Genomic DNA, 72,089 nt, shown 5'->3' with positions numbered 1-72,089 from the left:
ATGTTTATCCACAATATGAACCAGTCATAAAAGAGTTTCCAAGCATGTTCAGTTTCATCAATGAGATGAATGAATTCCCAGTTGTGGTTAAATAAATCATGTAGAAAACCTTGTTCAGAAAAATGGCTCCTATCCCATTTCATAACAAAACAAGGCTTAGACTAGGGATTTTTGGCATTTTTAACTGCACCAATTACACAGTGATCACTAACATCGTTTGGGAAACCACCAGTCTCAGAGTACTTGTGGGGGGCGTTTTTTTTAAGAACTAATCAAGTAAAGATGATTTCTCAGGGTATTTGGTGCCATAAGTCCTACTTATATTTCTACTGTTGCTGTTGTGACTACTATCACTAGTACTCCTGTACCTACAACCATCATCAGGAGGCTACTACTGTGGTAAATACTACTATTACTATTAATACCATTGTTGCAACTGCTACTGTAAGTACTATGACTCGTATTAGTCCAAATGAAAAAATGGTCTTGAAGAGCTTTTCACCACATCTCATGGACTTCATCAACAATCAGATGTTCTGAAAGCTCTAAAAAGCTGGTAAGTGGACCTTACGTTATTTAGTCACACATCCTGATTCCAAGATGAAGAACAAACTTCCAGGTTCAAGCACTACTACTCGTTTCAGTACTGCCAATGTGACTATTAATTCTACAGCACTAACTGTTACTACTATCAATACAACAAATGCAATTACTGCTGCTACCAGTGCTGCTGCTGTATTTGTTGCCAGCAGTGTTACTGCTTTAACTACAGCAGCTTCAAAGGATATGGTTGGAGTTTCTCAAGAACCACATTAATATAATACCCACATTCCTGTTCAGACATTGAAAGAGTTATTGGTCCATATAATTATTTCTCCAGTTCATACTGATCACGAAGTGACCACTATAATAGAGAAATAACAGTAAAAATGTAATTGTCCTTGATCTGTACAAAAATACAATTCAGCTCAAATAAATATGAGACTCCAACAGTGTGAGATCAAGTGGGGATCTTCCAGAGTTCCATCCTTTTTACTACGATGTCCAAATTTGTGATTGGGAGTGTGTTTCTTTATGGTGCTGTGGTGGAGGGACACTTACTGGAGGCCATATGCAGGTTTTGCTGGGACTAAACACAATCCTAAATACCAACACCAGTGACTGGTTGGACGTTGCTCAGAAAAGACTCACATGGACAAGTCCTTACAGGAGCTACATTTCATGAAGAGGATCTCGGACTGGCTGCAGTAGACAAACATACAAGATAAAGGAGAGACTTTCCACCTCCCACCACACATATTATGCACACACACTGCAGTGCACTTTGTGTTTCCAGGACTGGAAAGCATGTCAAGGCCCACAAAAACTGTGGATGTTCATGATCTTGTCATTGTTACATTGAACATATTCAGAACAATCAGCTCATTACTGATCAACAGGCAGACCAGCAGAAAAGCAGTCAGTAATCCAGTCATCACTGCTGCCGAAGGACAGTGTAATATGAGTGTTATGAAAATTACTGTTTGAGATATTCTACTGATTTAATTAAGATCTTAGTGTACTTTTGCCGCTTTAGATGGCAAGATGTACAGATACAAACTGTACACGTGTAAAGATTTTCTATGGGACGACCCAGTTTGCGGATTTAGTTGCAGAGGGGTTACGTCATAATACTGATGTATCAGCAGTTTGGAAAGCAAACTGATGAGCTGCTGATAAAGATGGACTGATAAGATATGTGAAGTTAAACGTATTTTTAATACAGCTACCAGTCACATCAGAATGATGACTTACCACTGTACAGCAACACACTATACATCACACTGCTGCGTCTGCCTGGACAACTAGTGGCAGTGAGTATTTCACCTTTGCTGTCCAGTTTGAAGCAGAGAGAGACAGAAGAGATGAGGAAAAATGACATCGAACAAGAGTCTTAACTCGACTGAAACCTCAATTTCCCACCCACGCATTTGCAAACAGTTTCTGCCTGCAATATAAATTACTTGTGACAAAGGCCAGAGAATACCTTTTTTTTTCTTATTAGTGGACAATGCAGCTGTAATCCTTTGACAACTGCACAGACATTGTGCACTGCCATGAATGTTGTTGGTCAAAATATAACTTAGTGTTAAAACCCTGTATACCCATGCATGTGCATTCAGTGGCATTCCTGCACGACAGGAGGAGGGGGCTTTGATGCTAGCAATGTTACTGTTGACAAGAATCGCAGTTAATTTTGTGCAACTAAGGCTAGCTTGCTTCTAAGATAGCTCTGTTTAGAGTTGATTATATCTTAATATCTTCTAACTTGACTGACCAAGTAATGCTCAGATACACAAGATCCACAGTAAAGTGAAGCCAGAGACTTTTATATAAGAAGAATTATTCTATTACCAAGGAGGCTCAGGAGGTGGCTTAAAAGCATGCCAAAAATGGTATTTGGCACTAAATGTATGGCCAAATTAACACACTGTCTCTAAATTACCTACTCAAAGCAACTCAGGTCACTCAATGAAGTCTGAATTCAAAATGACTCCACATCTCAGATCCCCCTTAATGAATACACGTATAAATTATGGCCTACAGAATTCAATACATAAGTAATGTATGCGCTATTAACAAATGAAGAAAAGAAACCAGTTGGCTTTTGTAGCACTTTATCCTTGGCTGTTAGCAAATTCAATGAAACAGAAGCACAATAAAATACAAAAAGAGACATTACATCATGTATTGAACAAATTCTGTGAAATATAAAATAAATAAATGAACATCTACCTTGCTGGACTGCAATACAGTTCTCACCTGTACTGTAAAAGACCATAGATCAAAGATCTACCAAGGAGGCTAAAAGAATATGTAAAAGGGACCAAGGCACTACAAACTCATCATTGGAACCAAGTATTAATTCCCTGTGGTGGGCACGTACTGGAATGAGCTTATACCATTTCTTCTGTTCCCTGCTTTACAACACTTTCAGTATCTTCCTCTTAGAAATTTTGCTAGAATTTAAGGTGTGTTTCCTGCAGCCATAACAGCCAATTAGTTGTATCAGTGCAGTGCCCACAGCCCACAACTTCAATTAGTGACATGTCAGTAATGTATCTGTAGATAAATGCGTGGAGGTGTGTGTCATTTGTAGATGGGCAAACACTGATGTTACTCAAAGATGATGAAAACAGTGGAGAGAGGTGCCTGCAGTCACTTCACCTCCTGTGCATAGGGACCATAATTCCTGTTTACTGCTACAACTGCAGCAAAAATGATAATTATACCAAACGTGGTACAGCCTGCCAAATATACTGTTTGTGCAGTAAGTAAGTCAACACAATACCCATACACATGCCCATCCATGATCTATTCTTTGTGTGCTTCCCTCAAAGAGTCACCTAAGAGAGGGATGTAGAGAGAGAAAGTGGTATAGAACTGTAACACACATGAGCTGTGCTTGTTTTCCCAGCAGGAAGGAAGGGATAACACAACAGTTACCCTACATGATTGTTTGAAAGATGGCCAGATCCCAGTGGGACAAGCGCCAATGCACCATGGGAGAAAAATATAATATCCCACACCTCTAGAGTTCAGTTGATAGTGGATATTAGGTCACAACTGGCTTTTTTTGTCAAGGAAAACTCCACACTTTTATCCGTTTACAACATAGATTATCACAAACTGTATAGAGGATCAGGGCATTCACCCGTTTCTGTCAAAATAGCAAAAATCCAGCCAGACTAGACGACTACTTTACATTAGAAGATTTGAGTCTGGAAAACAACAACTTTAACATCATTCTGTCAAACACGCTGACCAACCTGTGAATGTTTAGATGATAACATGACTTGACAAGATTGCCAGAGCTGAAGCCTATTTTCCACTTGTAAGGAGACACCACTATCTAATTCTAGAATCAGTGATGAGTCTGTCAACAGAAAAAACAAAAATCTAATTTCAGCACAATGTTTAAATATCCTATGAGTCATTGGATTTGTACCAGTATTATGATAAGAGGACGATAATAGTGAGATGCTGGGGCCTCATCACTTCATGATTTGCGCAGGGTGGCTGTGTATGAACTGATGTCTTCAGAATGAAAGATAAGATACAATATACTTGCAAATGAGATAAATATTTCACATACTATTAGTTGAAATTACATCCTGCAGTTGATTTGTGCTATTGTATTTATGTGTATTGTATAAATACAGAGTTTTGATTATGTTGACCTATATTGTGTTTTATTTTCCAGACCCTGGTTTTATGTTCATAGAAGAAGTTCTGATGGTTGACACATACATCCTTACATCTGCTTACAATATAGTTATACACTATAAACATTCATTAAATGTTTATATACTGCCTGTAAATGCTAAATATGGGGACTTAAGGAAAGTGTTGCTGGTACATAGAACGTATCTGACAGTATTCATGTTTTTGGTGTTGGGGTGTGATTGTCTGTACATCAATGACACTAATAACTTGGTTATAAGAATAACAGAAAATGTAAACCACGAAATGAAAATTAAGCCAATACTGACATAATATAATTAACTAATGTGAGACACTGACATATAATCATGCATATTCATGTCTGTGTTTGTCAGTTGGTATATGTATAGGTATGTGTGTGGTATGGATGTGCATGTACTGAGATATGTTTGTTTTTAATCTTTTTGTATCTATTTTTGTATCTATTTTATTTGTCTTAATTCTAATATATTAGGATACTATGTACAATATTCTGTGGTTTTTTGTTTTTTTTTTGCATTGAATGAAGATATATCCGCAGCCTTAAAAGAACATGCAGAGGAAGAAATGAACACAAAGGCTAGGTTCAGTAAACTGCAGGTCACAAATGTTTCCTCTGCTTCTAATTGTGAAAAAACTTCTTATCTACTTCCATTGCACCTGAATTCTGTCTAAATTTGTTGAATGCTTCAGGCTAATATCACTGCGTGCACTTATGAATATTGAGATGCACACGAGACCCTCATCCAGTCCCTGTGACATTATCCCTACAAGACTGTCCAGAGAGATAATAGAGGCCATAGGCTCTAATGTGCTCTCTATTATTAATAGCTCTCTCTTCTGGATGTGTACCAGACCATTTTAAGACATTCTGTGTTCAACTGCTTCTCAGGGAGCCCTGGCCTGGAATCTACAGACATAAAGTATGTAAGAAATATAAGACCAATTTCCTAAATATGCTTCACTGCCTGAAAGCTGCTCCAGACGTAGATCTGAATGCAGTTAGGTACAATAGCTAATCCAGGGGGGTATTTTTTGTGTTTACATTTGGTCGAATGTATTTCGATAGCTTCAGGAGGTACAGGACAACAGAGGTAGCAGGTGCAAAGTTAACATGACCCATCGTCAGAATGGACACATTATGCCTGTGCCATTAGAGCAGCCTTGCAGCATGTTGGGTACTTCACTCGGTTGATGTGTGATATCGCTTTAGTGGAACAATAGGGGATATTTACTAAGCCTGTTGAAAATTACCGTCAGGCGTACAATAGCTATTTTGCATAAGTGCAATTTTGCAATTTAGCTTTACTAAGACTACAGATGTAAATGAGGCCAGCCACGGTTCATCTGATTTGCATATATTTCTGCTAAAGCAGATCTGATGCTGTCTTTGACTGTTTTGCATGAGCATGCAAAGTAATGGAGGGCAAAAGAAAGTATTTTCTGCTATTGAACTGTTGCTGTTGAAGATGATTTTGGAACTGCAGGTGTGAGTTCATCCCTCAAGACAGAGGCTATATGTGAGGGAATGTTAAATAGCCTGTTGGTATCAGCTCATCTAAAAGATTAGCAATTGAAAAGTTTTAAACCCTGTTGACAAGATCATTTCTATAAACAAACCAAAAATATAACAGTCTACTATATTACTGGCTTCTTAAATCATATTGCATAAGACTGGAGCTGCCATGAAATGTCAAAAGTCAGGAAAAACCAGCGGGAGGCCACTGTTGGAAACAGACAGATAAAAGTGGTGTGAACAATCACAGGCTATTTCATAGTTGCCCTTGTTGAATGTAGTGCTGTTTAGAGCTTCGGTAAAGTAACTTTTAGTTAAAGTAAGTTTTAATGCATCTTTGCATTTGTGTGTCTCTGTCTCACCATGTCTGTCTCTCTCACCCTCCGTTTCTCCCTGTTCTGTATAGCCTCTGTCCTGCTGTGTGTCCACTGACACAGGGCTGCAGATTTTACTTCTGCTTTTCCCAGATGTTAAGTTACAGTCAGTTTCCTGCTGCGGCGGAAAACATCTCTGTTCTCTCCTCCTATATTTTGCACTAATCATTCCTTACAATACTCAAACATACAGTTTCAAGTAGTGCGGCTTTTCTTCCATTTCACCAGTGCAAAACCTCTGTGCAGTCCTTATAAATGAGGACAAACACAATTGATAAGCTCAAATATCACTGCACTTGCATCCTGAGGACATGCTGTGCGTCCCTGAAACACAATATTAAATGAAATAGTGAAACAGTAAATACTGCACACGGTAACGTGACATAGAATCACTGTATATATTTTCACTCAAGAAATACCATCCTGCTTTGTACTAGCTGGAAATCATTTATGACTGTGACTAAGAGCCATATGCTGCTCCCTCAGTCTAATGATTTTGTATTCTAACACTTATACTGTATGTGAATCATGTGGGCTAGGACTCTGTCCTGATGTACCTACATGTGATGTCTGTTGGGCAGAAATGGAAGGACATTTGGTCCTTTGCCATTTGGCTCTTGTCTTGGCGGCGCTCCCCATGGGCTACTATCCTTATCAAGCATCCACATACCACAGGACTCCTACAGCTGCATGCCACAGGTTTCTAACTGACTTTGAGTTTAGGTCTAACTCCGAGCTGCATTACTACCCTGACAGCCTGGAGGTGTCCCCTGGCCTCCCTGGCCTGGCCTCCCTGTCCTGGCTTCACTCCCTAACCTTGTCTTTGTGCCTTGCACCAGGTTTGAATATATTTAACAGCAGTGTGCAAAAAGGTCTGAAGAACAACCCTGCGTGTGCTTTTTCTAACTCCACCAAGTCAGTTTCACAGGAGGGTCCTTAACTGTGCCGTGCTAAATTGTGGAACATTTTTCCTCTGACAGAAAAAATGACTGAGGTTTATTGTCTTTGCTGAACCCCACTGCAGAAACTGTTGTCCCACAATCAATAAAAGCTCCACAAATTGTCTCATCCCTTGCAAGAGGAAATAGAAAACGCATGTTGGTGAACAAGTTTTCAGAATCTACAGGTATCATTACACCGCGTGCACAACAACCCCTGGGCTTGATGTTGTTCCGTGCAGAATGCCACAACTTTATCTTTTACAAGTAGCCAGTATTTTTCTGCCATCTAGTCTGATGTCTTTTTCTTTAAATCCTAGTCCAAGAATTGTGTTACAGCAATGAAATCCCTGTATCTTGCTTTATGGTTTGAAACAGAACATTCACTGACAAGGACACTTGGTCAGAACAACTGTTCAGATGTGTGTATCACACTTGGGTATTTTGCTGCTGAACATGGGATTATTAGGTGTCTGGTGAAGCTTGGTGTGAAGTAGTTTTTCCAGTACTGTGCACGACCAAATCTTCAGACCCAAGTCATGTTACACTGACATGGTTTGGTCTACTTGAACCAGATCCAGGTCGTCTTTGATGTTTAATTAATGGTATTATTAGGAATTATTGTTATACACACTACTGACACAAATTGTGATATACATGTCAAATGGACCATTGCTGCTAGGTTTCAATGACCTCTTTCATACTTTGGCTGGTATGATCATGAAATAGGCATTGAATTACATAAAAAGAAGTCTTAAAAAGGCTTAAATTGAATCCTGCAGAAGCCTTCGTAAAAGCATGGTACTTTATAACGTTTTGTAATATATTTTTACCTGCAGTTGTAAAGTTTCACTCGTGAAAAGGAATGTACTCTCTGATTTAACATTAATTTGACATTTTCGTGTCCAGGTGTACCTTTTAGTATGAAGTATCAGATTGGTTAATGAAGGGGAACACTGATTTTAGACATCAAAACAGATTTACAGGCATTGAGGAGAATGACTGCATATGTGTCTCCTGAAGCAGCTGTAAGATGTCTGATAAATGTCCTGAAATGATGTCACTTGAGTCAGCATTAGTTGGATCTGGGATCTGTTAGTATGCAATTAGAAATAAGTGACCTTACCAGACCTTTGTTGCCTGCTCCTCATCTCTACCACTGCCGAGTGGCTCCAGACTACATTAGAAGAAGAAGAAGAAGAAGAAGAAGAAGAAGAAGAATTTATGAAATAATAATAATTATATAATAAAAACTTAGAATAAAAATCAGATGCAAGTGCTTCACATTAAAAAAGACAGAATGAACATAAAAACAAAGATAGAAAATGAATGTAAAATAAGAAGAAGAATAAAACCCACTTGATAATAATAAAACTGAGGATGAGAATGCATTGCTTTAAGATGGAAAATAAAACCCACTGAATAATAATCACGATAAAATAAAGTTAAAAATACTGCACATCGGATGCATAAAATACAGTTTTTAAGTACTGCAGTGCATATTAGTGCAAGTCTAAGTTTCAGGCGTGTGTCAGTGAAGGTTAGATAAAGCTATGAATCCATTTTTCAGCATCTTTTTGATTTTAAAAGGATTGTACTTTAGCTATGTTTGTTGTTTGGAAAAATTTAGTTTTCATCACCTTGTTGATGTGGGACTTGAATCTTTGATCGAAATCTAGTATAACACATATAACCTCAGACTTCATCTGGAGACTTAATTTCCCCAGATTATTGAACAATATTTCTGTTTTTGTTTTTGGGCCCAACCAGGAGAATTTCAGTTTTGTCCTCATTTATCTTCAAGAAGTTATTGCTCATCCGTGTATTTATTGCCAATGGTCAGTTAGTTATGCAGTCTATAGCTGCAGCATAATTTGTTTCAGCAGAGATGTACAGCTGTGTGTCATCTGCATAACTATGGAAACATGCATTGTGCACTAATGAAGTGGCAGCATGAATAATGAGAACAGTAATAGACCAAGACAGCTGCCTTGCGCAACCCCAAAAGAGATGTCATGTTTTTCAGACACATGATCTCCTAGACTGACAGAAAACGTCCCCCCTTTGATGCATGTTCTAATCCAGTTTGACACAGTCAGAAAAACCAACCAACTGTTCACAACAATCAGTTGAGATGTTACGGTCAATCAATAAATTAAATGTGGCAATTAGGTCTGAGAGGACAAGAATTGAGAGAAAGCAGTTATTTATTTATTTATTTTTTTTGGTCAGAGCAGTTTCAGTGCTGTGGTATGTTCCAAAGCGTGACTGAAATTTCGACAGGACATTATTTTTCTTTAAGAAAAGAGGAACTTTTCCAATATTTTACTGATGAATGGAAGGTTGGACATTGGCTTATAGTTGGTGAGTGCATTGCCATTTTCAGGGCATGACCTGAAACACTGTCGAACACCTACTAAAGAAAATATGTCTGTTTCTGCTCCATTGATTTCAAACCTTTTTTAAAACTGTCCACAGTGAGTCTGACAATATTTTCAGAGTATAGTGCTAAATTCTTTCAAGATATGATGGTGATTGAATTTGATGGTCTCTAGTGTTGGCACCAAAAGGACAATAGGTAGGTGGGATAATCTCATTTTTCACATCCCATCAGAAAAATGGGAATTATCCATTAAAAACTGAACTGAGCTTTTATAAGCCATAACCCACAGGTGTGTATTCAGTTAGAGAAAGTGGAGTTTAGTGCAACTAATAATTATTTGAATTAAAATTAGGTGACTCACTTTGATTGACCAACAGTTCAAACCCCAAAGATATTCAATTTACAGAGATAAAAAGAAACAGGATGGCAGCAAACCTTATCTTCGGAGAGCTGGAACCTAAGCTTCTTCTGAATTTTTCTCATAATTGCCTTTTACGCTTAACTGGTCAGCAAATTTGTTGCAGATCAGTTTTCTGTTGATCAACTAATGGATGAATTGGATCTAAAAGTAAAAGTATTTCAGCTCTATTAGAGTTTAGATGTAAGTAACAAATAGTTTTGTTCAGGTGTGAGGTCAGACTGTGTATTTCAGCTAAGTAAATGGATTTATTCAATATTTCTGCATGTTTTAAAAATCCTCGAAGAAGCTTATGTAGAGAAAGCTCAGATGGATTTGGACTTGTGATGGCTGCAACTGCTGCCACACAGTTGGCATGAATGTCAGTTACCCTCCTACAAGCTTCTTAGTCTTCATTACATTTAATTATTCATTTAGTTGACTTCATGACCACATTCCAAATACAGACGGCAAACGTAAAGGATGACACATAGTTTTCTGTTTTCATACAACATATACACATTTATTTAGCAGAAGTTGACAGTACATTCGTTTCTATTTGTAGCGCGCACATTTAGTTATCGTTTGTACAGTCAAACTGCAGCTTGTTTGGCTGCTGCTGGAGGGACATCTTGCCAGGTATGAGCAAAGGATGTGACTGAGGAAACGGAGCTGCTAAATACAGGAAGTGACCAATTGGACTTCTTAAGACTAGTTGTCTTTTTTTAGTTTTTTTGTAGTCTAGTTGGTAATGTTTTAATGTTTCTTTTGTTATCCCCTGTGTTTTCCAGATGGTCTGATCAGCCATATGTGTTCCCCTCTGTGTGCAGTTTGTTGGGTAGGTTTTGCCTTTGTTAAGTCTGTTTTGTCTTTTTTTGGTCAGTTCAGTCTGTTTGAATTGTAATAGCCTGAGTTAGGTTCTGTTAAATTGACCTCTTTTATGGGCCCAGAACTTTTATGTATTGACTAATTTTGTCCAAATAAATCTTTTTTTGTTAAAATCCACCTGGACTCCTCATGCCTGTCTGCTTGGTCCCTCACAGGACTGTTAAATATAAAAGGGACAGATATGGAAAAATAACCATAGATAGAGATAAGGGGAGAAGTGTTTGAATCACATGGAAGCATGCTTATTATCACAACTATGATTGAGGACTGGTCATATATTTCCCATTGCGGTGACAGCAGATTAAGTTTTATTCCTAAATAGCAGAGTAAAATACAGTACATAGGATGTGCTGCTATAATTGAATAAGTGGGCATAATAAAATAAAGTTCACTCACAGAGGAGCAGCCAGCAGGTGATTACTGATATCATGCTTTTATCTCACTGCCGATGATTAATGTCACACACTCTTTTGTGTGCCGTGCTCTTTGTTTAAACCGCTGCTTCCTCCTGCTGCAGAAAGATTCCCGCTCCATTTAAGAAACATGCTGCTTTTTAAAGTGCTTCATTTTGTCAGACATAAATCTGTGGACTGCGAGTGTCATCACAGACACTCCAACACACACTGTTTTATGAGCATGCTGTCTTTGTCCATTATATTAAACTGTATTTCATGAGAGGTGCAACGTTGCTTGACCACTGCTCAGTAAATGCCTTAAACAGACAAAACTGCAGTTTTCAAATATGTTTGGGAGAAGACTCTATCACCTGGGTCCATGTTCATCAAGTTATTTATTTTTCAACTAAAGGCGTGTGCTCTATGTATTATACAGCTTTTTCATCAGGAAAGTATAAAACTGGGTTCAAGAACTACTTTTTTCTAAACTAACTACATAAAGGAACTGATGTAACTGATGGAAAATATGAAATCTGGATCTCTTTCCAAGCAATAATATACACATAAAAAAACAGAAACAAATAAATGCATCTCATGCATCAGTCAGTGAGTGTATTTCTGATTCTGATTCTGATTTACAACATTTAAGATCAATACTTGCAACCTGTATACATATCAGCATATTATTATTTCACCTACCATTGTTATGTTGTTATGTTTGTTTGAGATAAGAAATATTCACTTCTATTGTAAGGATATGGTTGATAATAATATGTATTTGTCTTGCAGTCAATAAATCTACATGAAAAAAGCCAAACCCACGATGTGTCAGTACAGTACAGTTCAGTTCAGGTCTTTATTGTCCTGCTGGGGGAAATTGGCCTTGCAGCAGAGCACAGATAAACAATGGCAGTGCACAGATAACAGCACAACACTAAAATCTATAAAAAGATGTATTTTTATGGGATTGGACGAGATAAAGGGCTACGGTGTGAGGTAAAAGTGCATAGGTGCAAGGTGACAATTACCTTTCATTCAAGTTAAGCGTGTTGCACTGGGGACAAAGGCAAATTGAAATCTATTGCACTTTGCCCTGAGCACTGTGCACCTCTGACCTGGAAGAAGAAGATAAAATCCCTCAAAGAGAGGATGATCTGCGCTGCCTAAAATCAATCCTGCCTTCCCTGAGACCTGGAAATAACATCGGTCTTGCTGGCCACGTTTATAATGTTAGCCAGTTATTTTTTTTTGTTTTTGTTTTGGACCTTTGGGCTGCCACACAGGGATCCTGGTGAAAATGTTAAAACTAACTTAGTGTACAGTGTATAAAATGGCACCATTATTTTACGGTCAGCATCAAAGTCATTAGCCTCTGTAGGAAACACAGTCTTCGCTGGCCCTTCTTACAGATTGCTGCAGTGCTCAAAGTGAAGTTTCTTGTCAGTGAATGCACCAAAGCACAGTGAGCTCTCAACTATATCTACTCCCTGACCTTTGATAACAGAGGGTGGGAGTGATACTGATCTTCTAAAGTCAGTGGCCATGTCATCAACAACAGGCCCATGAGATGTAACTCCATCCTGGAGTAGACTGATCAAGAGTGTTGTCAGCAAATGTAAGGGTGTGTCTATCACTATGCAGACTCCTGCAATTGTTGGTATAGAGGATGTGCAGTAAGGCGGAAAGAACACATCCTTGTGGTGCTCAGTGGAAGATAGGCACTGCTGTGACAAGGCATCATTAACCCTGACCGTCTGGGGCCTACATGTCAGGAAATCCACCTAACAATGCCAACATCAAGATTCAAAACAGACAAAATTTTAGTGGTTAAAATAAGAGGCTGGATTTGTAATGAAAGCAGATAAAAGTCATGCATCAATTTCTGTGCCCTCTAGGTGCTTGTACAAATGGTGACTTAAAGTGGCTGTTGTGTCATCAGTCTCTCCGGGGGATTTGTTCTTTGCAACGGGTGCTATGATGGACTCCTTCCAGAGTTGCTCTATGGATAGTTTGAACAGGCAGGAGAAATATCACACACTTGTTCTGCACAGACTTCTCAACAGTTTCCCTGTAATCCTGTCTGACCCAGAGCTTTTTCTAATTTTGCATTTTCTAAATATTGTTCTTTCACTGTGTGTGTTTACTGCGAATTCAGTAGACACTGTGTCCTCACTGCTCACATTAGACAGGCCTATATTTGTTTCCAAAATCAGAATTTGGACCATCATCAAATCTCAAATATAGTTGATTCAGTTTATCAGCAAGTTCAGAGTTTCTATTGAAACCACTAACAATAAATGACTATTTCCTGGTCAGGGACTGGTCACGGTTTCCTTGCCATCCCATTCTGCCTTCACATTATAGAACTTTCCCTCAGTTTTGTCCTTGTACTGGAGCTTGGCTGTCTTAATTTCAAGCCTGGCTTCTTTTTTAATGTTTTGCCTTATCTATATCATATCCATGTAGGAAAGTCATCATCATTTCTTGTGTAGTGTGTCTTTCACTGAATTTAACACCCACAGTTTGTTATTTGGAATCAGTTTTACATGCTTAGTTAGGATAATAACATAAACCATCTCATCAATATTTTCAGCAGAGTCCACAGAAACGGTCCAGTTAAGACATCCCTGTAATTCAGCAGAATCACTTTCAGTCCAGACCTTAACTTGTAGAGAGGACTTTGGCATGAGGTGGATCATATGATCCTCAATATGCTCATTTACAGTATGCTCCTTTAACAGAACCACGGCAAAGGTCTAAAGTCTCTTCATGTCTAGTAGGACGTCATGTGATGTGTGATTTGAAGAACTCAAATCGGAGGTAGAAAGGGAAACGGACACTAATGGTTGCTGCATTAATGTGTATGTTGGATTTTACTGCTGTAGGTGTTTAAGGTTTAGCTAATTTTAATCACTTTATACAATATTTTGTAGTTTAATCTACATCAATTCATCATATTCTATGTTATATTTATCCATTAAGTCATGCCCTCAGTGTCAATTTTTGCCTGTGGTATCAAAAAAGGTATTGAATATTGAAGTTTTGGAGGTAGAAATTCCAGTATTGTGACAACAGTGCTGTGGAAAGAAGAAAACGGTGTTTCCAGTGTTGGAGATTATAACGTGCAAGAACATTCTTCTTTCTTCTCTTCTTTAAGGTTTACTGGCCATCGGCAATTAACTGGTTTTGTTTCTGCTTAGCAACTCTCTACGTGTTCTACAGCCAAGAGTAATGTAGCTTATACTGCCAACTTTGAAAAAACTACACTTTGCATAGCCTGATTGATTTGCTCCAAACCAGTTGATGGAAACGAGCCTAATTTCAGAAGTTCACATCAGATTCACTTGAAAACAGGTTGTTTGCAGATGACGTCAATTCACTCTTTTGTTGTGGCACAAACTGCAGATGGAAGGCCAAAAATACTTTTCTGTATAGGAAGCACTATAACACACACTGAAAATGCCTTTGTTTTGCATCATTTACGGTTGCTCAGATCGATCAAACAAAGAAACCACGAGGACCTTTGATCGAGTATCAAATGTTGTTCATAAGGGTTAGAAAAATGCAAGAAATTGACAGAAAAACACTGGAAAAAAATGGCCTGTTAACTCTGCGGTTGGGAGGAGCCAAGGTGGCTAATGGTGGAAATGGTATTACATTTGTTATAGTTTTAAATGTATGGTGATAGATTTAAAGTAATAGCTAGAAGCTACACAACTAACCCTTGTTAAATCAGCGTTAACAGTTTCACATAAGACAGGTGAACATGTTTTGAGACGACCCACATCTTTAGCGGTGTTTCACCGGACGTTTACCAGCGGTTAGCCGAGCAAACAACCGTAATGTCAACATTCAGCACTGTGGCACTCTAACATAAAACGTTTCACATAAAACAGCTGCATTTAAATAACGTACCTTGTACCCTTGCGAGTGGTTAACCTAACAAACAACCGCAGGGTAAATGTCAACATTCAGTTGTGTTTGTTGCCAGGTTAATCCACAGTACAATAAAAGCTACACACCCTTGCAAAAACAAAATGCCTGTCATACCAGAGCACTTTGGTATCGAGGTCATGGACCCAACTGGTAACAATAAAGTTGTTTGCCTCCATACTTTTATGTGCTTTCATTTGGTCTCTAGAGTAGAACGTCTGAATGGCCTGGTAGTTGGTTATATGTACGGCCTCAGCAGCAAGTTCAGTTGAAAAATCGCTCCTCTTCATAACATTAGGGTCACATCCAACATGTTCTGATTTTCTGTTTGTACCTTTCTTTGATAATTGCATATGAACTAGCCCAGTAAGAACTTTGCTTCATCTCATCCATTGCAGTTTTCACTTCCGGCCTCCTGTCTGAATTTAATGTCACGCGAATGCGAACAACCTGTTAGACGGAAGCATGACTAATGATTGTGAGGTTTACAGAATGAGTGTTTTCATATATTTGGTCAACCAACAATATCAGGTGATGCTGCTTTTATACAAAATAAAGTTGATTTGTTCTGTGGCAAAATTAAAGCTGCTTCATATTTTTGCCACATAGCCACAGAATCTAATTCACTCTTGTGTATCGCTCTTGAATCTCTACCTCCATTGTCTGCAATCAGTATCCTGCCTTTGCCTTTACTTTGATTAGAGTTCATCCACTCAAGAGAAGGAATGTGCTCTTTTATTTACCATTGATATGATGTTTTCATGTTGTACCTGCTCTGTAGCAGCAGATTGGTAAGGAAGAGTGGATGAAGACAGGCAAACCTTTGGATGATCTGTAAGAACCAATCATATATGACACAATCATGTAGATTTGTACCAATTCAAATAATAACCAATATTTCACCAATAATAATTTAAAGGATTGTGCTTAGTTTTAATGATAATTAAACTTAACTGCTTAATGACGACTTTGAATTTCTTTTATAGTTTTTGCAATCTTTCCTCATGGTAATGATGATAATGGAAAGAAGGCAATATTGCTGTAAAGATGTACAATGAAGAAACACAAGCAGTCAGACAAGCCCCACTTTTGGGACAAAAAAAAAAAGGTGAACAGTCAAAATTATTGCCAAAATCTTAGGAGCATCCATCACATTTTACAGGCCATTGTGGAAATGGGATCAGTCATGTTGACACAGTTCTCCCGTGCAGCGAGGGATTATTAGTGACATTTTAGGTGCACCCACTCTCAGTTTGACCTTCAAATAAAATGGTCTAGATAATCTGGATAAACTGACTGCTCATGTCCTGTTGGACTTTGATGCAGTGACAGCCCCATGTTTCCAGATCCCAGCCCTCATGTTGGCGAGTAGAATGTTATGATGGTCAAAACCAACATCATAAGTCCCCAAATGTAGCACACTGGCATTATCCTTTAAGTTTGGTTAAAGCCCCCATGTTATTTGAAGATTAATGACTTTAGAACTCTCTGCTGGTGTTTCCACCAAAAAGACACTGTGATGGGATTGTTTCATTTTCCTACAAACAGAAACTCAAGCCATCAGACATTTTGAAAGATGCTGGAATCACATAAAACACTCCCTCTGGATAGCATTGGCTATGGTTGTGTATTCAGTTAGTGATGATGGACTTAAGGGCACAAGCTATTACAATATCCATTCAGCTCAAGGTGACATCTTCAACTCATCTGTCTTGTTTTGTCACAAAACCCAAAGATATTCACTATTACTAATCATTACAATGATGAAACACAGGAGGTAGGAGAAGCTGGAACCCGAGCTCATCATTTTTATTTGATAGCTGAACCATTAACCAGTTCTCAGAATTGGCACAAACACAGATAGCATACTACACATGATACTGTATGTACTGAAAACTAGAACTCTTTTTAAAAGGCCAACAGTTCAATTGCTGCTTAAGGCAACACTCCTGCTCCCTTTGCTGCTGGTGCCCTTCTTCCTGTCTCTCTGTCTCCCTCCTCCCAGCCCCCACTCGAGGCCCTGCTCCTGTCATTGCTGCTCCATCAGCATCTCTGACTGGAAAAGAAATTGGAAGTTTGAAATAGTTCAATAGAAAAACCCACAGGCTGTGCAAAATACAGGAGTACATTGAAAGCAAGCTAGGTTTTAGATTGAAAGCATTCTGTTATCACCGCTTGTGTTTTTGAATGTGTTGTATATATGCAAGCTGGCAGAATTATAGCTGTATCGACTCTGCTCTACTGCACAATCAAAGTCTATGATACTCAGAAGCCTGTATCACTTAGACATTATAGTTCATCCAAATCCATGAATATGGAGGTCTCTGAATTGCAGTCCAGTGTGAATCATGTACATGTGCATCCTCTGCAACATGGTCAGCACTTTCGACATCAGGCTGTAGGATGTTGTGTTGCTCATATATTGACCAGAATCCTCCTTGCTTACTCTGCATTTAGTTCAATTCAGTTTTTTATTCATATAGCCCCAAATCACAACAAAAGCTGTCTCATGATACTTTCGATATAGAACTGATGTCGATCATACTCTTCAGTGTAGATGCAACAGTTCCCCCAGGAACAAGCGCTTGGCGATGGCGGCGAGGAAAAATTTCCTTTTAACAGGCAGAAACTTGAACCTGGCTCTGTGTGGGCAGCCATCTGCCTCGACTGGCTGGGTTTAGAGAGAGAGAGAGAGAGAGAGAGAGAGAGAGAGAGAGAGAGAGAGAGAGAGATAGATAGAGAGAGAGAGAGAGAGAGAGAGATGTTGTTCAATGAATAATAAAAGCTATAATAATAATAGAAATGCCTAGTAGCAAAATAGTACATAATAGTATATGTAAATAGAATATGTATGGTAGAATATGTAAATATCAATAGATGGTTATCTATTAATATAATGATACTAATATGTGTATAAGAATAATAGAAATATGACAAGTACTAACAGCAGTAGATGCAACTATGATCCACAATCCAGGCACAGCCACGATCCCCCTGCGAGACCAGAAGCACAGACTCTGGGGAGGAGCCAAGTTAATAAAGTAGCACATGAAAGTTATGTTTCATGTGAGATGTGTATATCAACTAAAAATAAAAAAGCTGGCATCAGCACTCTGGTGGGTTTTAATGGGAGTGACAGTATTCTTGACATGGTTGCCAAGTGGCCAGGCTGAACTCGTAATTCCTGCGTCCTGCTGGAGAGCGGCCTCAGGCTGAGGGGAATCTTGTCCCAGCTGGATGTCCCTTATTGGTGGGGGACTGTGGCTGTTCCTTCAGGCTGTGGATCCTCATCCTCATCTCACATCCGCCAACAGCGGATCAGTCATTCTGTTACAGCGTGAGTTCACACAGTGCTGGATATATGGTTGTGTTTTTAATCAGGTTAAATTTATTGTCTTTTAAATGGAAGTCAGTGATAAATTCACAGATGAAGGGACTGACAACGCTCATTGTGTGTAATGTGTATGCTAACAAATGTGCTGAGTGCCCTTCCTTCCTCATTAAAGAAACTGGTTTCACAAAGACATTTTAGGCTGGTCTGTTTTGTTAGGCCAGCCCTAATTTTGCTCTTAGTTTAATTGAAGTTAACAGACTTATGTGAAGTCTTACAAGTTAGCCACTTTACCCCCAGGCTAACTGTGAACTAAAGCCCCATTTAGACAGGATTAACGCTACAGGTGGAGGTGGGGGATAAAATATTCACTCTGCCCCTCTGTCATTTCACAAAGTGCATGGGAATTGACAGGATATGGTCTGTAATAGATATAGATGTTCAGCAGGACAAAGCCAAAGGAGAGAGCCAAACACCTTCCCTGGGGTGCACAAGAGAGATCTGAACAAACAGACATGAAACACATCATGATATCACTCAGTGTGACTTACACTTCCTGAGGATATCATATCATATATCAGTGCAGCTCTGAGCTCCTCTGGCCTTTTCCAACCACACATCTCTCAGATCCTCAGACCAGCTGCTCCTGGATGTCCCTCGATCGAGGCTAAGAGGTGAGGGTGATCGTGCATTCGCAGTAGCTGCCTGAAAGCTCTGGAACAGCTGACAGTTTTCAAGTAAGAGTTCCCCCTGTGATGAAACTTTTAAGGCCAAACTTAAGATCCAGATTTGTTTTCAGGCTTTTGATTATCCTGAAGATCTTATATTTCACTTTCTCCTTTTCTGTGTTTTCATGCTTTCCATCTGTTCCTCTACATATTCTTTTTATTTATTTATGGGTTAGTGCTTTTAGGTTATCTCTACTGCTTTCTTGCTGTTACATGTCATGTTATTTCATTTTATGTATGCTATCTTATCGCACAGCACTTTAGTCAACCCTGGGTGTTTTTAAATGTGCTTTATAAATAAACCTGATTTGACTTGATTTGATCATTGTCTCTGATGTGCATCATGAATAAACCTCCAGAAGTCCACTTGGAAATAACAGAAAAAAAGACACTTCAGAACTTCACTGAGAGCCATCAGGTTTTTAAGTTTTCTTCAGTATCAAAGCAATCCACTCGCAGTTGTCTGTACATTCATGAGCATTGCAAACAGGAACTACTAATAACTAATTCAGCACATATAATAGTGCCAGCTTGCATATATTTGTTTACAGAAATGTAAATATAAGCAAAAAAAGACTCAATAGAGAATAGCAGTACCTGCAGCTGGCATTACAAAAGACCATTTGATGAGCTTCTACAGTTTCTTCTATAATTTTCTGTCATAATGTTTGTTCCCAAATAGGTGAGCAAAAACATTTTTGACTTGCCCCATTTTCCTGCTTAAAAAAGGTAAAAGGCCAGGGCAGGTCCACTTTAAAATATGTTATTCTTGACAGCATTTAAATTACAGGAGGACCAGAGTTTGCTGACATACAGTTTTAAATTGTGAGTGTAATTATTAGCGAGGTGGAGGTGAAAACAGCAGCCTCTCAGCTCTGCTAGAGGTCTGGATATAGAAGTTTTTGTTCTGTAGCTTCTCACTGAGTTTTACCACTGTAATGGTCTTGCAACTTCTTCCAGAAGCCAAACATTTTCTGGTGGGATGAAAAGAGTGCAGTGGTTCCCTTTTAAATTAAACTACCCAGAATTCAGAGCAAATTAGTGCTTCTTAATAGAGTCAAGAATTGGACGGCTTTGTGAAACAGACTAATTTAAATGGGTATCTGAAGTCTTTGAGTTAGATCCAAGTCATGGTCAAAGTCTACCTTTGTGAAACTGTGCGGTGCAGCTATAACATAAGTATTACCTCCACCAACTGCTGATAAGTGGAAAAGCATGAAACTAAGAGACTTCTTCAGCGGGCAGTTCTGCAAAAAGTGGTATTACATTCAATGACAATGTTTTTTTTTTTAACATTACAATAACTGTGCATGACATCTACAGTATGTTGAAGGTTGGAGAAAGATCCTGGTCAGAAACTAGAAAACTATGGTTAAAGTATGGTTGGACTCAGGTTGGTTAAGGTTAGGGAACATGTAATCTCTAAGGTGTTATGGTTGAAAAAGGTGAACCTTGGGTGTAGTTCAAGGCTACCTTGAACCAATCACTGTACACAGAGTACATAAGTTCACACATCAACACACTGTAACCCTTCTCTTCCTCAGTGAAAGCTGCTCTCTGCTGCATGAAAAAGTCTCGAGCGGTTATTTATAGCAAGGTCTTTTATTGAGCCTTTTAAGGGGGAAAAACAGAATTATCACTGAATACTGGCCTAGAGGTAGAGCCAAAACCAGTCCCTGTAGGACAAATGAGAAATGTCTGGCCAAACAACAGGGAATCAGCAAATTATATATGATACTCAAAAATGATCATGCAGCAGTAGAACTTTGTTATCAACTGCAATTTGGAAAAACAAAACCAAACCAAATCAAACAAAAAAACATCACAATCTCTAAGAGCCCAAGGTGACGTCTTAATATCCTCTTTTTTTCTGGTCAGCAGCCCAAAACCCAAATTTACAGTTCAGAGTGATAGAAAACAGAAAAACAAATCATCGTAATGGAAAAGTGGGAGCTACTGAATATTTCACAGATATTTTTTTTAAATGAATGAAATGACGATTTCTTGTCAATATAGCATCTGACTGATCAACTAATAGTTTCTAGCTCTGCAACAGTGTATGTCATACATGTGCTTAGATTATGACCATTATTGCCAAGTGTTGTGAGATTTGCGGCTGGTCACATCCTTCACCTCAGTGTGATCTGACGCACATTCAAGTTTTATATGCAGGATAACTTTTTATGACCTCAAAAGAAACTCTGGATGACAGGAACAGAAATACACATATAAACAGATGTGGTGCTGGTGATGTTTTAATTAAACAGCTTGCTCCTCCAGAGAGTCAGACACAGAGAGCAGCCCAAATCTGCACTTGTATTTGTTTATTCCACTAAGACAGAGATAACATTATTATGAGCAGTCAGGTAGGACCTCGGCACGAGTGGAGATGTGCCTGTGCACTTGTCTGCATGTCTCAGGACTTTATTATTTTGTAGGGATTTTTATAGCATTTTACAGATACACCTACGCTGACTGTCCTTGACTTTTTATTCACTTCCAGCTGTGTGTGCTTGTGTGTGTGTGTGTACTGTATTGCACCAATTCTTTCCTCAAGCTTCAAGTTTTCCATAATTCTGGGTTACATGCAGGCAGCCCTGCTCAGTAGAAAAAGAGCAGATGTTAAACTGAAAGTGTCATCTTTCGCTGTTGATTTGATAAAAAGAAGGAGCGTCATGTTGAAACCTGAGCGACACGGTGTGTGGTGGGATAGACTCACTGAGTCCAGCATGTGAACAGAATCTGTCACTGACGGGAGAATCAGAGTGTTACAGGTTGGACCAGTGTTCTGGCAGCTCTGTGGCTGGCTCAGCCCACAGTCCTTGGCATGCTGTGATACTCCTGCTACCCTGTGAGTAGCCAACTCTTGTCTTTGACAGTTATAGAGTTCAGTTTTTCATTGTAGTGATGACTGTCCTCACAACATGGCAGTAAAAATGACAGATAAAAATAGACTACAGGTTAGTTCACTTATCTGATCTCACTGGCAGGTCTCCACCTTCCCTTCCCTGCACCACAGCTCATCAGCAAAACCTACACTGCCTCAGAGTAGAAAAGAAAAGTCCTAACCCTCCCATCATAACGCCTGACAGCATGGAGTAAATCTGCAAAATAGTGGTGGGAGGATGTTCATGCTGAAAAGGGCAGAACTGAATTCAAATGAGTCAATATATGTAATAACATGTGTCAAGCAAGTTAATAATCAGGCTGTTTAACAAATAGGACTTGTAGGGGATGCATTTTCTATTCAAAGCTACTTTCTACTTCTACTCTAAACATAACCAGATAGAAACATGGATTTATGTGAGGACTAAAGGCACTAGTGTAACTTTTCCAACTGCTGTGACAGGACTTGTGATGGTTATAAGGTCTGGTTAGGTTGAGGCAAAACAATACTTGCTTAGGGTTTGGAAGAGATGATGTTTTGGCTTAAAATTCTCAGTTTAGGTGCCTCAAACAGGGCTGGAAAATCTCCTGACCTCCCATTAGAAATACCCAATTCTATTGCCACAAAAATGTCTTGAACAGTCTGCTGCTTGGCCGTCATCTCACCTGGCTGTCACACCATCACTATTCCCTTCCTCGTGATGTCAAACTCAGCTCATATGCATGCACTGCTAATCTGAACTACTGTGGAAACATTGACATGATATGTATGAAACAGCCAAACCAGCTTTAAGTAGGAAGCTAACACAGATGCTAAACTCATGAAAGCAGTGACTGGTCCTTCATTCGTCTCTAGCTAACATGTAACTACAAGCTAACATGTATCTGAAAACCATTGTTGTGCTGCATGATTTGAAATTATCCACATTGTGTTTGTTGCCATTCACCTCACATTGTCTTTTTTTTAAACTCATGGATCAATCACTTCTCTAAATAATTGACTCTTTTAGGCATTTATATCTTATGAGGAAGAAAAGCAGCAGTGGAGACCTGAAGGTGAGAGGAAGGGGTTTCGGTCTGTGATAAATCATGGAAGGGAAAAAATAAATAAATAAAACTGTGCCTGTCTTTCCTTTATCTCATTGCTGAAGTGCCCTTAAGCAAGGCACTTAATCCCCAGCTGCTGAAGTAAAGCCGCTCAGTGGCCAACAGATCAGACTGGTTTTACTGGGCAGCTGTGAAGCGTGAACGTGCAAATATGTGGAGCAGAGAATTCTTAAAAAAAAGACAGCGTTGGTCAAAGCAAACACGATTCTGCCATTTGGTCCATTTTAACCTTGATTTAGCCAGTCACAACATGTTATTTAATCATGTCATTATTACCATTTCAATAGTATTCACTTTGTGTATTACACTGTATTTATTAGACACTGCATAGTGTAAACAATTATGGGGTTGTCACAAATGTGTCAATTGAAAAATTAGATGAATCTACCAAGAGATAAAACCAACCATTTATCTGTGGCTCACCTATCCACTGACCTGTAATATGAGCTTTGACTGCAACATCTGCTCTGTTTGAATTAGGATGAATTAAGCTTTTTGAGAGGATAGTTGAATATTTCCAAGGACGTGGATATGACGTGAGTACAAAAGACATAATTATAGGACTGTAGATGTTGTCAAAACTCTGAGCTCACTTGCCTGCGTAGACAAGAATGACCATCTGGCAGCTCTGGCATATGAAATGCTGACCTACTTACTATGTGTTGCAAAGGTAACGCTATACAGCAGAAAAGTCCTTATTATCCAGAGTAGCTGGATTCTCCTGTTTAAGGAAGGGGCAAAGAACAAATGAGGAGCTGACTGCTGATTACCTGTAAGGAGCCCCTGTAATAAAGGACTACAAATGTCTAATACAGTGTTTAGTACCTATGTAATTGTCAGTCCACATGCTAGTCATGCTAAAGCTGCACTAATCAATATGTTTATAATATTAGTAGATCAAAACACGATGTGTAGTGTGAAAGGGGCCTATTGTTGTGACAAATCCATAGAGAATGACCATGAAGCTCTGCATCTCCTTCCCCTCAGGTCCACACACAGCTTTAGCCTCTTTAACTTGCTGTTTTGGTTTTACAACATGCAACCAAACTGTTCTGACTTACTCTCATCATCAGTGTGGCGGTGGGGCAGTGTCAGAGATCTCTCCCAACACAATGGAGACGCTAATTTTAGCAGACCTCACTGTGGATTATTTAATTTTCAATTACGCAATGTAGACAGTTAATTATGTGGATTATCTATTCAGCTCAGTTGTATGGGGCACTGATTCTGAAAAGCAGATTGATTTTCAAAAGCGTTTTTTTTTTTTTTTTTAATGCTGTGACCACCACAAATTATATTCAATTCATCCACAAACCTATTACACCTGGACAAAAAACCCAAAGTACCTGGATAGATACTACAGGGCGCCTGAGAAAATAGTAAGTTTAGTTTGAAGTGACCCAAAGTTGTATTATTTATTATGATTTATTGAGCTACAGAAACTTATGGAACAGTGAAATGTGGTTTATTGTTACATCCTGCCTTGTTTGACTGTGCATATAAACTCAGCATGTGTGTGTGAGACGGCTTACCTGTCTGAAGAGTATGAAGGTACAGAAGGTCATCTGCTGTTAGACCCTGACTGATCATGTCTCAGTGTCTGGGGTTATTAATATTCCTAAATAATTGATGGAGTAATGGCTGCTGTGCCTGGTGTGTAAACACACACAGCAGCTCTCTCACTTCGCAGATGCTCGTGTTGATCCTGCTGCTGTATTATAGCTGCAGATATTTAACAAACTCAGCAGAAAGAGTCCAACAAACAGCTGTTAGAAACAAACTTCAGTGGGCCTATTAACATTTTGACAAAACCCAGCTCACATTCAGAGCCATTAGTGTCGAGACATCCTTATAATATAAGGAGGAGCAGTCTGTGTGTGGTGAAGTGGGGATGTTGTTGGGTAGGGCTAGTGTATCAGGTATGATTGAAAATAAATGTTCAGACAGAAACCTCATCTCTCTCCTCACTGACCTCCTTTTGACTGATCGGTCAGTCTAACAAATAGCAAAGTGAATGAGCCAAAGCTCAACATACATAGATGGAGGTCATATTTAAACATGCATGGAATATTTTTTGCCCACCTGGGGGCAGCAGAGTAAGCTGTAAGCACAACATTGAAATATTATCACTATTATCACTATCAGTATTAACAAACTGATGTCTTTTTAAATATTGAGCAGTACAGAGCAACATTACTCTTTATTGCACTTGTGTGGTTGGTCAATATGTTTAATACTCCTTGTAGCTCTCGTCTGGACTTCAGCAGCTATAACCTCTGCTCTGTCCACCAGCTGCACTTGTAAAGGAAGTGTTTGAACGCATGCAACTGTTGCACACAGACACAGATGAATAACACATATTATCTATTCAACAATCTAATGACCATTTAGATTAGATATTTCATAGCTCTGATGAAGCTGGAGCTCAGCAGACAGGCACTGTTGGAGTGTGTCAGTAATTCCATGGACAGTATGCTGGAAGTGAACATGCTTGACCTTTCTCTACAAGTATCACTTGTTTCAAATGGTGAATGTGCTATGAAAATGAGTTCTTGTGGGTTATGCAAGAATAATAAAAAGCACTTTGACATATTGACAGTCTGAAAATATGGTCACACTTTGTGTCAAGTGTGACCATATTGCTTATTAAAATGCATATTAGTAGCATATTGGCTCTTTATTAGTCTTTATAAATCACCTATTAATGCCTTATTTTGGGGATTAGGGGTTAAAGTTATTATAACTGTAATTCTTATACAACTTCCTTGCTTACTATCCCTAATATTGAGGGAAAACTCTTAGTTAATGGCCTAGTAGTTCTGGAATATGGTGGTTCAGAATAAAACATTAGTACGTGCTTTATAATGACTGCTAAAGAGCTGATAGGTATACTAATAAGAAACTAGTAGGTAAACATGTAGACCTCAATAAAAAGTGTGACTGAATATATTAGTGGTGTGTGAGTGTGGTTGTAATAATGGCTGCCCGGAAACAAAGGAGTAGGTGTGACATTTCTGATGCTGCTGATATTTCATTGCTTCATTGATTCTGGCCAGCTGTAAAACTCTCACTGATGTTTTGCCATACTGGGTTTTGCTTAGCAACCTGTACCAATGAATGTAATAGTGGCAGCCTGATTTCCCTACGGGGGCCATTAATATTTCAATCTTAACTTAAAAATTTCATATATGGAATGCTGTTGCCAACAATATATACTTTGATCTTTGTCCCAATTTTCTTCCTTTTATTAGGAGCAGGTCCCTTCAGAGGGTTCCTGAGCTGAGCACTTAGTTGTCAAGATGGGCAGTGAATGTCCATAAACTGGGTTTGTGAGAATATCTTTTCATTTTAACAGTTTTTAATGAGGTATTTTATTTCAATAAAGTTGGTCATTTCCATGTTAAATAAGAGCCACATGAGAATGACTGTCAGGTGGCCATGATTCAAGGCTGGTTAGGACTGGATTCTGCCTGACTACTCTCAAAATGACATCACATCAATTTGACCACGTTCCCCATAAATCTCTGATTGCACTGTTTCTCAGAATGTGGCTTCAGATTCTTCACAGGACAGAGTTGAAGGTGAGCTGGAGAAAATAATATAAATTTGAAAGATTTGTTCTCTGCAATAAGTCAGACAAGTCCAAACTAACCCGAGCTGACACCACAGCCATACCAATGCACAGCTCTGACAGACTTACTGTATCCGCCCTGTCTGAGGTTTGTCCCTGTGGCACCTGAGCATTTTTTGCAATCCAAACAAGAGATATGACTCGGTGGATTTGGAGCCCCTTGAGGAAAGGGCTTATCCAACCTAGAACTGATTTGGCACTGGTGTGGCCAGCACTCTTGATGAGGTGCCAGCCCTCACTGGAACTAATGCAAGAGGATTCCACCATGAGCTGACAGGAGGAAAGATGGAAAAGTTGGTGTTGCTTAGTCATGTTGTATGTGTATAGACTGCTGGAGTTCCAATGACACTGCAAGGTAAATGGGCAAGTGCAGAACGGCTCAATCCTTGAAGCATCTCTTGGAGTGTTTTTTTCATGATTAATGGCATTTCCTAAAAAGCAGAGCTGAAATTTGTGACCATTTTTGTTTTACTTAGTAGCAAATTGCAGCATAAAAAAATGAGGTAATGGAACTGAAAAGAGAGAGACAGTAAAGCGTGTGTGTGTGTGTGTGTGTGTGTGTGTGTGTGTGTGTGTGTGAGAGAGAGAGAGAGACAGAAAGACTCGTCCCACAGTGCCAGCATTTCACAGTTCAATCCACTTGGTAAAGACTTGGCTTTGCTTTCCCCAAAAACTCAGAAATGGTTGGGTCCATTCCAGTTTACAACCACAAACAGACAGATGACTCAGAAGTCTGCTCCGGGTATTCCTGCAGATCCCCGCAAAGTTTCGCTAAGACCAACCAATCCTGGAGAAGCTCCGACTGGGAAATATACACATCCGCCGGATTATTGCTCCTCCTGACACATACTCCAGAGACGAGGCTTATGTTTTAACACGAGTTGTATATTGCAATAACAACGTATGGTTGTCACAAAGTCCCACGGCACACTTGGACTTGCCTCACGGCACATCAGCTGGGAACCACTGACCTAGAAAATGCCATCATCTTGACTAAAACTTTAAACAGAAAGCCTTGTTACAAACAGGGGGTGTTGAGTTTGAAAGACATGAGACCAGACCAGTCAGGCAGGGTCTATGGAACAATGTTATAGACTGGCATTATTGAAAAATGCCGGCATTTTTCGAGCTTCCCTCAGGACTAAAAGTGAGGATGGCCTAGAATTGGCTGCATTGATTTTGACCACTCTTTTTCTAAAATCCGTCTCTTGTGAGTCCTTCTAGTTCATGGAAGTGAAATATCTATTCACTGAAGTGCAACAATGAAGTGGCTTTTATTGTAAAGCAGCCAGAGGAAATTCAATAAATTCGTCACCAAGGTTAGGACCAACTGCTATTGTTCAACATAAATGAATTTACATAACCTCAATGTCAGCACAGCAGTTTTAAACATTTCAAGGAAGGAACGGCAAAAGAGCAAACACTGACAGTCAGCTGTTAGAGAGCAGGCAGACCTCCAACATGCTATTGGTGGACATTTAATATGAAAAAAAAAAAAAAAAAAAAGTGTTGAGCTCCATTGATGCCAGCTTAGCAGCGCGTGCAGACAATGGAAAACTGACAATAAGAAAAGAATAGGTGGGAGAAACAGATATTTCTCATAAAAATTGAAACCCAGCAGAGTGGTGAGTATAACAAAAGTGTGTTGTTGCACTGAAGGAATTTACCTTGTGAGCTGTTGTAGGATACAAGTAATTGCATGCTTCTCAGTTTTTTTTTTTTTTTTAATCAGGCCTTTATTAGTGACATATCTTTATTTGTTCGTGCTGTCACACACCTGGCTAATATTTGAGACTTACCCATTATTTGAAAAACAGCTTTTACCTCAAATGTACCTTATGACAAATGTGTCCTTTTCTCATGTTCTCATTCCTGTAGTTCTGAGTTGAGTTCTGAATCCAATATACTGGATTTGTTTAGCATCCCTTCCCTCCCCCAGCAGCATCTATTGGCAGTTTTCTGAGTTCTCTTATTTAATTCCTTGTGTTGTCAAAGATGTGTTACTATGTGCGGTGAATTTTTAATATTCATATTAACAACCCCTTAAACAGCACTGTCTTTGAATATTGCCTTGATCTTGTGTTTACCCTGAGCCTGTCACTCAGCTGTTAATGTGAAGGATTTTTTTTTTTATCTCTGATCACAAATGCATTCTCTTTGATTCAGCTCTTCTATAAGCTGCCTCCTCCAGAAGCTTTCCTTATGCTCTGGGTGATTTGATGAACAATCTGCTTCTGAATTTTCACATATTTTAACATAGTTTCAAGGGTTTAATGAGGTGTGTCTGTCCAGCTTGATCATTACTGCCCCTTTAAAGTCCACTCATGATGTAACCCGCTCCCCTCTGTGAGATGAACGACATCCACCGTGTCAGATGAGTGTGAAGTGCAGAGTGGAAACTGAAATTTTCTGTCCATTCTTCACAGTTCAGAAAATTGTCTGCACTTAGTTAAAACATTAAATGCCATTACAGTCAACATAACAACTGTAAATGTCACACAATCAACATCTCTTTTAAATGTCTGACTTCTGAATATTTAAAAATGCATTATTTGGATAATTATGTATGACCTCGGTGTAGTATGCATTCTTGTTTCTGCAATTCAACCCACAGTATGATTGGATCTCAATGTGCACAGAGGGAAGGCAGAGCTGGCTGGCAGACTTGTCAACACAGATGAAGGGAAGCATTGCTGCTTTACCAGCTCTTATTTTTCCTTTGACAGGGTTAGGATCTTTGTGTCTTTTTCCAGGGCTCTATTTAGATAGCAGGACAAGGCAGAGTCAAGCCATACTTTAACATGTGGGATGGATTTTTCTTTTCAATAATGAGGCCAAACCGCAAATGCAATGTGACTGCATCCAGAGGGCGTCTGGCTGATCTGATAGCGTCCTGATTGTGATGCATTTGCACCTTGCATGTCATGTTTTCACTATTCATACTACAATGTGCGAGTCACATTTTTGATATTTGTCAACTGGAGAGGATTTTTGAAAAGATGCAATTTGGAAGATCTCAATTTAATGCAGATGAAAGCACTAATACATGTTGTCCTTGTCGTTCCATAGAAGCACATGCAAAGATGCCCCGTTGAGCAAAAGCACAACAAGTTTTAAACACAATATTAGCATATTATTGGCTAATAAAGCTGAGCGTTTTCACACATCCAGGAGTCCCATAGCAATGTAAGGATTGCTTTGACGTTGCATTTGTGTCTGGCTGACTGCTGTTCCTATCTGATACTGACTCTCCTCTATGTTACAGATGTTTCCTGTAGGCTCGCATACATCCTCACAAACATGAGCCTGAATATCAAACAAATCCTACAAACTCAGAGATGAACTGAGGAAATTAGGTTACTTCCAACCATGTAAATGCCTCACTCGAACTGCTTTAATTTCATTCACTTCAATCAGGCTGTAGTGTGCATGTAAAAGTAGCAAATGACTTTTCCATGGTGAATCACATATGATAATCCATTAAATCATGCAGCAGAGTCATCTCCCTGCTGCTTTCTGGTAGTGCATGCTCTTAACTTCCTCTGTCACCACCCTCATTCCCATCTTATTGGAACAACAGAGTGTATTATTAGAAGTAGAAATGAATATTGAAGTCCATGCTTGATACAGCGAAGAAAATTGCTGCTATTTTGTAAAATGAGTGATTCAACTTGTTTCCTGTCAGAATAGGCCAAGATGAATCAGATGAAACCTGAGTGTCCCTGTGAGGTGACATTATCAGCTATGACTGACACATGATATAACTGAGTGGAAGTGACATGGGGAAGTGAAAAAGAGCAAAAAATGAAAAGGAAAAGAAAAAAAAACTCTTTCCATCCCTACAGTGCCCCTCGCAAAAAATTACACGATTAGGAGGACAGCTGAGAAATAAGTGGTTTGGCTCTATAAGACCACAGATGGTGATCCACTAACTGAATAATGAGGCAATTGATGAAGTTTTGTATTGTAATGTAACCTCTATTAAGCAAGGGAATGAAAAGGGGGGCATCATGTGACGCAGCCACTGAAGTCAGACATGTTTCTCTGAGTTCCTGGTGTGCTTAAGCAGTTGACACTATTTTGCTGGTGTTAAATCAACTTCAGTTGAGAAACTCCTTTTTTTTTCCAGTGGCATTTTTGTTATTTGCTTGAAGTGGCACAATTTAAAGGGTGAGAAGCAGAACGATATTGAACACAGCAACCAAGATCTCCCTCGTGAAAAACATGGTAACTGCCAATGCTCAAATCTCTCACGAAAGCTGTTCTGGACTCTAATGATGAGCCGACCTGTCACATATACAAGAGTATGGCTGACATCCAAACTTCACTGACCGAAATCGAGTTGTCACTCTCGGCCTTAGCTCTGCATGTTGACGAGACACAGACCTAGGAGCTAATGGGAACCTTGAAAAACCAGAGGAGATCAAACCTAAAGATTATGAAAGTCCCAGCGAAATGACGTGGTCGGATACTTGGAATGTCTCGTCCCACAACTGCTAATGAACCATAACTTTGCATACCCGATCACCATGAAGTGAGCTCACAGCCTGGGAAGACCGTCATACTTGATTCGACCCATCATCGTGAAATTCTTAAACAGAGTACTTCAGTTAGACAGAGAGAAGGGGGCAAATTTCCTTTTACCAGCATTTGACAGCATTGAGGTTCAATGCAGAATGAACAGATTTAATGAGTTTTGGAAGAAACTCTGCGAGAAAACATTGAATACACCCACCATTACCCTGAAATGTGGCACTGACATCAAGGTGGTGAAGTCCCAACTGCATCTGAAGTTGAGACGTTCACTGAGATGGAGGATTAGTGGATAGAATGAACACTTGTGGGACTGACAAGGACTCGCTGTGATACACTACAAGCTGGTAAAGTTAATTCAATATAGCAAACATTATGCTACTTATGATTAACATGCATGGAATAGTCAACTAAGTCAAGTTTGCAGCTTGAACATTTACTATTGAAGAAGTCATACATTGATAAAAACTGCTTTTAAATTTAATATTTTAACATCATTTAAGAGAAAGTTTTTCCCTTGTTTTCCGATGTTATGTATGGCCTTCATCTTGTGTGTGTTTCATCAAACTCACAAATCGTAACACTGCAATGATTCTAACAGAAATTGTATTTTTGGTTTGCTTTTTAATATAGGATTCATGCTCTCTCTGTATAAATATAGCAGGTCGATTGCACTGTATCTCACTAAATATCAGAGGAATTAATTCTCCAATCAACAGAAAGTTCTAACGTGTTTGAAGAAGCACTCTGTCGATATTCATCCAAGAGACCCATCTCACTGATCTAGAACATATGAAGCTGCATAGGGACTACATGGGCATTATTTATTAACAAAAATCTAAGATTTAATTTAAGCTCCAGATAAGAGTGGCAGGTTTGTTCTCATAGACTGTGTAAGAACTAAGATAACAGTTGTATGCTTTTATGACCCAAACCTAGACGATCCCACCCTCTTTATAAGCTTGCAACAAATTAAGGCCAATGCATTGTTAGAGGTGACTTTAACCATTAATGGACCATTCTTCACCTAAACAAATGGGATGTGTAGTGGTCACACCATCCAAATCAAAAAGATGGCTCATGTTATGTTATGTAGTGTTCACAGTGCTTGGTCTAGAACTGATATGTTTTTGACCTCACAGACAATCTTATCCAGAATTAATACTTGCCACCACTAGTTTTGAGCTAGAGCCGGTTCCAGCTGAGTCTGCCTCTCATAGATGGAGATTCAGGGATTACCTGTTGAAAGATCCTCAATGTATTACTTCATGAATAGTCATACTGATGCATATCTAGGTGCCAACTTGAATTCCCCATAAGTCCTTAAGGCTTATATGAGAGGGCTTTATATGACAACTTATGCACCAGTAAAATTGAAGCAGCTATGGCTCGAACAAAATATCACTATTATGAATTTGGATATTATAAGCTCTGTGTAAAACCAGTCATGATGCTGAAAATACTGAAATGAAACAGTTTCTGGATAGATTACCTCTCCACAAGATTGATACAATAGACAAACTGATGCTGGAATATCTGAAGAGAGGATGCTTTGTGCTGTCCATTCATTTCTGAATAATCAGGCACTGGGACCAGATGGATTCAATGGATCAAATATTTCAAAACATTCTCTAAAAGACTATTGGCCGCTCTTACCAAAAACATTAAAGAGGTGCTAGATAATCAAGCATTACCACATTCATTGGAGGTTGTGACAAAAACATTGCCACCTAACGCAGTCAAAGATAAACAAAAATGTGGCTGCCATAGGCCCCCAGCTTGTTGAAATACAAGGTTTCATCCAAAGTAATTACTTTACAATTGGAGATTGTTGTTCTTAAAGTTACCCATGCAGACCAAACAGGATTTGTCAAAAGCAGACAGGGAGCAGATAACGTGCGGCAATTGTTCCATACAAAGATACCCCACAGAAACAAGAACACCCATTGTATTGATTGATGCTGAGAAGGTGTGAAACAGAACAGAGCTTCACGCTGTGGTCCCATTGTGTTTTCCAGCAAATAAGGCCCAGACAGTCATCTGCAGGCTTCTATTTGCAAAAAAATATTCTGGTGGAAATAAAAACCTTCTACTTCAGCATGTTGTTGTGTTAGATTTCAAAGAGACCTAAACCATGCATGTACTCTAACTATGAGGAAGCTGTGATGTCACTACTGTGAACAGAAGAATCTGCATCATGAACAAGGACAACAAAGACAACACGGAAACAGGCAAAACCAGCTTCACTCCAAACACAGGACTCTCTGTTCACCACTAATTTCTATCGAAAATGAACTTTCCAGACTTGACTTGCCCTCTCAATGCCCCTCACCCTCTCTCTCTCACTATATATATTTATACACACACACACAGACCCACAGACACACACACACACACATATCTATATATACTGTATGTGTATATATTATTGATATTTATATATATATATATATATATATATATATATATATATATATATATATATATATATATTCTGGAGTTCCCTAGTAGCGCCTCAGTTGCTACCAGTGGACGGGGCGGCACTCCCTCTGACTTTACTATTATTGCTATTACTATTATCATTATTATTATTATTATTATTATTATTATTAGTAGTAGCAGTAGTAGCAGCATTGAGAAGAATCAGGGTGCGTTTGAAGCGTGGTCTTGTTCCTGAATTTAGTTAAACTTCATTAATTGACAGAATCACTCCAGCTGCCCCAAGTTATAGCTGCTTCCCAGAATGTTAAAAATAGGCTGACGTTAAATTATTGAAGGTAGCTAGCTAATGTTAGCGAACATTGACTTAACAGCTGCACGGGGTTATCAAAATGTTAACAAACTCGTAACGTCATAACTTAGTCACGGACAAATGGTGGACAAAAGCTCTGCCATTGTCATCTGTCATTTTAACTCATGCACATTCATCTATAAGAGTGGATCTGGAGCTGCACCGGCTGTTCAGAAACACTGACGCTCTGCACCTCTGCAGAGTGATGTCTTCCACATAAACTGCAGCCAGCGGTAGAGTGTCCCACCCTAATGCTGAGAGGAGTGACGCCGAGTGGGCTTTTTTAAACAATGGAAGACACATATTGGACATCGGTGTGACTGACTTTTTGTGAGTGCCTCACATTATTTACAAAACATTCTTCCTCCACTTTGGCACCCGTCAAGCTGGTGGTACCTGAGGGGACCGCCTACCCGGCCCAGGCCTAAAAACAGCCCAGACCACACACAGATTCAGATTCACTCAAGGAGGAATTGAGATCAAGATTTATCAGTGTTTAGTTTAAAATGTTTCAGCTTCAGTGAGTCACACTAATACACACACACACACGTGCACACACATGACCCGTGTGAATGTTGCTAGTTAGCTTTGGCTCAAGTCTATGCACTTAGTACATTTGCTTCTTGCATGAAAGTTTGAAGTTGCCACCGATGCAACACGTATACTGTCAACCATTTTATTTCCAGCTGTGACAGTGTGGCTGGTATTCTTTTCATGTCAGGAGTGTGTGTGTCTGCGTGTCAGTCGCGGATCACTGTACACCAATTTCAATCATTCCCCTCCATTCTGAGACAGAGAATGGAGACCATCCTGCAATGGGATCACAACAGCCATGTGTACAGAGTATAAGTCCAGCCGCTTACTTTATTATAGTCATTTTTCATTGAAAAAATAGTTTTGATTTACAAGTTGTGATTTGCTATGTATGTATGTATAATTTCAGACCACTGCCTCTGCTTTAAAACAATGTGATGACAGAGAAAAATCTGTCTGCGTTAGTCCTGCCCCTCCAGTCTTTATATGAATTTGTGTGTGCGCTAAGCCGAGAGGGTGTGTACTGCCGAGTAGAGAGCAGAGAGTCAAATATTGGCAAAGTAATTGATAACAAAGCATATTCAGATGCACAGAAAGGAGACATCCTGATCAGACTGCCTGCTTGGTAAAACACCTGAACACATCAGTGGAAGCAACTTGACGATTGTATAGCATTACAAAGTTGACTGAAAGACTATATGAACATGCTTGATCATACACATATGTGTGTGTGTGTGTGTGTGTGTGTGTGTGTTTGTGTGTATACACACACACACATCTATCTATCTATCTATCTATCTATCTATCTATCTATCTATATATATATATGTATGAACAAGTATGTTTCCACAGCATACATTTTAACATAATTACAAACGTTCTGATCAGTCAGAAATAGTTTTAAATATTAATAGCTATTTACAGACGATGCACAAGAGGCCTTATTCTCCTTTACAGTAATTCATTGTATTTTGGGGGAGGCAAATTCATAAATAAACAGGGGCATTAGAATGTGCCAGAGGCCAAAATGTTTCCTCGGGGAGGGCCTGTGAAGCTGCAGCTTGACAATAACAGCTGCTGGACCGCTGAGATGAGTGTGGGAGGTGGTTGTGCTTGTGCAGCGTAGGTCAGCTTCTATTTAATGTAGACAAACTACCTTGCTTAATGACAGTGATATGTGAGTTGAAGTTTCAAGGAACTAGAATATTACAGAGTTAATTTATTTTATAATGAAGAGATTAAAAACCCTGAAACCACTGAAGGCAAGAGGTGGAAAAGGAGGGGGTAAGGAGAGTGAAATATAGAGGTACAGAATTATATTTAGTCACTAATTGCAATTTTTGATGACAGGCAATCTAAATATGTCAAGGCTGGTTATGCATGGCAACAGCGATAGTACCCAAATACAGACAGAGGAAGCAGCAAGATGACTTCAGTGATTTACTGATGATGTAGCTTACAAGCAGGTAGACAGGTAATGGAAACTCAAATACAAACGCACAAATTAAAAAGCAAAAACCAACAATGCCACTAGAATGAGCTAGAAGACTATGAGTGGAAATGGGCTGTCAAGTAGCTGAGGCTGCTGCTGTCAGGTGGGGCAACGAAAGAGAGGAAAAGTTTGTTGAGCTGCGTTCACTCGCCTCCCCGATGGCATCTGATGTCGTGCGTGATCGTGGAATAAGATGTGCCGTGGTCGATCGGGGTCATGCATACTGTCTGGCCAGTCACCTGGCCAAGGCAAGACTGTTGCCTGTATCTGCTGTTGTCTTGATATGGACATGTAACCAAACCACCTGCTTTGATATGAAGGGTACTGCATCTGATTTGCCTTCTCCAACAGCACAGTCACCCAGTACAATATGATTATTTCGAAAGCATCCATGAACATAATCTTTGCAAGGTAAATAATTAAACTGGCAATAACACAGGAGCAGCCCATTGTTGAATGAAGTAGGATAAGCCTATATTTAGAGAGAGCACTGTGCGTCATGCGTAAAGCCCAGCAGGACTGTTTCATCCACTCACATTTTCTCTCTCCCTGTGCTTCTCCAAACTGTTTCCAGAACAAATAACAACTGGTAGCCTACTGAGTGAAAGCCAAGATCAATTTCACAAGCGACATTTTATTTAATGAATTCAGCATTGGGCATTGCTATAAAACAAACAGTCAGCAATGAGACTCAGAGAAAAGAAATAGGCTGATTTCCATCAAAAGAAAGCCACGCTCTCTGCAACATTAGGATCCTGTTAATGCATCAGAATCACTCCAGTGATCATCTGACTTGATGTTTATACGGAGTTCGGATTTAAGAGTTGCCCCCTTTGCCTGCATTTCACTGACATTTTGCATGTGGCACAGGCCTCTGAAAAGGTGCTGTTAGAAAGTTGCATTTGAGATTGAGCAATTATATATTATTCATTTGTCCGACTGAACAGCTGCAAAGATGGCCAGGACATACAGAATACTTCCACCTGCAAGTGCAGCCTTTAAAACATGAGGATGCAGTTTTTCACTTAGTGGCAGCATCACACAGCTTCAGTGAACTGACTGTAAATACAGTGTGCAGCATACAGTATACACAGTATCTGATTGTCACCGTGTGGGAAAATGTTTCTATGTTCTTGTATGTTCTGTGCTTGTATCTGTAAATGTTTCTAACCTTACAGATGAAACACTTTAAAACTTTAAAGGTATAATTTAGGGAGTAAACCAGGGTTCAGAATTTGAAAATCCTCTCAAACAATTAAGAACTGACTCCATTTGCTCCATAATGATTACTGGATCTGCCCAGCACTGCTGTGCCTCACCCAAGAAGGCTTAAAGTGGAATGTTCACGCTGACCAGGTCGATGGTGAATCTCCAGCTGGGAATAAAGCTGCTTTTAAAGAGGACATTTTCCACGTTTGGGCAGAATGACTTGTGTAGTGCTGTGCCAACCTTGGTATGGAGGCAGATTCCCAGTCCTCTGTGTCTGTGTGGATATGAAACACACATAATGTGTTGTCCTGCTGGAGCAGATGGGAGCCTCATTCAAAGGCACCTTGACATTAGATGTTCAACAGGGGACTGACACACTGCCTCTGCTTCTGGGTGTCTGTGCATGCCTTAGAGTGTATGTCCCATGTCCTATGTCTTCAATGCATGGCACATGTTGGAGACACATGTTGATGCTTGGGTAAAATGTTGCTCTGTGGCTATTAGCTCACATCTATCTATGGATGGAGTTAGTTTTATGCCTTGATGAAAGCTCTGATGAAGACATGGTTCGACTAATACATTACAGCACAATTACTCAGTGTATGTGTGTTAGGAGCTCTTAACTTGAATTTATTCTTCTTGTCAATTTTGATGAGATTCCGCACAAGTCAAATCTTGTTCATCTAACAGCTACTGGCAGCTTCATTCCAAAAATATCAACATCATACTTTGAAAAGCTGCATCAGTTAATCCAGCGTTTGAAAAATATTTCCATTAAGACCAGATTGCTCGTTTTTCATATTAGTGGGAGGACAGCAGGGAAAGGTTGTCCTGCTGCATGACATTAAAAGCTAAGCAAAGACACAGATGAGAAGATTTCTTATTAAAACCTTTTGCCTGTTTAGAGGAGCTCAGGTTCAAAAGTCTGATTGAACCACAAATGCATGTGACATACTGTATCAGGCCTGAGTCTGAGGCTGAGCTCAATATTCCAGTATTAAAGTGACATTCTGTTGATTCACCACTGCACTTCAATAAAGGTTGCCAACATAAAGTGACAAATTAAAAAAAGAAATGGCTAAACTTTGAGCAGCTGGGGTCAAGACATCCTGAAATTTAGCCCAAGCATTCATGAAACAAAAGCACTGGATCCTATTGCATCAATATAGAACCAATAGCATATCTTTCATTCGCTCTCCATGCAGGGTGAATGTCTGCATCTTGTTGGGAACACAATTTGTTAAAAGTGTTTAGTCATCCTGATAACCCTGGTAACATGACTGCGATATCATCAGAGCTCTTGTCTCAGACTTGTCAAAGCTCTGCAGAGTCACAGCAGACATGATACAATGCGTTTCACAGTCGCCACGACTGCTAAGAGTAGTTTTTAGATATTCACATAAATCACAATTTGGCAAAATTCAGTTCAGTGACCTGTGTTTTGCTGTTATGGATTACAGGCAAATTTCTTCACACATGAAACACAAAAAGTTCAACAGTTATTTTACAGACAGTTTATTAGAAATCATTGGAAGCAGTTATCTGCATCACAGCAAGATGTGATCATTACTATAACAGTACATTCTTGCCCATGTCGACACTGTATACACATTGTAGGGGATTAATTAGCAAGGCAGGACCACCAGTCTTGCAAAGCTGCCCTGAGACCCTGTGTTTGCTGTGTTTCAGTTGGTTGCACATAATTTTATTTACTGTAAACTGATTTATGAATTTACAATTTACAATATCAACAAAGACAGAGCCTATGTTATCTGATCTTGTGGTCCTGCTACGCAAGGGCTTCTGCAGATCTACAGCAGACTGAAGGCCAATTTATATTTCAGTTTATAATATGCTAGATATTCATGAACAATGTTATTTCTATTCAAATTAGCACAAACCAACTAACACAGAAAACCTGGAGACATCACGACGACAGAATGGGAGGCATGTGATCTCCTGAAGTACCTCAGAATGTCTCCACTGTCCTCAGAGTTTAATGAAATTATATGATGACAAGCTTGATAGTAAAGGAACTTTACTCATCATGGTTAGAACCACTCAGCGTGTGAGAACAGTTGAATAACGTCTGTAGTTTTGGACGCATTTTAACAGAAACCCTGCATGAGAAACCTTTACTATGGGATATAGTAGCAGGATATATTGGCTTGTGCTGTACTGATATTTATCTGTGTCTTCGCTAAATTAATGGACTATCCCTTTAACTGTTGAAGCCTAAAAAAGCCCCCCCGAATGTCCCTCTTAGACAAGAGAAGCATCTCAGCTTGATGTGTATTTTGTTTGATGGTTGGTGAGGATGGATGAGGAGGCTAGAAGTGAAAACCTGAGGGATGTATGAACACACACACACACACACACACACACACACACACACACACACACACACACACACACACAGGGTCAGCCAGCTTCTCTGCTGTCTTAGCAAGGTTGATTGAGTACATGCAGTTTCTCCCTAAAGGGATAATTTCACGCTCCCATATTAGAATAATTTTCTTGGTGTGGAAATGACATGGGTGGAGGGCATGTACCCACAATGCAACCTGCTATATTACCACTGGAAGCACACAAAGCTTTACAAAATACATGTGGCAGCGACTGTGTGTGGGAGAGTGTGTGTGTGTCTGTCACATTCAGATTGGTGCTTGTGTTTGACACAAATCTGATGATTACTATAAAACAATGTTTCCACTTAATATTCTTTTCAAATGTTGCTTTTTTCTGTGCTTCTGTGTCTCTGTGGAAAGTTGGTCGGTCAGTATTTTACATTTGCGTCTGTTGTAGCAGAAATCATTCGCCCTGCTCCGTTTATATAAGCGTTGCTACATAAGCAAACAAAAACACTTCTTCATGGCGCTTGCTCTGATACATTAATCAGTTCAACGTGTGACGTCCACACAGTTCGCTATGTTGGAAGATAAACATCAGAGACGTTCACACTCACAGCCTATCACATCACTGGTCCCATGGCTCCGGAACAGCTGAGCCAATCACAGTGATGCATGAGGACAGCAGCTCAACAAATGCAAAGATGTTTCTTCATGAAATCGTATTGTTGGTGCAAAGTGGCACAACATGAACACACAGCACCATGTACATGTCTTTCAACAGTTAATTAGTACAATGGTGATAGACATAAATAATGAGTTGACAGTTTATATGATGAGATCAATCCCACAGTTTTTCAGTCTCTTTTCCATCTCGTGTTGTAAATCATCATATCATATTGCAATGTGTGATTATGGATATTGAAATCAGTGCAAAGTCTAAGACAAACTTTCTACTAAAATACCAGCAGTTTGGCTTGTGTAGCTTCAATGAAATGAACCTCCCACCTGTTTGTGTCTGTCCTCCCACCTGTGCCCCGTGTGCTCTGTGCTGGGCACCAAAACAGCACACGCACAAGCAAAGAGAAAGTCAAGGTCAGGAAAATACCAAACTGTCAGAGTGCTGCTCACACTGCTCGTTATCATCAATAACTAAAGGCTTCTGTCTCTGTGCCTCTTCAAAGTATCCAATTTTCTTATTCCTAAACCTTTATTTAACCAGGTAAGTCCCATTGAGAACACAAAAAACCCTTTTCAAGCGAGCTTTGGCTCAGACAGTAGCAACACCCACAACAAAACACACAGCATCAACTGGCATCACAGTGTTCCAAAAAATAAATTCAAGCAAATATTAAAAGCACAAAAACAAAACAGCGTTTACTAGTAATTTTAAAGTAGTTTACAGAAAGCCTCAGCCTAATATTCTCATGAACATTTTGGGGAGGCTTTAGCTTAAACTCCCCATGGAACGTTTTTACATCTCAGTTCAGTGTACACATCGAACAAATGAGATACAGTGTATTGAGTGAGCATTTGTTTTTTTTTTTTTTTGATCAGAACATGCTAGCTATTGTCCCCTGCTTCCAGGCATCATGCTAAGCTAATCTCCCTGCTCTACTTTTGAGCGTAACAGTGTCACTGGAGTGGCATCAATCTTCTCATCCCTCCACAAGAAAGCAGACAAGGGCATTTCCCAGAATGGTGAAGTGTTTTCTTCACCAGTTAACCAATAACTAGTGTTCATACTTTCTTAATTCTCTCATAAGCTTTGTTTTTTTTATGTATTTTGGTTGTGTTCTTTGTTATTTATGTCATGCCAGTCTCTGTGCTACATGTGTGTTGTGACTGAGAAGTTCTACATCTCAAACACATGTCAGAGCCTAGTTTTTGCTTTGGATTTGTAGCTGTGGTACTGTATATAGGAATGCCCCCAATCTTAGATAGAGGCAGGGCAAGGAGCAGCAAGAACCCTGGGATGCTGCTCCGTTTGACTGAGGAAAAGCCTGTATGTATACACAGGGACACTACTGGCGTAATGAGGTGCAGCTGTCGGGGCAGCAGGTTGCTGGGGCCGATGAATAATAAGGAGCAGGTGTACAGAGCATGGCAACACTGAGGACACATGCTGGACAGGTGAGCAATGGATGGATGTGAGAGCAATGCTTAATGCTGCATACTACTTCACTGCATGTCAGTTAGCAGTTGCTGACAAATCAAAGTGCACTAAAATTATTTCAAATGTTACAAATGTGCACCGTAATGTCAACAGTCAGGCCCTGCATTCTTACCTGATCCTGTCCTGTTGAGGGGTCCTGTGTCAAAATCCAGTTTTTGTGAGTCCACATGGGGACATAATTTGGTGTCTTGGCTGGATGAAAACTTGGAGGCAACATGATAGAAATGACGTACAGAGAGGCGCCCAACAGGATAACCAGACCATGTGCATTTGTCAGGATTGGCAGTATCCTCCTGCCTGTTTCCTTGCGTTTCTTCTGTGTTCTCTTTCTCCCTGTCAGTGTGTCTCTGTGTGCCTGAGCTGAACTGGGCGTGGTTCACCTGCTCCTCTCCTGCTGCCAGCCCACCTGCACACCTGAGGCTCATCAAGCAATCAGCCCTCTCACTATATAAACCCCAGTCCTTCACTCCAGTCTCTGCCAGATTGTCAGTTAGTGTAGTACTTTGTGTAGGATCCTCCTGCTAGTTTGCTCTGTGCTCCTGACCTCTCATCTGTGTTTTGTCTACTCTGCCTAGAAACCTCTGAGCCATTCTGCACCTGGATTTCCTGCCATTAGTCAGCCAAATTCTCCCTGCCTTGTCTCCCTGATCTTCTCTTGTCTGCCATTCCTCGTTGCCCACCCAGTGAAACTCCAGCAAACTGCACATTCTGCACATTGATATTGTACTAATGAACTGCTTGCACTGATTTTTGTCTACTGTTCTGCTTTTGGATCCTGCAAGCTCACCCCTTATGACAAGATGAACAATTGACCCCTTTCCCAGCAACATTATGACTTGTCATGGTCGGAAAGCACATATGTGAGTCAGGAAATTAATAATCACTCTCTTACATTGAGATGTCACTGTAAGCCATGTCTATGAGTCAGCATGGATCCTGAAACTAACTCACCTAAATAGAACACTACCATCACTTATGCTATTAATTCAAACGGTGCTTTTGCTGTTATGACAAGTCAAAATGCCCGCCAGTAAAAAAGCTTATTTTTGTTCGTTGATGGAAGTAGCTTGACATTAAAGAGGGTCTGGATGGTGATGGTGAAGTGTTTGTCTTCAACACTGACACAGGTTGTAGTGGATTTATATCCTGTTTGACACATTTATTTTTCCTCCGCTGGTTGATCCTCATGTAACAACTGAACGCTACATTTAGTTGTTTACCATATCGTCTTTTCCCCTCAGCCCTTACAGTAGCGATAAAAGTCATGCGTGATGCCACTTGCAGAGCACGATGGGTTGCGTCTCATGGGAGCAGAGGTTTTAAAACATAATGCACTTAACATTTAGGTATGCATAGGAATTAAATAATTAAATAATGAACATTAATCAAATTTACCCACAATAAAGTGAGAGTACAATTTTGGAGATGGGTTACTTGCTTAAGCCTGAAACCTTGAGACACTGTTTGTTTACTTATGCCGACTTATCGCTTGATATCCCATGGTGCATCATGCAGAGGAAATTACAAAGCATTCCAGCCCTGCCCTTGAAGGCTTGATCTCAAAAATTCACTGGAGTTTTCAGAGTAATGGAACGACACTTAAGATGGCAGTGGAGATCCCTCGAGGAGGAGTGCCTAGGGCAAGTCAAAGAGGGCATGTTAAACAGCTACTGGGGTGCATTCCATTTGTCTTAGCTTGCTCTCTTTCCCACTCTACCACTTGTGTCCTGAAGGTAACTTGAAAGAAGGGAGGAATAGAAGTGAATATTACAAGGAGAAAGAGTAACAGAGAGTAGAGACAGTTCTGCTTTTTATTGCAGTGGAAGGAAAGGGAAAACTTTCAGTGCCATGGTTACAAAAGCACCATTCCATGTTTTTAGGGTTTTTGCAAGTGGATGATAATCAGATGAATGTTCTGGTTGCTGATGAAAAGAGGGAGCAGGAGAGGAAAGAAAAAAAAAAGGGAAGACTAATTATACAGTAGCCTTGGAATACAGTGAAGCTCAGTCCCAACAACTCTCTCCATTCAGGCATTCACATGTTAAATTTGCTATGTTAAATGAGCACTCCACTGATTCAGCACTGCAGTCCTATAACGCTGACATACTCACAATGGACAGTAAATATGGTCTTTTTTAAATTTAATTTCACAATTTAAATTATATTGTGCTAAATTACAGCAGAAGTTGTCTCAGGACACTTTCCATGTTGCTCAGGTCTAGACAATAATCACTAATGTAAAGAGACCCAACAGTTCCCTCATGAGCAAGCACTTGACAAGGAAAGTGAGGAAAAACTTCCTTTTAACAGACAGAAACCTCAAGCAGAACCAGGATCTGCCTGCCATATTCCATACATTGCTCTTCCATGTCAAAACCTAATTCCTATATTACCCACAGAGATTTTGGCGTGTTATGCTGGTGGTGGCTAATGTAGCCTGGAGCCTCTAGCCCCAAGCAGGGTCAGCTCACTTCTTTCTAACTCCAGATTTTTCTCTGTCTCAAACTTGCAGTCTTTAGCCCCTGACTCAAGAAGAAGAATCGGGGGGAGACATTCCCCTTTATTTGTCACACACATGCACATGCACGCACACGAGGTGAAAATTGTCCTCCGCATTTCACCCATCCTGGTCGTCCCTCCTCCGCGGCAGACCAGGAGCGGTGGGCAGCCAGACCGGCGCCCGGGGACCCATCTTCACTGTCACCATTGGTCAGGTGGTGATCTTCTTGCATGTTTTTTTAGTGGGCGTATATATTTTTATGGCGGATACCCCAGGTGAACACGGGGAGAACATGCACACTCCACACAGAAAGGCCCTCTTTTTTTTTTTTTTTGCAGCAGGCACCGAAGGCATGCAGCAAGAATCGAACCTGGGACCTTCTTGCTGTGAGGCGACAGTGTTGCCACCGTGCCACCATGCCAAGTGACATCACTTGAGGACATTCATAAGAATTCACATGGCACCATTTGGAGCCAGGACAGACTTTAAACAACTTTCTTCATAAATTAAGTAGTAGCTGTAAACAGCCTTTGAATTCACCTTTCTGGGGTAAAACCTGAGAGGGAGGCTATTCCAGTTCTTGAGGAGCAACAACAGCAAATGTATTATCACCTTTAGCTGTCAGGCTTTAACCAGAGATCAGAGGGCGCAGCAGCTCCTTTCAATAGAGACATCTGACCTTGTGATGCCAAAAGTGACAGGAAGACAATGGAGAGAAAATGCCTTTTTTCTAGTACGCCTCGAGGCATGGCAATGTTGGTCTGTCTGTTTGATTGCCATGAAATTTTCTGCAGGCAGAGGTGTCGAACAGAGGGGATGAGACCTGCATGTTGATGTTCCCACGAGCCTCAGCTGTAGTTTGTATAAAGTGCTAATTTGCAAATATTAGCATGCTAGCATGCTAAATTGAGATACAGAACATTGTAAACATTAAACCTGCTTAGCATGTGTATGTTAATAACATCTTTGTAAACATGTAAGAGTGCTGATGTTAGCGTTAGCTTAAAGCACCACTCTCCACAGAGCTGCTTCAGTTGCAGGGCTATAGACTGCTGGTCTTGTTAAAAACTTTGCCATAGCGTTCCAGTTGGACTCAAGACAGAGATGATATGTCAAGTGAACAAAGTGTTACAGTAGTGGAGCCATGATGGAGTCCATGCATGGATAACTGTTTGTCAAATCTTTTGGCTATAGGAAGAGTTTGATTTTGGCAATGATCCTTAGTTGGAAAAGGTAGGCCTGAGAAAATCATTTCACAGGGATCTTCTGACATTTCAGGCAAACGAGCCTCTTAAATTTCAGAAATTGTGCTTAGCTGTATCTTGTCCAATTTTTTCTAAATCAATGGAAATTACCAAAAATCATGTGATATGACAGAAAACTCCACAACAGTTACTAGATGGACCTTGAGGTGAGATTGTTTTGTTGGTGTGTGCGTTGAAAGTAATAAAAGAACGTGTCACCCAGTGCAACAGAGTAGCTCACTAATGTGTTTTTAATTGTTTCAACACAACAATGGAGCTCTACAGCACAGAGGAATAAGATAGATCAGGTTTTGATGTACATACAGCACTCGCTATTAGAATACATTCATCACTGGTACTGCTCATTTTGTAGAAAATCAAAAGTGTAATGGAGTGACACTGTAATAAAGGGCTAGGGAGTAGGGATCAGGGAGTGGGTCTTAGGGAAAAGGCCTGACAATGAAGGAGCTGGGCCTCCAGGATTCCTGCCAATCAGAGCAGCAGCTCATTAGCAGAGGAACTGCTGATGTGAAACAACACCCAATAAATTATAGGTGGGAAACAAGTGCCGGGAAGTGAATTGTTAAGGTAGGGCTATTGGATTTTTTTTTTTTAACTCGAAGAAACCTTAGAGATACGTTTCACTGGCAAAAGGTAATTATAAAACATTGCAGGAAAAGTTAAAGGTACCCTGCTTTAAATAATCATTTTCAGATGCTCTGTAGAACTTTTCTGCTTCGGTAATAAATGCTGAAGTGAGCAGATTTCATCAGAGTGGAGACAACTGTGAGGGGGCATACACACACACACACACGCACGCACGCACGCACACACACACACACACACACACACACATATGGCTCATGATGGGAGGCTATGGTGCAGACAGCTGCTGTGCTTTCCCAAGGAGCAGAGAAGAGGGAAGTCCTTAAAAGTCATCCAACCCAGGACAGGGATCTACTCCTGATGAATCACCAGCACCTCCTCCTCCTCCTCGCACTCCTCACCCTCCTTCTGTAGCTGTCTCTGCACTGCTCTCCTCCCTCTGCTCCCGAGGCATAAAGCTTTAATATTGATTCAGCTCGCTAACTGCTCTCCCTGTGTGCCCTGTTAGAGAGGCTGAAGTCTTTCTTTAGTCGTTTACAGCTCCTCCATCCGAAAACCAACTTTCAAGACTTTTCTCATTGGCCTTTATTTTGCACAACATCTCAAGAACTCTCAAATCGTATCAATTTTAATACTGGGACGTTTATCTCAAGGTATAAAAAGTATACTTTAGAAAGTATGAAATATAAAACAAGTGTGGCAGCCTGTGGGAAGCAGAGAGGAAGTGATAGAAGACAGTTTGCCATTGCACTCTAGCCCAAGGCCTTGCCGTTGGCTCGAATAGGAAAAGTATGTTTACTCAACCTTCCCTATCTCCATAACATCCTCTATTCACTTTGTTCAGTGGTAGCACAAATATTAGTGCAGAATACAGTGAACAGAACGTAACTGACAGCATGAGAGTCTTTGGCTCGCTGTTTGGTGAAAATGCCAAGAAGAGAACTTAAAAGACAAACATATATTTAAAGATTTACGTTTGGGAAGTGTTGCGTTGCTGTAGTTTGTGTTCTCCAGAAAGAGGACATACACTCAGTTTTACAACAACGGTACAACTTTCTAATTCATGTTTAACACTTATGTTCGGCACTTTACAGCAGCCGTGTTTGCAGCGTCGTTAAACGGCGAGTTGTAATTGAAAAGGTGTATTGGCGCCTACTGCAGCAGTAACTGCTGATATACATGTTTATAAATTCACCTTGCAAGTGTCAAATAAAATCTTTACGGTGTGTTCAAGTGACGCCGTGCTAAATTTTTATCAACCTAATCAGTAGAATGAACAGCCACTGCCTCAGAGTCGAGTTATTGGACACTCTCATCTGCATAGGCTACCAAAGAGAGAAAAAAGCAAGTGAGGGGATGAGTTTTATTTGAACTTGAACAAATAGAGGTAAATGTCAGCTGCTCTCAGAGGGTAAAAATCTGGGCCTGTATTTATCAAGTGCTTCAGAATCAGGACTAGTTCATGACGCATCCTGCACTTCATTTCAAAAGGAGAAGAGCTCCTCCTCAGAGAGAGTGTGACGTTGTTGTTTTTTGACACTCGGACAAGCAAGGTAGAAACTATGATGACGTTATAGTTTACTGACAGTTGCCAAAAAGCCTTTTTAGGCTGTACGTTTATGGGGAACTAACTAAATTACAAATCCAAAATTATATATGCAAATTTTTGATGCAAGAATTAATGCAGCTTAAATGTCATAATGGAATTTATCAGTACACCATTTGCGGAGCAAGCTAGGTAAACACTGGCAAGCCACTAGGTTCAAAGCATAGGTTCACATTCTCAGTCTGGTCTTAAAGCAATACTTGCAGTACCCCTTGCAGTACATAAGCACATTGAAAGAGTAATTGATCCCTCTGTCCATACTGGCTGCAGAGAGACTCCTTTCCTAATGAGGTTTCAGTCCAAGAGATTTTCTTACACAGAATGAGCGACAAAGTCATCATTCAGGGTAAAAATGTCTTCTAAACTCCAGCAGAAGCTAATTTGAGGCTTCAGCAGTCAGTGTTTGTCAAATCAAAGGGACATCTTCCAAAGTTAAAAGTCTTTGTAGAGCCAAATTCTTTGTGTTTCCACAGACGAGCTTTCCTTGCTGAGCTGCTGTAATGGGATAGTAAAGTGAGGTAGTAGAAGGAATTTGTACTAAAAAATGTGGATTTGGTGTCTGTGCAGTGTTGGCTGCAGAGCCTTCAGTTCAGCAGCCTCTCATCAGTTCTGCTCTGCACTGAAGCGTCCTGCTTACTTCATGCATCCCTCTGTCCATCAGCATACAGTGACGGCTTCACGGCCCTCCCTGATCACACATCTTTGTGAAGGAAGATTTCAGATCAGACCGGATAAAGGAAACACCTTCCCCAAGCACTTTTTCCACAAATTACAAACTATGAACAGGCCGAAATCTCTCACTCGTCATATCTGGATTTAAAGGTGGCAATAGCTTAAAAAAAGTCTCTCCCTCTTCCTCCCTCTCTTTCTTCTTCCCATACTGATGCTACTGGTTCTGTTTTTTTTTTTTTGTCCTCCACAACTGGAGATCAGATGTCACCATGGAATAAGCTGAAACAACTCTGAACTCTGAACAAAATGCTGTATTGAGCCATATATTTCTGTTTTTGTTTGTATGTTATTTATGCTTATTTTTATTTATTTATTTAAAAAAAAAAATCTTTTTTTTTATGTCAGCTCAACTATAATTAAGAAAAAACTAAAAAAAAAAAAAGCTAAAAAGGATACAAGACCCATTATTATTAGATTTGATCTGCCGTAATTACATTGCGGGGACATCACATGTTCTCCTCTGCACACGCACAAAGTCATGATCCAAAATGATTCTGTTTTTGTCAAACTTATCTTTAAATAAGCTCATCATCATCAAGTGTTCCCAAGTCATCTCTCATCTCAGCGGATCTCTCTGCCTGAACATCATCTCCTGCCAACTCCAACAGAGCTGTCTCTAAACATCAGCCATTCTCCTCCTCCATTTAAAGGTAGAGCGGATGATTGGCCAGTTTTGACTATTTTCTTACTTGTGACAGAAGCTGTTTGTTGACAGACCAAACTCACTGCTGTTGCAAAGCTACATTTTTTTTGTGCCAAGAAGCACAAGGTTGAAAGGACCTTGATTTCTGCAGGGACGGTCTGTTTTCTTATTTGAATTCCTCATGTCAGCCCCAGTTTACTTTTATTAAAACAATCTTTTAAGAAGCTCAGTGTACTAAGCATTTTCAAAACTTTTCCCATCCCACAGAATGTCTTTGCTTGACCTGCATCTTCTACAGCTCCTAAGGGATCAGAGTTAATAAAGTTGATGAAACAGGCCTAATAATAATAAAAAAAAAAAAAAGAGGAAAAAAAAACTGAGCGATATCTTACTCGATGAACTCCTGTCTCTACCTCTGCAACACTGATCGGACTCTCATGGCTGTGATCCTCACCTATAGCCCCACTTGTGAGTATCACAGTCAATAGATGGAGCTAGGAGGCTGTGAGAGAAAACCAAAGACTCTGGGATGACCTGGGATGCTTTGATTGAGTGAGCAACTGTTTTGACATACTGTACACCGTACACATCCCTGGAGACCTCACTGTGGTATACAGCAGCCCCGAGCCTCCGTTTGCCAAAGAGCTCAGGGAATTAGAGCCGGACTTGTGCAGCTTTTGAAGGTGATGCTGATATTTTCTCATGCTGTAACTGCCAATAACTCACACTTTGTCTGTATTCACCTTCTTGAAAAATGTCCACGTTCATTAAACAAGCATTCAATACTCAATTCATAATGAGAAAATGTGTGGAATCCAATCAACATACCACATGAAAATCTATTTAGGTTAAGGTCATCTCATAAACAGCTTCTGTAGGATTGATCAACTGCACAAAAAAATCCAAGCCGAATGAAACTGTGCCATGTCTGGACATGACGCTACAGCATGTCTAATCATTAAAGATCAATGCCGCTGCATTAGTTATGTAATCTGAAGAGGCCAGTAATAACGTCGTGAGGTGAGGTTCAAGGACAAATTGTGCAGTTATTCATGCTGAAATCACTTATTAATCACAGGAAGGGAAGACTCAGCTTCTGCAATCCTTCAACTCAACACAGACCTATAGAGCTGTAGCCTTGTTTATACTGGCCTTGAATGCAGCATGTCAGCAGCAGCTGCAATTCCTCAGCTTTTTCAGTGGCTTACTGCTGTACACTCAGACCTTACAGTTGGTACTTTGTACATTTTAAATGTGTACTTACATGCATAAGTGAATAGTAAGTGGAAAGAGGGAGACTTAAAGGACCATTATGGTTTATTACAACTTGTCTTATGGTTGTGGTCTTATTTTTGCAGTTTAGGACAGTGGTAACACTGTACTCGTCAAAGTGCCAAGATCTGGAAACAAAGTGACAGGAAACATGAGCAGTCAGATGATCAGACAGGTTGTAAAGAAGTGGTTTGTGCAGGTGATCTAATCTGCTTTATTTTCAGGTCAAACCAAAAGTCAACACACTTGAAATGTTGAAAAATCTCTAATTGCGATACAGCATAAGTACAGTAGCCAATTTGGGGCACTGCATGCGATTCACATCAGAATTGTAGATGTTCAAATTTCCATTTTCCTCTGAGTGCTTCACAAGGACTTCTCCTCCGTGTTCATGCCCATGTTCTCATTCCTCTGCATTATGAAGATCATGTGAAAGCTACTAAATTGACCTTGTGTTGAAATTGTTTCTTCAGGTGCTGTCAAGATCAAGAATAAACCTTGAAACCTAACTTGCGAAGCAACATGGACAGAAAGTCCTAAAGTGCTTACAGCATCCTCAATTCCATGACCACTTGACAAGCTCTTACAGCTGATGAAGAAGACATGACACAATTGAAAGCTCAGATACTAAAAAGATCTTGTGGTTAGATTGTTTTCTCAAATGCTGTTTTCAGAGTTAAGAATAAAGTTTAAACCTTGGTTTGGGTGATAACTTGCTGTTTGCCTTTGGGTATGTTTGTTCACTGCCTGTTTTTGACCCATCTAACTTCTTTTTACAGTGTTGCTACATTACCAGATCTCAATTTGCTGCTGGCCTCCACCCTCACCTGTCTCACCAACAATGTTAGATCTTGAGGTGGAGGATGAGGGAGAAATAAATAAATCAGAGCACAAGAAAATTTTTTGGAGATGTGAATAAAGTTCTTGCCGGCTGAAATCCAAGCACATCTCTTACTAAGATATTGCTCTGCTTGCTACCCACAAGGTCAATTTTTTTAACATATATTCCTATGTAAGAAGAGATAAGTGATTTAATTCCTGTTGACCCACCAACTAATGTCTTTATCTTTAATATTAACTGTTGCTGTGACTTATTGACGTCTAGGTGTATTTCTGTTTCAGCGACAAGTGCGTCTTGTCCAATGTGACAACAGCACCACTGCAGAAGACATGCTGGCACCTAAATGTATGGAAGCTGGGATGTGCCAATTGCAGTGTCCACCTACACCGCATTGCACGTCGCTGTCCCTGATGTCTATGTTTGCATAGGAAAAAGGGGAAGTTGTCCTAAAACTGTGCCCATTGTGTGGTGGTTTTGGGTTTACCCTGTGTTTTCCTATATGCTGTGAAGTCATGTGGGGCTTGGTTTCCTGTATGTCCTTTTTTGGCAGAGGCTGGGCGTGGTTCACCAGGTGGTTTGGGAGCTGGTTACGACGCAGCTGGTACGAATCACAATCTCAGGCTGGATGAAGACTGTGGACAGCGGAGGGCTCTCTGCCAGATTATTTCCGCCACTCAGTGGTATTGTTGGCCGTTCTCTAGTGTTACTCATGTTCCCCACCAGTGTTAACCCTGCTCTCCTCAGTGAGTCTGCCTGCTCTGCTCACCAGCACCAGTGTCTCAGCAACCATGCCGCCCATCCTCTCGCCTCCACCAGCCTCAAGCTTCAAGGTTTTGACCTCCACCTCCGTACCTCACCAGTGCCCCCACCACCATGTGCCACCCCCTACGCAAGTACTTGCACCACCTGTACTCTGAGTGCCACAGGGCACTACAGATCAGCTCTCCACCTGTGGACCTCGTGCCTCACAGAACTCTCACGTGACTAGTCTCCTGTGTATCTGGAGTGATCAGTATTAATTATTATCCAAAATAAATTCTTATTTTTCCTCACTCTCCATCTGAGTCTGTTCTTGAGTCCACACCCAGCTGCTAAACATGACATATTGTATGTTTTGGACTAAGTGACAAAGGATCAAACCTATAAATAGGGGGAGAAGGCCAGAGAGAGTAAGTAAGAGTGAGTGAGAGTGAAGATAAAGGTTTAAAAGAGGTAAAGAACAGCAGAAGACAGACAACATTGCGCTCAAAGTACATGCACAGGTAGTACAAGACATATGAAAGACCCCCCCCCCAAAAAAACACTCAACAATAAGTAGTGCAAAAAATTACAGTAAACAATATGTACAATCAATGATGTTGCAACTGAAAAAATATACACATTGGAATGAAGTTACATTAGGAAGTTAATTCAGTCCAAAAACTATGATTGTGTTTCAGTTCAGGGTTGGCTTGAAGGCACATAGATGGAATGCAGAGTATCCAGAAGACATGATGCTCCAACCTAAGGCCAACACACCCGCATGTGTAGGGACTGACTTGGTAATATTAAAATAAAACAAGACTAAGCATCTAAAGCCTAGCAGCTCCGTGACTGTAGCTTCGTAGCTAAATGCTAACGTCAGAATTCTAACATGCTCACAATGAAAAATCTAATATGCTGATGTGAAGAAGGGATAATGTTCAGCATGTTTGCGCTTACTTTAGTGTGTTAGCAAGGTCATTTTTTTCTAAATAGCACCAAACACATCATACAGCTGAGACTGATGGGAATCTCAGTAGTTTTGCGGATATTTTTTTTGTAAACAAAAAAGTATTGAAAGATTTGTTAGTGCTCGACCGGAAAGTCAAATGTTAAGTCAACTAACAAAGCAGCATTAAGATCAAGATGCACAATGAAGACATAAGAGCAGAGATGGAGCACATTTGAATGGAATGATTAGATAACATGACAGTCCTTGAAGCAGGAGTCGTCCCTGTGTCTATTTGAAGTGTGAAGGAGAGGTGCTGCCTCTGATATGAAAGCAGATCTCATTCCACATTTTTGTGTGTATGCGGATGAGGCATCTTTGATCGCAGCTGGTTTTAAAAGCTGGCACAAGGGTTGAGTGTTTGTGAGATGGCTCTGGTTACATGTTCCCATCTTGTTTAAGAGTAATTACACTCCACTGTTTCTGTTTCCCACTGGGGTTGGTGCATTGTGTTCTCTGATTAAATTTCTGTCTATTTCATGTCAGAGTGATAAATATGGGTGGGGCTAGAGTGGGCAGAAGACTGAATTTGAAATATCAATGCCTCCAAAAAGTTTTTTTTTTTTTTTTTTTTTTGCAACTATAGTACTGATCTAGTGTTTAATTACCCTTCAAATTGTGTCTTGACTAGAAAAAAACACACACAAATTGAAAGAGTGAAAAAAAATATTTTGGAGAGAAAAGCTTGATGGCGGAATGATTTCTACAATTTCTGAAGGTTAATGCATGAGCCTGCGATTTAAATGATTGCTGTTCCTTCAATATTTGCTTTTTGTGGTCAGAGATCAAAGTGGGGGAGTAACACTTCCAGGGGGAGATGGGAAATGAAACATTCACTGTGCCCCTCTGTGATTTAAGCCATCGTTCTGCACAGCAGATATGATCTGTAATGGGCGTTCAGCAGGACAAAGCCAAAAGAGAAAGACAAAAGCCTCCCCAGGTACCTTTTCTGTGAGTCATAAGTCTGTCACATCTGAACACACAGACATGAAACACATGGATATCATTCAGTGTGACTTACACTTTCCGAGGATATCATTTTCTCTGATGTCCATCGTGCATAAACATCCTGGAAATTCATGGAAAAGAAAGACGCTTCCCTGAAAATCATCAGGTTTTCTGCAGTATCACAGTAGTAACCCTGCGGTAACCCAGTGATACTTGTCTGGACATTCATGGATACACTTCAAGAAACTGCTAATAGCTAATTTAGCATACTTTTAGTGGTGTCAATTTACCAAAATGGAAACAAATATAGGCAGGAGGAGGAGAACTGTACATTGAGCTTTCTTTCCTTTTCTTTTGGAGTGGCATAGCTACGGTTCTGCTCATGGACTACAAATGTCGTACACATTTTCCATCACAAATACAAGCTCAACAAGGACGCACAATTTCCTATGCATCTGATTTACATATATTTCAATATCTAGTCCAGATTTAAATGCACATAGGAATTGAACGATTATTGCCAGTAAGGCGGAGTCTGTACTTGCTCAGACTTATGGGTGATCCTTACTAGTAGAATATATAGCCCTTGTCTACAAGTCAGAGTGTTTAAGATTTCATGAAATTTACCGGGGATAGTCATGGTCCCCAGAGGATAAATTCTGTCTCTCTGCCTCTTCTTCTCTTGTGCCACCAGTGGGCCAAAATTTACAGTTGTGGACAGGAAATATTCAGATCTCCATGCTCCCAGGATGATCCTTTTCCATTTTAGCCTCTGCACAATTCTCTCATCAACACCATCACGGGCAAAAATGCTGGTGACAAGCTGTAACATAATTTCTTGAACAGACATTAGTGAGCACATTCACACTCTAGGCTAGGCTGAATTCACTGACCTCGACCTGTTGTACTACTGTGACAACCAACGTCACATTTTGAGATTTTTAGCCCGCCAAGTGCTAAGTTTAAGTTGCCAGCATGTTCGCGCATCGTTTAGAAAAAGCAATACTGTTTGGTAATGTCAGAAAGAAAGAATGATTATGGTGTCCGTGCTGTCAGGGCAACAATGAACACCCATATGAACAACTGCAAGCAACATGCACACAAACACACACACACACACACATAGCTGTTTGTGAACTGTTAATATTATAATTAATACCAACCAGCAAACTGCTCTTTGTAAATGGAACTATCTGTGCAGGCTGATATCAGCTAGTGCATACAGTAATTTCATTCCACTGCAGTGTGCGTGTGTGTGTGTGTGCGCACGCGCGCACCTGCGTGTGTGTATGGAGTATGTCCATGTGTAGTTGTATAATGCCCTCTCAGCACAGGAAGGTTGCAGTGTGGTAACAACCTCTTTTCTATATTAATTATCACGACTAATTGGGTGGAATAGCTATGTGCATGCACAGACGCACTCTCTCTCTCACACACACACACACGTTCAGCTACACAGAACCATCACATGACAGTGGTAACAACCACTGCACGGCTCACTACTCTGCTTAATTTTCTCGACAGCGCAGTCAGAATGTCCCATTTAACTCCTGGATATGGGTGAAGCCCTAACATTAACTGACAGTGTTACCACAAACGATCACAGAGAGAGTCATTTAAAGATAGAATAGATAAGGTTTTACCACCACATCTGAGTGATGCAGCTGATGCCACTAAGTGCCTTAATTCACAGTCACATCAGAAAGTGGAACAGAGAAATGTATTTACAGGTCTTCATAAAACAGATAGCGCTAGAGGTCTGGTGATACAGTGACCACTGACAATGGCTGCCACTGGTTTGATAGTTTTGTTCAAGGAAAAACTGCTGAACTAAGCAAAACTCCATTGTAAATTGTATTGTGGGACATGGTTAATATGATAGCTTCCTCCATTCTGGACTCTTAGTCTACAGATAGTCAAAGGCACAATCTCTCTCAAAGTTGCATATTGTATATTGGTGCAAAATTGTATGGTTAGAAATGCTGGTGTGGCCATGCTCTTCAGCACCAACTCTGATAAACCCAACAGTGAAACACAGAAACTTAAAAGCAAAATCAATAAATACGTTATTTTTTATCTTCAGTTAGGATGTCATTTAACTGAAAACCATTAGTTTATAGAGCTGCCTTTGTGCACAGGGCTACAAAGGGACAAACACAAACTGCTGACACACAGTTTGAAGAACATTGTTGTCCAACATATATATAAATATGTGCTATAGCATGAAGATTTCCCTAAATAAGACCAAAGGGGTCTTGCTCAAACCATAAAAAATGGCTCCAATGTTGACACATCTGTCCATATACTTATGTATCATGTAGCATTTTATTTTAGGCTTGAGACAAAACCCCTGGTTCTATATACCCCTATTTACAATTGCTGCCCTGTCAGTGGCAATATGACCCACCAGCTTCTGAAAGACAAAGCCTTCAGATGTGACCTGTAAGAGAATAATAGATACTTAGCTTCCACACACTTGCTGTTTAAAGAGCATGGGCCACCTTGTTGCTTTGTAGAGACAGTTAAAAAGTACGACCCTGGTCATGACCTGAATGAGGAGGTAAAGCACAGATAGTATCAGCAACTGCGACAGTGGAGGGTAGAGATTCTTTGCTGTATGATGCCTTCCTGTGTGCAGAAGTATCTCAAGACATGCTCAGTGTAAGGGGAGAAATATTACAGCCTCCCTGCTGTATTACGGTTAAAGCTGCCAACGGATTGGATGGTGAGAGCACTAACGTGTCTCATGGGTTAGAGAAATAGAACCAAAGCATGGCAAAGTTAAAGCTTGGTTTTCCAGTTATGACTTAGAATTTCTTCCCTTACTCATGACATTTGGACACTGCTAAAAAATATAAACTTTGAAAAATACCTCAGATTAGTGAAAAATATGTAATACCTATTGATAAAAAGCAGAAAAAAGAAAACTCAGGCAAAAAAAAAAAATAACAGTTGGTGGGATTATCCTTTGATTACATCTATTGGATGCAACTGATTATAACTCAGCAACTTCTGTGTGAAGGTGTCTGTTCTCATCACATTTTTCCATTTCATTTCCACACACCAAGAAAAGGCTCCAGTGCACATTCCTCTCTTTTCAGCACTCTTCCATCGCCACAGTTGCTGCCATTGGGAGCTATTCAGTTCCTGATTGGAACTCATGCCGCTGTAGACAAAAAGTAGTAAAATAGCTCATTTAGTGAGCCATTATTCGCTTCGACTCCCATTCTAAATGAAACACCTGGCTCAGAATGACTTCATTCATCTGAATTCTCTTTAACTCTACAGCTGGCAGCATTTCACCTATTACAGTAGATATAAAGAGCAGAATCTCAGAGGACATCGAGAGAGGGTAAAATGGTCACGTCATGACTCCAAATACATGTCTGTTTAAGACTGCTATTTTCATACAAAGCAGTCAGACTGAAAAATTCTAAAGATTCTAAAAACACAACAGTCAGGCAATAGTCTCATTCATGTGTTTACATGACTCCATATGTAGAAATGATCTGGTTATCCAGAAGGAACTGTGCTCATTAGAGCTAAATTTGTTTTTCATTTTCCACCACTATCTGCAATTCTATGCATCCATTTTCCAAACAGCCAATTCTCTTCAAGTTTACAGAGGGCTGAAGCTTGTCCCAGGATGCACATGTCACCGGGGCAGGGTAAACCCTGGACAGGTCACCAACTAGTATTGCCAGACCAATATTGTTAGTGGGAACAATGCTCTTGATCTTTTTGTGTTTCTTTATTATCTATTGACAATAAGAAAGATATTAAATATCACCACACCTATGCTTTAATGATGACTGATGATGGATGAAAAACATTTTCAATGTTCAATTTCATGCCGGCCCAAACTCTAGAAGTGCTCCAACTGTGCGTCATGTGCTGCCTTGGATCCATATGCCATAAAAAGTCCTATTGTGCCTGAAGTAGCTACTCCTACTTTGCAACTCTACTCCTATCAAAGAAATACAGGGTTTGATTGGCTCTTTTTCTGGACCAGAGTAATTTCTAGTGTCAGTATCAACCAATTACCAGGGTTAACGATCTGGGAACATGTTGGAGCACCACTGTGTGATCTAATAGTGGACTGTAGCAAACAGTGCTTTAATTTATGTGAAAAGTTTGTTGATTCAGAAGCTTACAGACAGTCATCCACAATGTGTTAGTGTTGATGAAAGAAGCAGCCTCATTGAGGAACAGACTTTTCATGTGGGTACATTTAGACCACTACTGCATTCATTCTGCCGTCCAAATGTACTATATATGGTATTGCCCCCATCCCTCCTTCCAATAGCTCTAGCTCACCAACTCCACCTCCACAGCTCAGCAAGAGTCTGGGCACCTCCACAACTTCCAACTTCAGTGGCCCGAGTGGCTCAACCCTGCCTCAACTACCACAGTGATGACTCTCTCCATCCTGGACAGGGATGTCAACAGGCTTTTTAAGAGGCAGAACCCCCATAAAGCAGCCGAGCCAGACTCTGTCTCTCTATCCACCCAGAAGCACTGTGCCGATAGCTCCACTGTTCACAGAAATCTTTAACACCTTGTAAGAGACAGTCTACTTCAAAACCTCCACCATCATCCCCGTCCCCAAAAATATGAGGACCATAGGACTAAATGACTACAGACCTGTGTCCCTTTCCTCTGTGGTGATGAAGTCATTGGTGCATTTTCCTGTCCCACATCAAAGCCATCATGACCCACTCCCGGACTCCCTGCAGTTTGCCTACAGCACCAGTAGATCTGTAGACAATGTCATAAACATCACCCTCCACATAGGAACCTTTGGGTAGGATCCAGGTTGTGGACTTTTATTACCATCGTCCCAGCCCTGCTACAGGATAACCTCTCCCAGCTGAGTGTGCCTGACTCCACCTGCAGGTGAATCACTCACTTCCTGTCTGACAGAAGACAGGATGTGAAGTTGGGGGAACATGTCTCTAATGCCTGAAACATCAGCACTGGATCCCCCCAAGGCTGTGTCCTTTCCTCTCTGCTTCATCAACAGCTGCACCTCCCGTTAGCAGTCTGTCATTCTGCTGAAGTTTGCAGATGACACCACTCTCGTTGTGCTCATCTCTGGTGGTGATGAGTTTAGAGCCTAGAGGTGAGAGATTGACTATTTGGCAACCTGGTGCAGGCAGAACAACTTGGAGCTCAACGCTCTAAAGCAGGGGTGTCAAACTCAAATACACAGTGGGCCAAAATTAAAAAAAAATCAAGGGCCGGACTGGTTCGATGTTTATTGAAAACTGATTGAAATAACCATATCGCACATATTGAACCTGGAACTAACACAGCCTGTAAGTTACTACCTATAAAACAACATTAATCATTAAATAAATGAAAAATCAGTTGCATTCATTTCTTATGGCTTTATCTGCAGCTTTCCATAGTAATTTCAAATCAAAACATTTTCCCACAGGCCACCAACAGCCAAAAAATAAATTCCCTCAAACGAAAACCAAAATTGCCCAAAGAGTGCAAAAAGTCATCATATATTAAACCTGAGTGTGTTGCTCTCTGATGCGTACTATAGTCTCAGCCAGATACTTGAACCTGGAACTAACACAGCTTTTAAGACCATTTTTATCTATAAACAACAACATTAAACATTAAATACAAGAAAAATCAGTTGCATTCATTTCTTCTGGCTCTTTATGCAGCTTTTCCAGACTAATTTACCTCTCACAGTGTTTCGCTTCATGGTGTCTTCTTACGTTATATTCTTTCTTGACAGCCACACTGTCTCCACACAGAAGACAAACAGCTTACTACTCTGCCTCTTACCTGCCTTGAAAACCCCTGTTTTGAAAGTCTACTGTCTGTTTAGCCATTTTTCGGGGAGAGGGTAGCTGAAAGTTGACCACAGGTAACTAGCTCCATCAGGCTGCTGATGAACGAGTGGGGCAGGGACTCGCTCTTGCGGCCTTTGATTGGCGTGCCAATGCACTGGCAGTACATTGTGGGACTTGTAGTACTAGTGGTGCGTGCAATATACCGGCGGGCAAGTTCTAATAATAATTAGATATTATCATGCCAAAGATAATTCCATGGCGGGCCGGTTTTGGCCCGTGGGCCTTGAGTTTGACATATGTGCTCTAAAGAGAGAAAACAGATAGTTATAGATTACAGAAAGAAGTCAGCCCCGCTCACCCTCATCACCCTGTGTGACTCTGAAGTTAACACTGCTGATTTCTTCTGCTTCCAGGGCACCATCACCACCCAGGACCTGAGGTGGGACCTGGGCATCAGCTCCATCACCATGAAAGCTCAACAAGAGGATGTCCTTCCTGTGGCAGCTGAAGAAGTTTCACCTGCCAAAGACAATGATGCTACGCTTCTACACCACCGTCACAGGGGCAATACTCACCTTCTCATCACCATCTTTTACGTTGCTGCCACTGCCAAGGACAAGGTCAGACTGCAGCTCATCTTTTGTTCTGTTAAGAAGGTGATCAGCTGCAGTCTGTCATCCCTCCAATACCTGTACTCCTCCAGGACCATGAGGCATGCAGGTAAGATTGTTGCTGACCCATTCCATCCCAAACACAAACTTTTTGAGACACTTCCCTTGGGAGGCAGGTGACTGCGGTCCATCAGTACCAAACCAGACACCATAGAAACAGCTCCGTCCCTGCTGCAGCTGGCCTCATCCATAAAGCCTGGGACCCCCACTAGCTCTGACTCTATCCCCCCTAGGATCCAAAAGCAGTGCTGGCTGAACCCGGAAGTTTGTGAGTCTCTTTGTTTGGAGTGAACACAGGCTTCAGGGGTAGTTTGGTTTGCGAACCAGCACACTGTTTAACCGATGATCAGGTTCAGAGAGGGCAAGACGAAAGACGTGATCAGAGTCACAAAACAGAGTTCTTTACCAGGGGGTAGGAGAGCAGGCCAGGTCATTTAAATAATGATTCTACATGTTGTTTTTAAAATATTTTTTCAGTTGTTGATGTCATCAGATGTCTATTTTCTATTTAGGCTTCTTGACAGTAGTTTTTTCATGTTTATCTATATTTTCTTGTACTATATGTATTGTTATGCACCAATATACCAAGGCAAATTCCCTGCAAGTAAAAATCTACATGGCAAAAGACCTAATTCTGATTCTGATATGCAGTCAAAGCACATCTCTTTGTTTTTTGGCAAAAGATGAGAAAATGAACGTCTGATTCCCTGTTTTACAGCAGAGTCTGTTCATTAACAAGCATTATTCATAACAACATTCTTTGAACTGCATTGTCAATCAATATCTCCAAACTCAAGAGGATTTTTTAAAATTTCATCCTCCGTCCAGTCTTCGTTAGAGTGTTAATAAAAGGTCAAAGAAATAACAACTCCTCCAATATATTCCTTCTCAAAAAACAGAATGGAAAACAGAAAGTAAACAAGGAGGCAGTCATGTCAATCTGTCAGGACTGCAACACTGCAGGATTTTGTGGGTTTGTTTGGTTGAGATAATTTGGTGATTTTGTGTTGTGTGGTGTTTCAGCTCACTTCCACTTTTTCACATTGCATGAGCTTTCTTGTGCTGCTTCGAATATCTGTCAAAAACCAGGCTCTGCTTTGAACTACCTCTCACCTGGACTAGTGACCACCTGCTCCCTGGCTGAGCAGCACAGACCCAGCTTCATCTCTGTGTTAATGGCTGATGGCTGATGGCAGCCGGCGTGCTTCGCCGTGTCACCCATGGGCCCGGTGTATAGGAGTGGATGGGTATGAAAGTGGAGACAGTTAGCACTTCCACATCTGTCAGCTGGGGTTGGCAACTCACACTTAACATTTACGTAGGTGGAGAAAGGTAAGGGCAGAGAGGGCAAGGGAAGAGAAAAAAATGACAAGATGACTATATGTCATGCATTTATGTAGTATACATTTAGAACTGCTGTTTGAATGCCAAGACTAAGGGAAAAGAGTTGAAAAATTGGTGATAATGGGTGTATTTCCAGCTGGCTGTCTATGGTTTAATGTGCGCACATATACACTTGACATCTTTAAGCAACTCTTGCATAGAACACTTTTGAAACAATTAGCTTGTACAACATTAACAAGAAGTGGCAGTGAACCTTTTATGTATCAGGATTCATACACAGACAGAAAAGGAGATTAACCTGTACCTCTGCTATGATAGATAGATGATACATGGAAAAATAATTTTTTATCATAACAGGAGTCTACAACCATACTAGTGAAAATGGCCTCAGTCTACCTGCTGTCTAAATGCAGGGGTTTGTGTTATGAAACTCACTTGAAGCATGGGTGGATAGTGGGTTGACGGTCACTTCAAATTAACAAGATTGCAAGAACAGTTGTTAGGATTAAATCAAATTTCAGTTTCTCCACTACAAGTATGTGCAGCACACATAACCAGTTTTTCAAGGAATATATCTACAGCCTCATCCATTTCCTCCTTGAGATCTTTTTACCTGCAGTTAACATATTTTGATCAGGGAAACTGTTGGATATTATAAGGACACAACCTGTGACAACTTTCTAAATGTTCAATATGTTCTTCTAGGATTAAATTACAGTTTGATCGATTAATTAAGCATAGTAATCGACATGAGAACATGCAGAGCTCCCTGTTGGTTCTATGAAGTGACACAAACAGATATTAGCATAGAAATCCATATGCACAGATTGCTAAACGATGTGAGTAGATTAATAATTTGGATTGCAGAGATCAGTAGATCGGAGAAAAAAAAAAAATCTTCATTCCAGCTAAATAAGAGTACAGACTGATAACTGCTGTCAGCTTTTTTTGAAAGTGCAATAATATCCCCTCAAGCTGTACTTAAAGTGTCTATAATCTGTGTTTTTTTAATATCAGCAACTTAGTGTGTGATGGAACCACAGAGGTTAGGCGTTCTGTTTTTAGTGAAAAGCTCTTAGAAACTCACTGCACACTACCTGGCCAGCGCCAAACATCAGGCAGACGCAGTTTGAGACTACCTGGTGTACGTAAGTGGGCATTTAGCTCAAGAGCCACATATTTTTCTTGGGTGATAGTGGAGACCACAAATAGAAGTAGAGAGTGAATATCGGACTTATATTCATCAGGTGGACACAAGCATGACTCCAAATGAATAGTAATGTTGCTCTATCTCTGCTGGATGTGTAACTAAGCGAGTGCTAACAAGTTTACGGATCAGCTTGTGGTTTTCTTGTGGTTTTACAGCTTCTTTCAAGCTACAGTGTGTTTTGTATAATTCTTCTTTGATGGTTAAAACAACCGTTATATCTCAAAATACATCTTCTAACCAGCACTTTATTGTCTCATATGAATTATGCATTCATAATTACACAGGGCTTGCAGTGTCTAATTATACCCAGCTCAAAGAGGTTGACTGTCAATTCATTATGTGCAACATACAGGAGAAGTGTTAATTAAAATATTCTATTATTTTACTCCGATTTTTAACTGGAATTTCAGTCAGTGAGTATAGATAACAAATGGCACAACCTTAACACCATCTAACCTACCACCCCTTTCATTCTGAAGGTCAGAGGTCGTAACTCATGATTGTTTGCATGGATCCAACTTCAGTGGATCCAAGTGCTTCTCAACTGCTCTTAAAGCTAATTAAGCCTGGAATCTTTTTTTCAAGCATTGAAACTTTCAGTTCCTCACTTCATGAAATGAATCCATTTTTGAACAAAATTCAAACAAGACGAGGCCAAGGCAGTGATTTTTTTTTTTTTTTTGTTTTGTCTGGGGCCAATGACTGATTTCAAACAGCCTTGAGTTAGAATAAGAAAATTAATTACCCTTCTCCAGCTCTCTCTGTCTGTCTTTTTTTTTGTGATTGTGAGGTTGTTTATTACATTTACATTTCCACCATTTCACATTATGAAGACCTGCAGGTAAGACCTTGCACATCTTCTCAAGGTTGAAACCAATAAAGCATTCTTTCTGACTGCTGTGAAGGACAGGCAATGCAATTAGCAGGAACATGCATGTGGGTGTACATGTATCTGTTATATGCAAGAATGATAACAACCAGATTTAATACTAGCTAACTGCACTATTTTAGCAGCAATGAAAACTCATTATCACATTTCTGTAGGTATGGAAGTCTAATCATCCCAAATAATCACTCTTGGATGTTCCTTTAGAAAGACACAACCAGCAACACCTTCATTCCAGAGCTGTGTGTCTATCTATCTATCTATCTATCTATCTATCTATCTATCTATCTATCTATCTATCTATCTATTTGTACATCCAGTAGACACAGTGTAGGAGTTGGCGTCATGTTTCTGTCCACCTGATGAATATAAGTCCAGTATCCACCTTTATTTGAACTCTGTTTTGGTCTAAACCAACTCCAGACTGTCACCAGTAAGTCTCTAACTGTCTCTGTCTGATGTTTGCTGCTGGATATGGAGTGTAGAGTGGATTATCAGAGCTTTTTCTCTGAGAAGATCTGCCATATACTGCAATTGATTTTACATCCAGCATGGTTGTGCACAGTGTCTTCACCAGATATTAATATCAATCAAGTCCAATTCTCCCATATACATCATCTATGTTGCATATTAAGTGGGTATGCGTGCAGGCATATCAGGAGTGAGATGACCAAAACACTTTAGAAACAAAATGCCAATGCAATGTCCAGACACATTGCAATGCCTGAAGAATTTATTGCTGAAATAAGACTGACATTTGAAAAGGCATATTATGTCAGCTGTGAAGGCAGCATCTCCTCCATGTGTACTGAGAAGGCTGCCTGTGAGCATGACTGACAGGAGGGGAACATCTCCCGCCATCCTGAGGGCCCAAGGAAGAGCACTTTGGGCAGTAATCGCAGACTTTTTGTGCAGCATATTTAAGAAGATCCACCTGCAAATCAGGAGGAAATCGCAGGCCATGGGACGATCTGTTGAGTCTTAAATCAGTATAGCTACTGAATATAGCATTATTAAGAATTCTGGTCTTTCCAATGCCCCTGCACTAGCCTAGGTCACTTTGGGAAATCCCTTGAAGAATGAAGGTTTGTAAGGTAACTACCAGACCCCAAACAAAATAATGTGGGACTGCGGGAAATATCTCTATCTAAATGAAATCTAACATTACGGGTGGTCTGAGATGGGGTAGAGGCCAATGTATTTTTCTTTTTCTAAATCATAATTGAGTTTTCAGCAGCCTATCACACACACATGATTCATAGTGTTATGGGTTAAGCCACATTACCTGTAATACTGGCGGACAACAGTGGCTCTTAGTCATGCTTCATGCATTGTGGGGTTGAACTACATTTCCACAGGACAAAGCACTGTATGAGGTCTGGTCACTGCAGTGTTGTGACTAACCTTGAAGGTATTCCACATCTTATTGAGATTTTGTTATTGGATGTTCAGGATCTTAGTGTTTTGGAGCTGTGAGGCCTAAGGAGGAATATGCTAAATATATAAGAATATACTAAAATATAAATAATAAGAATAATAATAAAAATATAATGGTTGTCTGTCTATATGTTGCCCTGCAATCCACTGGTGACCAGTTCAGGGTGTACCCCACCTCTCACCCGTTGACAGCTGGGATAGGCTCCAGGCCCCCCCCCCCCCACAACCCCGCAAAGGGATAGTTGGTATAGAAGATGGATGAATGAATGAATGAATAATAAAAATATATAAATACACTAAAATCACTGAATAAAACCTAGCACTTCAACTCCATAAAATTCAAGTGAGTTTCCACAAGTACAAAGCAGCAGTGGCAGTCACTGCTGCACAGACAGAAACACAGTGTGGCATCACCAGGGGACATGTAGTGGAGCGACACTGCATTCCCATACAGGAGCAGCTACCACATCATAAAATGGCCGCCATGGCACACACTGCATCTCCCACAATGCAGTGGCCACATCACGAAATGGCCACCATGGCACAAACTACATCTCCCAGGAAGCCTCACCACTCGGACAGGTGTAGGTGCTTAAGCCACCTGATTGAAGCAGGACTCAAAACCCTGAGCAGAGGCAGAACAAAGAGAGCAGGAGGACAGAGAGCAAGGGGCTGGAAGGAGCTGGACAACCAAGCAGAGGGGAAACCCCTACAAGCAAAAAGGAACGTTGAAAGAACCCACCTTTAAAGGTAAGTGGACACTTTGTATGTTGGACCTTTTTTTTGATAATCTGGATAAATTTAGGATAACCGGTCACTCCGTGGGGATGCTTTAAGTTGGATCTTGGACATTGTTTTGATTTGAAATACTTAACTGAGTTACCTGGTTTGCCGCTATCTGCATCTATGTGCAACTAATTAAGTGAAGCCAGCAAGCTAGTTCATGCCGCTGATTAGGAGCCTTGCTGCAGGTGCGGGACCAGAAGAGACGGGGACGCTGGCGTTGCGGCACTCCCAGTGGAGTTTGTAAGTATAGTCCATTAAATGGTAAATGGATTGTATTTTATATTATGCTTTTCTAGTCTGATGACCACTCAAAGCACTTTTACAAGTCTGCAGTCACCCATTCACACACACATTTGTACAGTGCCTACGCCACCTGCTCATTACAAGCATTACCCATTCACTCACAATGACACAGCATTGGAGGCAATTTGGGGTTCAGTATCTTGCCCAAGGATACTTCGACATGGAGGCTGCCGAGGCCAGGGATCGAACCACCGACCTTCTGATAGGTGGATGACCGCTCCACCTCCTGAACAACAGCTGTACCGTTCAGAGTTACAACAGTGGAGCGGAAGACATATATGTAAGGATTCATTCCTTTGACCCACAGCACTTTGAACTGGAGGCGTAAACCATCAGGCTCCTTGACCCACCGCTTCAATATCACATTCAATCCAGTCAGGAAGAACAAACAATGGCTCAGATTTAGTCATGTATTCTAAATACTTTGGATTACTTTTGGAATACTTTGGAATTGTCTTGCTGAGCCTGTTTACCTCAACGGAAATGCATGCCTCTTATTGATTTTAGAGCAGATTAAACAAAACCAAGTAATCTGTTCAAGTAATTTGTTTTTAAAGACAGTAACTGTATTCAGAATACCACCAATTTAAACTGTACCTGTAATGGAATACATTCACTCATATTTTGGGGATTCCTGTGACCTTTACTTTACGCCAAATTTTAACTTGTCAAAGTTTGCATTTTTAAGGCAAGAATAACTGCTATAAGCCACTTAATCATTAGCTTTTTGTTCTGTCCCCAACTTCTTACTGAGAGGAATAGTCAAGATTTCAGCCTCAATGGGCTGCTTGAAGGTATTAGCCCTACTTCCTCATAGTAATTCACCAAATATTTAGTTTGTTTATACCTTTCTTACTAGCCATAAACTGACAGGACTTTTTATGTAAAAAAAAAAAAAAAGAGAAAACTTGACGTGCAGTATTTTTCAGTGATAATGCCCACTGTTCATACTCTGTGCTATCGGTCTTGACCTGTGGTTGCCCACCCATACATGGACATGGGGTGGACAGTCTCTTGTTATCTACTTATGTGCTTGCTTGTCCAAGGCTTTTATGCAAATTGGGTTTAAATAAAGTTCAGCCAAACTCATGGTTCATCAGTAATATTCCATTAAAATACACACCACTGAATACAGAGGTGAGTTGGTGCAATTGTAGCCTACATGATGACACAGGATGGTTGAGCTTTCACAGTACAGAGGCTAAATAGCTGCTGTGTGGGACTAGATGGCTGCGAATTTGTAAGGCCACGGCAATGTGTGAGCTGAAATACAGGAGGAGATATCACTTTTAACCTCCTCTGACAAGATTAAAGATATGGTGTGTAATTAATGGAACACATTTTGGAGCACACTAACAATCTGTATGAATATTCACATCAGGATTTTAGTTTTTAGTGAAAATCAAACAAGATAAAGACATAAAAATAGAAAGCAATGTGAGGGCAGAGGAAGAATGTTCAAAAAGTGCTTATTTATTACCTCAACATAAACAATATTCACAGTGTTAGATTTAAGTTATGACACAAAAAATACTTATAGAGGAAAGTTAATCTTTTCTTTCCGTAGGACGAAGACAATGTAATGTAAGTAGACAAACGTGACTTTTTCTCTCCTAGAACTGATTCTGATTCCTCAGCTCATGGTATATGCTAATATAATACAGGAGGCTTAACACGCTTCAACCATAACAATCAGCAAAAATTAAACACAATAAAGTGACATACATATACATTGTTGTAGTATTGTTGTAGTAGGAGGTGTGTTGTGTTCCAGCACTGTCCAGCAGAGACCAGCTTGGACTTGAAAATACTAAATACAAAGCACTGATATTATTTTTCATGAAGAAGTGCACAAAGCTTTTTCTTTTTCAAGATGGAAACACATTGTCACCAAAAAAGATCATATTTTGGAAGTATCACTGCTTAATACAAGAAAAGGCTGATGATAATAATGCTGTTAATGTGTGCATGGTGATTTGTTTGGCTGATCATTGAATTTTATACCAGAAGGAAACCAGAAAAAGCCTTAGACATCACCCCAGCTGCTAAATGCAAGTTACCCAAAACATTTGGTGAATAAAGTTTCCTAAGAGTTGTGGGACTTCATTTTGATGGCATGACATGCAGCATTCATTGAAGAAAACTGATTAAAGCTAAAATATCATTAAGTTAATTGTCTATGGAAACATCAAAGCCCTACCAGTAAATTACAACTCCCTAACCGAGCAAAGTTTAGACAAATGGATGTGTTCGATAAACTCATTCAAACTCAGCCTAAATGCACATCCAGTCAGAATTTGTGTTCATTTTATAGGTCGAGTCAGCACACTTTGGATTCAGGCAACAGGATACAGGACGAAAGAGAGGCAGTGCGTCTGCAGGTGGATGTCGTGAAGCAGTAAACTGTGAATGTAAGACTGAACATTCAGTTTGAGCTAGGATTTGTTAACAAATGAATCAAGCAGACTTCCTGAATTTAGTTTACCAGCAGCTGATTATAATATAATATAGTGCAGTATAATATTACTTATGATAATTGTAACAGATGTGAAATATAACATGTTCTAATTAGATTTTAATGTTGTAGCAAACACTTCTGTGTACCTAATGTTAACTTAATTGACCCTTCTAAAGGACCATTAGAATATGTCACTGTCTTGTGAAAACCATATAAAAACGCCTTTCTGTGGCAGCATGGCTTATATACTAATCCATATCCAGTACATACGGGAGCAGCAGTATCCATGTTGCTGCTCCCAGGTGTAATGTTCAGTCCAACTAACCTTTGTTGAGTCTCTGACTTGCTCCACTGTTCATTCCAGTACAATTATTGGCTCTCCATATAGCAAACAGCACTTAGGACGATATCAATGAAAATATTGAGTAGAGCACTCATTAGTGCTCAATATAGGGAGCTGAACCTGTTTGCTAACAGATGCAAATTGAACACATACTGTACATTCTGAACATAGGTATACTGCTAACTGGTTGTGTGCAAAGTTTTTATTTTGGTGACTAGGTCACAGCAGCAGAAAAAAAAACGCCAATGTGAGCAATCCCCATCAAAGCCTGAATCTGATTTTATTAATATTATTTGGTTCAGCCGACCATACAGATTGCTACTTGGATGAGAAAAAAAGGAAATTGATAGCATGACTTGCAGAACAGAAATGAGAAGTCTGATAGGGAAGCAAAAATAATAAGAAGTAACATCCCCTCTGGTCCCTCTCCTTGGTGTTTTGTTATTCTTCAAGATCTGCCGCCTGAGAAAGTTGGGAGATGGGAGAAAGCCACGCTCCCTATTAAAAAAGCCTTGCAGTGTGAAAGCAACATCCAAAGAAGCGTTTTACATCCGTGGCTGTATAGGTGAGCTTTTCACAATCTCAGCCCCATGTCATCGAGAGAGGTGGATCTTGTCAAATGCTTAAAATGGATGGTTTTCTTTGCAAGGGAGTTTTAAACCTGGAAAGAGCAAGAAAGATGAGGATGAGGGGCTGTTCGGCTGAGAATAGGGAGAGGGAGAGTTAGAGAGACAGAGGCAGGCAGAGAATTGGAGAATGGAGCTTTCTTCAGGTTATATTTGGGGTCTCTGTGACAGCTGAATTCCCTTTGCTCCCTATTCTTCCAGGCATCATGTATCAGTCTCGGCTGCCAGTGTTAAGATAGAAAAGGCAGCTGATGAAGAGAGCAACCTCAGACAGCCTCCGCTTGAGCTGCGCTGCCTCCAAAACCATTCGAATGTGTTTGCCACAGTGGATCATGAAAAGAAAAGACTCCTGCAGGCCAAGTGGCATCAATACAATTTCTCAACTTTTCATTGTGTTGCAAAAGGTCCTGCATCTGTTCAACGCAACGTAAATCTGCAGTTTTTATCCTTAAAAAAAAACAGCGCTATTGACCTCTTTTTATGATACAAGCTGTGTTTTGCCGAGAATTTAATCAATTCCTATATAAACAGCTTGGTAGTAGAGGGAGCTTTACGAGTTTTTCAGCTTATAACGTGGATCGATAGGTGCAGTCAGATTAGATGAGGTCTCTGAGGCACAAGCATTACCTCACTCAAGAGAATTTCCAATTCAAACACGGAGGGCTCAAACAGTGCTCGACACCTGTCAAGACTTACCCATAATTGGTGTGCATGTATCCAGATAACATATGTGCATACACGCACGCACACACACAAAAAACGCATCCAAAAGTGTTTTTTAACAAGGGCTACCTCAGGCAGGAGCAGCGCTCACCGCAGGACATGCAGCTTCTGTTTGATGTCTGCATGTTGCTGGAGTCAATACTGCTCACCGTTTCTGCTGTGTACACTTTCCTTTCTATGTTTCCATGCGTAAACTCAGCCTCAGCAAAGCACCTTCACTATCAGTAAAAAACATCAATGACAAATTCGCCATCTGCCTGAACGCTTTCTTCTGATTTATTGTTCATCCTGGAGTGACATTCATGCTGGAAAGTAGCCGTGACCACATCTTTTGATGAAGTGCTTGGCTTCTTTAAAGCAGCATCAGGATTTTAAAGGGGCTGTTCACCCAAATTAGAAGAAACTCCAGAGGTAAGAACATGTTGTCATTGCAAATGTCATTTTTTCAATGCTGTGAGCACCAAAAACAGATTCCTCTACTGTGATATGGTGGAGGCAAAAAAGGTGTCCAAGCAGCAGTGTGGCTCAAATATCATGTAAAGCAGATATAGTAACTTTATTTACATTAGCTAATGAACATTAATAAAACTAGGAAATAATTGAAAATGCAAAATAGGAAAAGTGAAAAAAAAAACAAAAAACAAAAAAAAAAAACACCTGTTTACTTACATAGAATGAGGTCAACTAAACAAACAGCACCTGAGGATTAAACTGAACAAAGCTGACCCAGCATTGATCACATTAGGTTTTTCTTGAGGAGGACCCCTTACTAACTAATTTTAAACGGCTCTTTTTGTTTTGTTTTGTTTTTTTTGTTTCGTTTCTCCCCTGTGCCAGTGCCCACCGCAACATCCAATGGGATGTTGTGTTTTTATCCTCTCCTCTAGCCTATGATAAGCCTAAGATCTACCATAATTTCCCCTACAGGGGATTAATAAAGTGTTATCTTGTCTTATTTTATCTTATCTAGATTCATATACAATGCTTTCAGAAATTATTCAGACCACTTTGTGGCAGTCTTAGGCTGAAATTATTCAATCAGTTTTTCATAAGTCAATATTCAACACCCAATAATCACAAAACTAAAGCAGGATTTCAGCAAGCAAGAAAGCAAACACAACTTTATTTACATAGCACATTTCAATCCAGGTGGAGCACAATGTGCACCAGTTGCAGCCACAAAAACTATGTGCATTCTAAAGCATTAGACATGACACAATTAAAGCAAACACATAAAAAAACGATGATTTTAAAAAACACTTACGATCAGCAACTGTAAATATAATAAGACGTGAATTAAAAACATTAAGAACCTAACAATAAAATAAGATTTAATAGAGACGTGGAGACATGAGACATGGGTTAAAGCAATAAAAGAAGTAAATTTAAAATAAGATAATAGTTAAGATGGCAAATCAGACTACTGAAAGGTGCAGCTAAAAATGAATCTTTTCGTTTGATGAAGATGATGGTATTGGAGCACACTTAACTTGATTGGGTAGGATGTTCCAGAGC

Source organism: Chaetodon auriga, chromosome 21 (assembly GCF_051107435.1).
Source record: "Chaetodon auriga isolate fChaAug3 chromosome 21, fChaAug3.hap1, whole genome shotgun sequence".
In the NCBI taxonomy this organism is placed as follows: Eukaryota; Metazoa; Chordata; class Actinopteri; order Chaetodontiformes; family Chaetodontidae; genus Chaetodon; species Chaetodon auriga.
Note: the sequence above shows the minus strand (reverse complement) of the source record.